This window comes from Setaria viridis, chromosome 9, assembly GCF_005286985.2.
Source record: "Setaria viridis chromosome 9, Setaria_viridis_v4.0, whole genome shotgun sequence".
NCBI lineage: Eukaryota > Viridiplantae > Streptophyta > Magnoliopsida > Poales > Poaceae > Setaria > Setaria viridis.
Window position 1 is genome coordinate 22712407 of NC_048271.2, and position 71516 is coordinate 22783922.

A 71516-nucleotide genomic window follows, 5' to 3' on the forward strand; every position below is an offset into this window, starting at 1 on the left:
ACTCTCCCCCGCGTGCCAGACCCGTCCACGCTCAACCCCGCCGCCCCCAACCCCGCCTCCCCGATCCCCGCCGCCGCTAGATTTGCCAACCTCACCGGCGTCCGAGGCCAAGAAACGTCGTCCGCGCCCTCCTCCTCCGGTCCGCCGCCCCTAGTGCAACCTCCCTGAAGCGTCCCCACATCAGCGGAGACTAAATGTGATGCAAATATCAGTCCCAGGAGGCTGATAACACATTTATTCAACAGATAGTTCAGTTACTGTACAACTCCCGAGGGAGTGTGTGTGAAAGCCACGCCGCGATACGAAACAAATAAATAATAGCGGCTAGCCAAGCGACTGCCAAAAGACAGCACTCGGGATTACACGGCAGCAGAAGCATCTTGCGAAGGCCAACACCACAGGCAGCGTTGGGTGCGGACACAACCTCCTACTCAAAGTCCTCGACGACGAAGTCCGGGTCTTCCTCTGTAGCAACGAAGCAAGGGTGAGTACAAAAGTACTCAACAAGTCCAACCACATCCACGGAGGGGGATACAGTCAAGAAGATGCACAGGATATAACAAGGATAAGGCTAAGGTTCATTTTGCAATAAAGCTAGATTTTCAACACATGCACGGGTTCATTTTCAAAAGAGTTTTCGCAAAGCTTTTCCTTTAGTAACTGAGACATTAAGTGGGGTTGATCCTACACAAAGGATCCAATTTTTATTGCTATCGGACTTCCCGTCCGCCATAGCTCATGGCACAACTGCCGGACACTTCCAAAATCCAACACACGCCATAAAAACCATCCATCCCCATGTGCTAGTTATGTGACCACACCGTAACTCGTCCAATACCATGGACATGGCTACCCGGATAGGTTTTACTCTGCAGAGGTTGTACACTTTTCCCACAAGTAGGGTACCGCATCACGATCACTTTAATGCCGGTGCGGATCCTAACAAAGCCAGTACCCACCTTAGCTGAGACTGACTAGTCCTCACGGAAGCACCCAAGGGGTTAACGACCAATCCACGAGGCCGTAATCAGGACCTAAGTCATAAAGATCTTACTCCTTTTCCATGGGTTCCCGTTGCTCACCAGCTCACCCGAAGACTAACAGTTTAGCTAGTGGGATTTATGCTAAGCCGTTGCCCATACAACGGTCGAGTGGTTGCACGATGGTTGAATTAGGCAAGATGACAGATCAACTCGGTCCTTAACCACGACAAGATGGATATCTCCCAACTTGCTCAACCACAAAGGTACGAGCCCACAATCTGGCATTTCACACAAGAAACACCCATCCATCTCATCTGAACATTTCTTGCCTTTACACCTGAAAACCTATTTTCTCATTTGAAAACACTCACACATTTATTCTCTAAATAAACTATTGTAGTCGTGATTGAGTTTGAGTAACAAGGTCCTAAGCATTCTAGCAGTAATTATCATCCAAGCAGAGCAAATCATATTTAGAGATAATCATAGGGTAACAAGGAATATTTATAACAATCAAGGGGTGGCTATCCAACCATGTCTTGCAATAAAACAATATGCATTTTTATAAAACAGGCCAATAGGTTGTGTTTGAAAAACTAGGAATAAATATGCATCAAAGGGTGAGATTGGACTTGCCATCCTCAAAGCCTTCCGGGAGTTCCGGCTCGCGCTGCTAGTCCTCGGGCTCAGGCTCGTGATCAAACTCCTCCTCGTGCTCCTCCTCGGGTACTCCGTGATCTACGACACACACAAACGGGCACACAATAAATAAAATAAAATAAGATTTTACCCGTTAAGCTCCGAACAGAGAATGCGAACGAAAAATAGGTGGGATAAGTATTTTCAGAAATTTTGGATATGCCTCGGTGGAAGTATACTGTAGGATGACATGGTCGAATTTGGTATTAATTGGAGGAAGTTTGGTGCATGAAATGACGAGTTAAACATGTATTAGGGGCTTAAAAGGAGGTTTAGGACTGATTTGCGAGGAACCAGGGACCTATCCGTAAATATTTTTGGGAGTGGAAGGGTTTATCTGTGAAACAACCTTTGAGAGAGGTAGAAGGGTTATTTCGTGAAATAGAGAAAAGTGGGGGTTAGATCGGAATTTGGGGGGCTTCTTCTTCCTCTGTTCCTCAAAGTATACAAAGAGAGGGGGGACGGCTGGCCTAGGGGCGACGGCATAGGCTCGCCTGCGGCGAGGGGAGGCAGCGAGAGAGGGTAGAGGAGGTTGTGGGGGCTCTGTTTTGCCCCTTACCTTGGGGATCCGGGGATGGGAAAGGGCGGCCGGTGGTGGGTCTTTGGGCGGCAGCGCACGGTGGCGGCGGCGGTTGGCGCAGGGAGGCGAGAAGGGGAGGGGCAGTGGCACTGGTGGCTGGGAGATGGAGTGAGGTGGGGCGTCGGCTCTTCCTTTTATAGGCCAGCGACGACGCGCGAGGGGGGGGGTCAGGGCCGGCGGGCAGCACGGCGGGGGCGGTGGGGGCTCGAGCGGGCGCGGTCGCTGGCGCCACGGTAGGGGACGCCAGCGGCAGAGCGGGTCGGAGGCGGGGCTAGAGGCAGGGCTCGGCGGCGGTAGGTGCAGGGGCCCAGCACGGTGCCGGCCACTGGGGGGGCGCGGCCCGAGGGATGCCGGCGCAGCCGGCGGTCCCGCGGGGCCGGGCCGGGCGGCATGGGCCCCGGGGCGCGCGGGGCCAGAGCGGCAGAGCGCCAGAGAGGAGCCGGGCGCCGGGGTGGGGGCGGCCAGGAGTTATGGCGCTAGGTGCCAGGAAGAAAGGAGGAGGAGGAAGGAGAAGGAAGAAGGAAGAAGAAGGAAGAAGAAGGAAGAAAAAGAGAGAGAGAGAGATAAAGAAAGAGAAAAAGGGGAAAAAATAAATAGGAGGAAAAAGAGAAAAAGAAAAGGAGGAGCCGGCGGTGATTGCGGCACACGGTCGTAGCACGTGCGGCGGTCTGTCGACCGGGACGCGGCGAAAATTATGGGAGAGGATAAAATGATGGCTGTCGGCTTTGGGTGCCGGGACGGCGAAATCGCCGGAAAGAGTTTGGATTTTTGAGAGCTCAACGGTGAAAAGATCTTGAAAGTGATTTTTAACGAGTGATTTAAGGTGGTGATTTTTGTGGATGTTACACTCCCCCGGCTGCAGACCCCGCATTCTTCCTCGCCATTCCCTGCGCTCCGCAACCCGACCGCCGCTAGATCCACCATCGACGCCGGCTTACGCGGCCAAGAACCGCTGGCTGTGTGCTCCCCCGCCGGATCCCCGCCGCCGCCACCCGCCGGGACCTCCTCGTCCTCGTCCTCCTAGTCACGGCGTCCATCATTGTCCAGTCCGCGACGAACTCCCAAGCTTGCGGGGTGAGTTTCTTCCCTCTCCTATTCTCGATCTAGTGTTCTTCCTTCCTCTTGCTGATCTAGTTTTGTGCGCAGGTGGATTGTTCGCAGTATCTTCTTGTCGCGGGTCATCTCCCACCACCGGCCGTCCCCTCCCTCAACCCGGCCACGCCTCCTTCGCTCCTGCGCGCACAAGAACATCACCTCGCCCATGGGCAAGTACAATTACAGGGACTTCCTATCTCAAGGATCTTCCTCTGGTGCATGTAGCTTCCGCAGATCCTCGGAAGATGTGGACGAAGACAACTTCGGCTCGTTCGTTTCGTCGGCGGCCCCCTCCCTATCCGCTCCCCACCAGCACATGGAGCATTTGGATCTCAACTCACAGGCAGACTTCTTCCCCAATATTGAGTCCTACTAAGAGTTTCTACAAGGTGCTGACGCCGGTTTGGAGCAGCCACTCCCTTCTTGGGCCCCTGGAGTCAGGGTGCGAGCAGCCGCCGGCGGAGGACGTGGTCGAGGCAAAGGTTTGCTTGGAGGTAAAGTTGGTTTTGGACAAGGACAAGGCAAATGTTTGCTTGGAGGGAGAGGTAACAGCCGTGGTGGCCAAAATTTGGGAGGAGGACGTAGTGAAACTTTCTGTGCAGGCCACGGCTATCACAATCTAGTGGATGTTGATGCCGGTGACGAAGAACACGACATGCCCTCTAAAACATTCTCTTAGGTAATTGCCTACACTCCCTATGAAACACTCCCTCTGATATGTTGTCTCTGATATGGTAGTGAAATGTATGGTTGCTATTTTTCATGTACGAAATGTTGTCTCTGATATGGTAGTGAAATGTGTTGTTGCCATTTATTTTTCAATTATGTGACATTGCATTACTTAGTGTGATAATTTCTTTTCTGCTATAGAATCTTCATGACAGGGTTGATTGGTCTGAGGAAAACACACATTCTTACTGTGAACTTACTGTTGAGGAAATTCGGGCAGGGAATTGTTTTAAAGGGTCAATGACACGTAGAGGTTATAATAACATGAAAAAAGGATTTCTATTAAATACTGGACTCAATCTTTCTATCAAGCAACTCAAGAACAGATGGCCACAGTGCAGGACTTTGTACACGTTTTGGAACAAGTTGCAAACTAATACAGGTCTAGGGAGAAGACCTGATGGCACTGTGATAGCATCAGCTGCATGGTGGGAAAAGGAGTTAAAGGTAACTTGTTTGTAATGTTGTCAAATATGTAATGTCTATATTCATAAGTACAGGGAAAATTTATTGGTCCTGATAATTTCTTTGTTGTTATACAGGGAAAAACTAAATGTAGGAAGTTCATGTTTGGTGTGCCTACATATGTTGGATATCTTGAAGAGATGTTTAAAGGAACTTTAGTGGACGGTCAAGCTTCTATTTTACCAGGTTCATCAACTCAAGACAAGAGAGATGAGAAGGGAGACTTGGGTGATGAGGAAGGTGAAGAACAAGAGGAAGAGGAGTTCCTAGCAAGTCCTTTGAGCAGTAGCAGTCGCAAGGGAACAAATAGCACTGCAAGCACAGCCACAAGCCCAAACAAGAAGAGTAAGAGCTCAATGTTCAAGATGTTCCAGGAGCTTCTTGTTGAGTTGCAAGTTTCTAGGAGTAAGGAAGAAGCAGCACAGTAAAGCAGAGGCAAGATGAGTTGGAAAAGAGGCACCAATTTAGGTAGTTGGAGTTGGAAAAGAGGCATCATTTGAGAGAGATGGAGAAACAAAAGGAGTTGGAAAAGAAGCAGAAGGAAAAGGATGACATAAAGAGGTGTCTGTTATTAGTAAAGCAGGCTGGAGCTGGACCCACTTCATTTGAATTTGGCATAGCAACTAGATTATTTTAGCATGAGTACTATGGAGATGTGTTTGACATGATCGACAATGATGAGAAATTGATTTGGTTGAGGAAGACATGGAATGACTACCATATCTATCCACATAATCTTATTTCAAGATCTTTTATTATGTTAAGAACTTTAGTTGTCTTCTTATGTCAAAACCTTTTATTATGTCTGAATTGCATTATTTCATCTGAAATGGACATGTATTGAGGTGTTTCATGAATGTGTGGATTTGCTACTATGTGTAATTGATGCTGTCTGGATTTGATGCTATGTATATTATTGCTGGTTGGATATCTCATTTAGTTCATGCTTTATGATTTACTGATTCCCATAATTTTTGTACTGATTTGTTTGTTTTTCTGGTTGCAGGAAGAAGAGGAGCAATGGGATGAAGAGGACGATGATAGGGATGACTTTGATCAAAGACTACAATCCTATATATTGCATTGTAGGAAGAAGAGAAGAAAAATCTATTGCTGCTGCCATGTTGGGTATGTATTACTTTGACACTTATTTGAATAAAGCAGAGCACAGAACAGCAACAGAAAGTGGATTTGAATGGGTCATGAAGACACTAGGAAATAGCACATCTTGTTACAATATGTTTAGAATGAGTCAAGATTTATTTATGAGGCTGCATAGTTTGCTAGTTGAATCATATGGATTGAAATCAACTAAGAGGATGTCATCTATGGAGGCTTTAGGGCTGTTTCTATGGATATGTGGTGCACCTCAATCTCTTAGACAAGTTGAAGACCGTTTCACAAGGTCACTAGAAACAATATGTAGAAAGTTTGATAAAGTTCTAGAGAGTATGAACAAGGTAGCAGTTGACATCATTAAGCCAAGGACCCTAAGTTTAATTTTATGCATCCTAGGTTGCAAAGCCCTCAGTTCACACCCTTCTTTGACAATTGCATTGGAGCAATAGACGGTACTCATATGTCTGTAATAGTGCCAAGTACCTAGGTAGTACAACATATGAGAAGATATGGATATACGAGTCAGAATGTCATGGCCATATGTGATTTCGATGAGGTTTACTTTTGTGGTGGCTGGTTGGCCTGGGTCAGTTCATGATATGAGAGTGTTCAAAGATGCAATTGATAAGTTTGGAGACAAGTTTCCGCATCCACCTGAAGGTAATGACAACTGATTGTATGCATTTTATGATTATTACAACACTTGATCTGTGACTTACATAATTCATGTATTATGAATGTGCAGGCAAGTTCTACCTTATTAACTCGGGTTATCCAAACCGACCGGGATATCTTATACCGTACAAAGGAACCAAGTACCATTTGCCGGAGTTTAGACAAGGGCCAATGCCAAGAGGTAAAAAAGAACTGTTTAATTACTCACATTCTTCACTTCGTAATATCATTAAACGGTCATTTGAAGTTCTAAAGATGAAGTGGAGGATATTGCTTGACTGTCCTAGCTATCCAATGCAAAAGCAAAGCTGTATAATTATTGCGTGCATGTCACTACACAATTTTATTAGGGAGAGTTTTTTGAGAGATGTGGACTTTGATTTGGTTGACCATGATGAGAACTATGTTCCATTCGCCGAAGGATCCTCTTCTAACGGTAATGTGTCAAATGTACGTCATGGAGACGAAGATCAAAACATGAACGAATTCTGTGATTGGATAGTCGATGGTTTGTTTAGTAGATCATAGATGTCAACTTGTAATGATGATTTTATTGATGTGTTGAATTGTTGTATGGATGAGTGTATGTACATTTGTGTGGATTTTTTTTTACAGAATGGAATAAACATGTGGTAAAAAAAAAATTGCCGCCTGGAGCTACCCAGTGTGTTGGCGATAGCAACAAAAGAATTTTGACCCCTGGATGGTAGCTTTGGCGTAGGGTATGGCGCCAGCAGACTAGCAGCAAAATGGCGCCAGCAGTCCAGGAGAATTTTGGCGCCAAACTTGGGCAGGGGCATGGGGGAGGGCAGTATGGTCATTTTGCCATAACATTTATTGCTTTTAGTCAGTTTTAGGATGTGGAACCAAACATACTTTAGACCATGGACTAAAAACTGACTAAAACTTTTTAGGAGCTACTCCCTCCATCCCAAATTATAAAGTCATTTCAAGAATCTTGGAGAGTCAAAGTATCTCAAGTTTGACCAAATTTATATGATAATATAATAACATTTATGATATCAACTAAGTATCATTAGATTCTTCAACAATTATATTTTCACAGTATACCTATTTGATGTCATAAATCTTTATAATTTTCTCTATAATTTTGGTCAAACTTGAGATGCTTTGACTCTCCAAGATTCTTGGAATGACTTATAATTTGAAATGGAGGGAGTAAAATTTTAGGAGGTGGGAAATAAACAGGGCCTATGTTTGGTTGTCCGCATCAGGCCCTTTTCAGTCTTACCCAAAGCATAACCATAGTTCCTACATCAGCAACATTTTTCATATGGTGGGAATTCAGCAGTAAGATTTTTCTTAATCCAATTACACTTAATTAGACTTTTAAATACAGAGCCTGTTCAATGCCTTTAAACTTTTTTTTGTTCTGGATAAAACCTTTTTTCCTTCAGTTTTGGTGTTTCAACTTTAGAGCATCTGCCCAATGACAGGCACGTGCCGTAGACATTTACTGCAATCTCCAAAAATAAAATGACACATCTCGTTTATGTTAATACATGTGCGTATCTGGACGAGAAACGGAGATCATGTTCAATAATGTGAGAAAACGCAAAGATAGGCTTTTAATTTCATCAGAGAAGCAGATTCATAGCGAGTGATGGGGTTTTCCACCCGCATGCGGCCGATGCTCGAGTGTCGTATCGTCAACTTGCGGTGTGGTTGCGGCTGCACGATTCGATCATACTCCAGATAAGCTCGCTCTCCCGCTCGCTTTCTGAAACAGCGACGCCCCCGGCAGCGAGAAAAAGACAGCAGCAGCCAGCAAGTGCCTGTACCTATCGGACGCAGGCATCCAGAACAGAACGAAGACGCATCAAAAAGCCCCGCGCGCGTGCTCGTGTGAAAGACCGAGCTGTCACTTGGGAGTGACGATTTGGTCAAGCAGCGTGCATGCTTTGCCCGTACCGTAGGGAATGGGCAAGAGGAAAAGCCAGGGGATTTGGTTGGTCTTTTGGGCTTTACAGCCGCACTTGCACGTGTTGGCTACTCTACCTGCCAGACTGCCATAGCCTTTTATACGGCTGCTAGTTGAATTTGGAACGGAAGGAGTAACATTTTTTTTTCGAAAATGAATTCTGCCATCCTTCCTATTAACATTTTTTTTAGCTTTGACACACGATCTTCTTTCAAAACACTTATAATTAGATAGGCTCGGACATCAAACGGTAACTAAGTTTATAGCTTATGAATGGAGAGAACAATAGTTTATGGGCCCATACCATCTCGCCACGTCAGTAGAGTGAGAAATGCCAGTGCTCGGCCCAGTGCAGCGCACGACGCGACAATCGGATTGCTCGCGTGGGCCAAAGCATCCGGGCTATTCCACGACGGGCCATTTCAGCCCACGACCCCTGATCAGGCTGACGAGGACGTATTTTCACTCCGTCGGCAACCGTTGGGAACTCGGAACCACATCGCCGCACCCTCGTCCACTCCGGGGAGGAGTGGAGGACCTCCATGGCTCCGTGCGCGCGCGGTGGAGACGACGATGGCCTGGCCTCGTGGGCACGCGTGGCACGTGTGTAGCCTCGACCCGGCGCAGCCGTCCTCAGTTTCATCGGCCCTTCTGGCGGCTGCCTCCAGCCCAGTACCAGTAGTGCCCACCACATGTTTGTTAGAATGCCTTCAGCAGGTACACATTCTTTCCCCTCCTTGATTTTGCACCTCCTGGCATGACTATTTGTGGAGATGTTAATATGTGATAGCAATGAGGAGCCTGATTCTCTGTTTGTGCATGATTTACGTGGTTTCAAAATTACTTCCCTTGTTGTTGCCAAGGTTTACTCAATCTTTTCCAAACCAAAACATGCAAGTACCGAGTGCCTGTTTCAAACTCCCATGAAGTCAAGTATGTCAAATAAAGGGTGTCGTTTGAGATGTTCAGAAATTATGCAGTCAGGCCCTCTCAAGAAAATATATGCAGTGGCCAGTGAGGAGGATTATGTCCGCATCTTGTCTTGCATCCATATGCTACATGGATTCTTAGTAAAGTTTCAAATCTAGAGCATTGCGTGATAACTTAGGTGATCAGATTTGACCATATTCATTGACCTTGTTTTCGGAGGTAGCAGTAAAATGAGAACCAGTAAGACTGGAATGGATTAAGCAAAGTGAGAACCTGGAAGGCTGGAATGGATTAACACAAGGCTTTGGCTCAGGGGAGAGCAAGAGAGAAAAAACCTTACCTCTATTCACACTTTACATTCTGACATGTTTCTGCAACTACAAAAATCTGTACTATCGAATAATGTTGTTTCTAGGAAACTGTTTGGGAAGTAGGGACTGAACTTCTGTTTTGTTTATTAGACCAAGGATAAAATGCACAGAAAAAGACGTGAACTCCTTGTCGGGACAAAATCATGGTACTAAACCTAAACTAACATTGTAATATGCTGATAAAAAGCCTTCATAATTGTTGTATGCATATTGTCAATGTAGGATTTGGGTGGAAATGTTGCAATAATTGCAGCCGGATAAGAAAAAAACATGACAGACACTCAATTTGTAAGTGGGGTACTACCATACTCTCTGACATGATGATCCCTTTAACTGCATTTTTTCTTGCATATTTCATGCGTTGTTTTCCTTCCTCAATGCCATTCACTGATTTACCTATGTTTGCAGTTATCTTTTTGTGAAGCTGAATTTCAAGTGCAGGGCACTCATGCATAACTCAGGAACTACTTTGCCTTGTTTCATTCTGCTGCATGATAGTCTTTATTGTCTGAATCTCATCTACGACATCTCTCATGCACAACCTCTCAGTTGGTCTGTTCTTGCTGCATGATAGTGCAAGCTTTATGACAGGGTCCATGACAACATTGATTTGCCCTAGTTCAGACTCAACGGATAGCAGAAGGGGGTCGACGATCTCCATCAGTCGTGCTGGATAAGCCATCTTTGCATACTTCAGCAGGGTCAGTCCATCAGTAAACATGTCATGGGTAGGTGTCTTCCCTGTAAACAACTCAAGGAGTACAATACTAAAGCTATAGACATCCCCATATGGAGAAATTTGACCAACTTCACCATATTCTGCAAGGAATAAACGACATTAAAAGGCACCAACTGAACTAACAGCTGCAGGAGCAACAGCATATGGAGTTTTCAATTACCTGGAGCAACATATCCAATTGTTCCTAGTATCCCCACAGAACTCTTTGAATTGATTGATTGCTCACCTAGTGGATCTGTGAGAATCTTTGTGAGGCCAAAATCTCCGACACGAGCAACCAAGTCCTCCCCTAGAAGAATCTTTCTGGGTTTGATATCACAGTGAACTATTGAAGGCTGGCAGTTATTGTGCAAATAGTCCGGTGCAGCGGCAATGTCATCAGCAATGTTCAATCTCTGCAGTAATGTTAGTATATTGACATGATACAATGAATGTAGCTCCCGATGTAACCACTTGTTAAGGCTCCCATAAAACATGAACTCCAAGACTAGAGCTTTGAAGTCATTTTGGTTCAAGTCAGAACAAGAGCAGCAAGTTATGACACGGATCAAGTTCCGGTGGCAAATTTTGCTAAGCACCTTACACTCGGTCAAAAAACTTTTTGAAGAGCCAGGTTGTTCAAGATCAGAAACCTTCACAGCTACAGTAGTTACTGAGTCCTTCAGCATAATTTCCCCCTTATAAACCGATCCATACTGTCCCGTACCAATCAAATTGTTGGCACTGAAGCCATTTGTTGCTCGAAACAAGTCAGAATATGAAAGTCGAGGATACATGTCATCCATCAATGGAGGATCCACGATCATTATTTTTGCAGATGGAGATCTCAATGCCTTCTTTGAAAATAAGAAAAGAAGTGCCAAGATGAAGCAGGCCAAGATGGTAACAGAAGTTACTGTCATTGCATTTCGAATGACTCTTAGTATCCTTTGATCATGCTCCATCGGTTTGGTAGGGCAGTGAGGCAAATGCAACTCTTCAATACCACCGCATAGTTTAGCATTCCCATTAAAAGAGAACCCTGTCAAATTGGTAAACACGCCATTCTCTGGAACTTGGCCGTCAAGATGGTTGCAAGATATGTCTAGCCTGTACAGTGATGCCATGCTTTCCATGGTCTCAGGGATCCGTCCAGTTAAGTAACTTTGTGCAAGGTACAGCTCTGTGATGCCATTCATGAATCCTAGTTCTTGAGGTATCATGCCAGTGAGGCTGTTTTTTGTCAAATTTAAAAGTACCAGACCATGCATTTTACTTATGGACGTAGGAATGCTACCATTGAAAGAGTTATCATCCAAACGGAGCTCCATTAAGTTCTACAATTGCTGAGAGAGTCTGGCAGCACTCCAGATAAGTTGTTCCCGTGTATGTACAAGTATGTGAGTGTCGTGAGACTACCAACTTCTGATGGAAGATAATTACTGAAACGATTCCCAGATAAATCCAGAATGTATGACAAGGATGATAGGCTAAATATCTCTCCTGGTAATGGACCTGAAAGTACATTATTTGAAAAGGTGGCTCTAATAAGCTGTTGTAAGTTCCCAAGGTTCACGGGAAGAAGTCCCTCCAAGCTGTTGTTATCTAATGAAAGCTGCTGCAACTGCTTTAAGTTCCCAAGCGAGGATGGCCATGCCCCAGACAATTGGTTCTCTAATGTCAAGAATTGGAGCATTTTTAGCCTTCCTATGCTGTCAGGTATGTGACCAGTAAATTGGTTGCCAGAGAGCCCCAACTTAAATAGTTTGGGAAGGTTACCGATTCCATCTGGTATCCTACCAGATATTTCATTGAATCTGATATCTAGGATTCCAAGCTGTGCTGATAGGTTGGATATAGAGCTTGGAAACACACCACTGAATCTGTTGTTTTGCAGTGTGAACACCACGGAGGACTGTACAATTTGCCAAGAGTGTGATGAACTCCCAATCTTGGACACTGCTTGCCTTTATCTGGTTTTTATGGTGCAACAGGTAGTCCAGGCAGAGAGTCCCAATCTCTGGAGGCACAATTCCAGTGAAGTTGTTACCAGACAAGTCTACGGATTGCATCGTGGTTGCATTTGCAATTGAAGCTGGAATGCTTCCCTTGAAAATGGTTATCAGCAAGAATAAGGTACTGGATTTTCAGTAGGCTATTGCCCAAATCAGAGGGTAGTGTGCCCTCAAGTTCATTCTGTAGGCCAATGTCGACCATTGTGGAGTTGCAGACTGTTTGTGGGACAGTGCCTGAGAGGTGGTTTACTTGAAGGCCTAGTGCCTTAAGGCTACCAAGTGTGCCAAAGCCTTCAGGGATTGGTCCACATAGGTGGTTGCCATTGAGGTAAACTTTCCGCAGTGATGAGAGGTTGCCAAGTGATGGCGGGATGACCCCAGTGAAGTTGTTCTTCCCTAACGACATGGTCTTGAGCATCGGCAGACCCCCAAGCCAATCGGGGATTCCTCCACTGAAGTTGTTCACATCAAGTTTGATGCTCACAAGCTGACTGCAGTTCTTTAGGCCAAATGTGACTGCACCTTGCAGTGAATTGTTTGATAGATCAAGATATGATAACCACGGTAGCTGGCCAATTGTCAGAGGGATTTCACCTTGGAGTGTATTGTTTGACAAGTCAAGGTACGACACATGTGCGGGCCAATCTCCTGAGGTATTTCACCATGCAGTTTATTGTAGCTAAGGTCTAGACTTCTTAGGTGCGTGAGATTTCCGATGGAAGGGCTATGCTTCCCACAAGTCCTGTGGAGGACAGATTCAGGGCCGATACCCTGTGCTTATGCCTGTGACTGCAAATGATGCCGATCCACTGGCAGAAATCAGTGCTTATTTCCCATGAGGCTAGTGAATCTGACTGCAGGCTTAGACCTGCCTTCAGTGCTAGCAACGCATCCTGGTCAGTCTCATTTCTGCTCAGCAATGCTTGAGTGCATGAAGTTGGTGCCAACAGGAGCAGATGGGGCAAGATAAGCAATTTTAGAACTGGAAACATTTTGCCCTCTGGCACTGAAGAACATTGAACAAAACTAAATTTAGTGACTGGGTATGTTCCACTCGAAATAATAAGAATGCTAGTAAAAATATATCATTGACATTTAATCATCAATACAAAGTTTTAATATCAGAAATAATAGTTTGTGTATGTTATGAAGAAGGATATGTTTTTCAGTAATACTAATTAGTTAGAAACAATTTCACTGTTTCCTGCAGTTCTCATAATTTCTATCAATGCTTCCGATCCTTTTTGGATTAACCATTGTAGGGTGTACAAGTAGATAGTACTTGTTCATATCCATGGGCTATGATTTTCAGAGTGGCTAGACCAGCAAGAAGTATTCTCATTGTGTACACATGCATCATGCGGCGTAAAGTTGATCGAAGATGGAAGAGCACATCCCAAATAATAGCAATATTGCTCCAGCGTACTCGTAGAATACTAAATTTCATCTATTATCAATAGAGCTTGTACTTAAGACAAGTACGTTGGCTGAAAGTGTTTGGGGCATATGAACAAAGATTCTTTTTGTTGATAATTAAACAAAGATTATTCAAGCCAGAAGCATAGCCAACTGTACACAACATGATCATTATGCATGCATGCCTATTTGTCTTCCATTTACAGATTTTCACAAATTGGAGCACACAGAGACATAGCCCAATGTCTGCAAAGTGTGCAAAGATGAATGCAGAACCACTGAACCAGCAAAAGGATGTGCAGCGCGTACCTGACAGTTCTCTGGCCCAACACAAACAACGCTCCAGGCCACTGGGCAAGGTACTAAATAGCGTTTAGCGGTATGGTAGCGGATTAGTGCTGGTGTAGCAGATCGCGGATAGCGAGTGCTATAGCAGACGCTAAGTCCAAATAGCGGAATTTAGAAAATAGTCACAATTTTAGAGGATATATGAATATTAACATCAAGCTCACTTAAAAAAAGTTAAAGTTTCAAGTTAGCAATTGCATCTCATGGTACGAATCATAAATAAATAGTATAATTAAGATGTATGGATGTATATTAATATTAAATCCTCGTATCAATGAATAAAAAAATTCACTTGTCATCCCATAATTTTTCGTCATTACCTGAATAATCATTTTAAATATTATTATTACTATTTGATTCATATTCCTATGTCACTTTAACCATAAATGTAGCGAATAGCTGTCTAACATAAGCAATAGCGACCATGATACCGGACACTAGTGGACATTAACGGCTTCGAAGTCCAAATAGACTATCTTGGGTCCACTACGCTATAGCGGGCGCTCCAAATACTGTTTAGAGTGGATGGAATAGAATTCAACAAGCCTCTGTCCACACTACCTATCGCTTCCATGGAAATCCACATGGATCGCTTGTTTTCCTCTATCTCGCGATCTCGAGGACCACGACCATCCAAACAAGTCGCCGTATGTTCAGCAGTTTCTGCGCCATGTCTCCGGGTCTGAATCGGAATTCGAACTTGGTAGTATAGCTTTTTTTTTCCATTAAGAGGAGCACATAATTCAAACCCAACCTAAGAAAACAGGAAATCCCAACGGTGATGTGATACAAAGCTAAGCTAGGCCTTGGTTCCAACTTCAAACTAGCACTCACTGCTGGTAACTCCCCAAGTTCAACATGCACACGGCACTTGAAGCTCTGAACAGCAACACTGTCAGTATCAGAGATCACAAGGAACATTTCGCAGTATTTATGCATTTCTACAGCTGCAATGGATCTTCACAAAACACAGAATTATGCACTATTCACAGTAAGTGCTCAGAATTTCACAAGTCTTCTGGTCAGCCCTTCCATTCCCTTCGCTTCATGAGTCTTATATTTGAACTGTGATGTAAAAGAGACTGTAATTTCGTTACTAAGAGGTATTGAAATTCGGCCATAGCCCTTAGTGGAAGAAAGTGCTCAGAACTTCAGACACTGCAGGCAGAGGAGCACACCTGAACTTACAGTTTATGCAGAGAAATACATGCCAAGAATTAATTCAGAGATAAAACCATCTTATGGCACATAAGAGATAAAAATGTCACTCATGGCATAATGATTCCGGCTTGTAGCACGCAGAAATGCACTTAGTAAATTATGCTAGTTTTAGCTCCTATCACCAGTTCCTTAGCAGGAACAGAGGTAAATTTTGTGCATCCCTGATTTCCTTACAATCCTGCTCACAATCTACTATGGAGCAGCTCATAGTTATCTCACAAGGTGTAATCTATTCCACCGCATTTCATGGCAGAGGCAGCAACTGCAATCAAAACTCTGTCCTCTGCAGACACGACGAACAATTGAGCTGGGGCAGTACTCTTGAATAACCAATACACATCTTAGAAGGCACAATCACATCCGTTCCAGCTGCATCAGTTCAGAAAACCGGAGAACGATGCCCAAGAGTGAGATTTGTCAAATCCCAATATCTACTGGTTTCATTTGTCAAGGAGCTCTGCAATCAGAACTCTGCTGTCTAGGCACAAACAATTTGAACAGGAACATATATTTAATGAAAAGCCAACCGCACACAAATCCAATTATCCAAACCACCAAACATGATCTGGTACAGACACACGCTGAATCTCAGAGCAATCCGAAAAAATGGCCGAAGAGAAAGCCAAGCAACTATACTGCATTTCACATCGCTGATTCTACCAGTATATCCTGACCACCAATCAGTTTCATGTGCCAGTGTTACAACCAAAGCAACTCTGCTGATACTAATTTATCTACACGCGACTGACAACGAGTCCACAAAACTGTGTTTGATCGAACGCACAAACTGAACTCCGAAATCGGTATACATGTACAGAATCCGAAGCAAAATCAAGCCCATCGTGAAAAATGCTCAGCCGAACACCATCAGCAGCACAACATCAGAAGGCACTCACGGAGCACGGAGAGGAGAGGAGACTCTAGACATCTTCGGACTCGGTCGACGTCGGCACGCGGATCCCGCCACGGCGGCCTAGAGAAGCCCGAGGAGGAGCAGCAGCAGCAGAACGGCGGGCGCCACGGCGAGGACAAGGAGCAGCTCGGACCCGGCGATCCGCGCGTGCCCGGCGGCCTCGCGCCGCGCCGCCGCGACCTCACCGCGGTGGAGGAGCCCCTCGGGCCGGAGTGCGCACCCCTGCAATTGACACGAGAGGGAGCACACGCGCGCGCGTCATGAGAAGCGATCGAAGCGGAAGGTCGAACGAGCAGGCACAACACCAGCTAGTTACGCTAGAGCAGGGGAGGACGAGGAGTCGGGGGGCGAGGGGGTTACCGCTGCGTCAGCCGACGAAAAGGAGGAGGAGGAGGAGGAGCACCGGAGATCCTGCGTCGGCGGCGGCGCGCGGGGCCAGCGGAGGGAGGCGAGGAGGAGCGACGCCCTGGCGCAGCGGAGCGCCGCGAGGTGGGCCGCGGCGTCGGGCGCCGGCTTTGTCTGCTTCTCCATGGCCAACGTGCGTGGGGGTGGGGCGGGCGGCCTCTCGAAGGTTCCGGAAGGTTTCTCGGCTGATTTGGGGAGAGGAAGGAGGCGTGCGCTGGTTTCTACGGGTGGCGTGTTTATATGGTCGGTGGCGGTGCGGTCGTCACTAGTAGGATTTGAAATTTGAAGGGAAACGGCTGGGCAAACGGAACATGACCACGCGGAGTGGATAACCCACACCGCATCCTCGCCTCGCCTCTCTTCCACTTGAGGATGCGAGGGAGCCGTGCGCCAGGCCGCCAGCCCACAACCGATGTAGTGTCACGGTTCACCGCAGAAGGCGGCGTGGCTCACTGACGAGGGCCGCGCTATGCTACGGCGGCTCCAACCGCCGGCGTGTAGCATGCGGTAAGGCCAACAGCTGCATCCGCTGCTGCCCACCCACAAGCGCCTCGTCCTTGGAGGATGCACACATCATGTGTTTGATGGTTTGCCTGTGTGACGCTAACCTGTGGTGACTTCGTCCATAGAGGATGCGCGCCATGTGTTTGATGGTTTGCCTCTGCAACACTGAACAAATAGCCATGCCCATAGTTCTGCACAAATAAGAGTGAAAGTGACTACATATGCATGCATGCAGCTGACAAGGGGGTGTTTGGTATGCCGCACGGGTCTTTAGCCAGGCCCACAAGGTGCAACAGGCCTTGTTTGGTAGGTTGGAGGGGGTCACGAGCCAGGCCTGCCGGTTAAAAAACGGCCTGTCAGGCTGCACCGCGTGGAACGCCAATTTCGGCCGTTTCACACGGTGCAGGCTTGCGCGGGCACCTTTTCGCGTACACGGAGGGAAGGCGGGAGACCGAGCGGGCCTTCGCGCTAGTTTTTGGGCCGGCTAGGTTTACCTCCCAGCGGTATAATAGCGGGGGTTCCTGACCGCCTCACCTCTCCTCCCCCAGAGGTGCCGCCTCCACTCACGACTCCTCCACTCTCCTCTCTCTCTCTCTCTCATTCCCACTCGACTCCTCCTCTCCTCTCCTCTCCACCCAGCGAGTTAGGGTGAAGGCGACGGCGCGGTAGGTGGCGGGGCACCTGATTCGAAGGCGTCCGTGGTCGCCGTCACCGACGGGTGCGGGGTCCTCATCCTTGGCGAGCGCGGGTACATCTTCACTGGTGAGCGCCGAGTCTCCGTTAGTAGCAAACACTGGATCCGTCCTTCATCTTCGTCACCAGGCAGATATGCTATCTCTCCGTCCCTAGCCACCTGAGCAACCTCTTTGTCCCCGACGTGACCTGCTTCTTCCTCTCCACCGAGCAGATCTACCTCGTGTTCTCACTGTTCGAGTCCTCCCTCGGGTCCTCCACCGGCACGCGCTACTTCCTCCTCTTCCCCACGACGGCCATCTTCGTCTTCGCGCAGGTATGTCCCGGACCTCCTCCCCTCATGTCCTTAGGTTGTCGTTTCCTCTTTTATGCGATGAGATGTGGTCTCCTATGACGGATCTTTGGTACTTTGCTTCAATCCATTGAGTTTTATTTCATGGAAATGCAATAGATCTGCCGCGGGTAGGGTTCCAGGGAAGCTGTACTTTATCCTAGGGTTTTCTTGCGTAATTAGTAGGGTATCCTCGTCGAATATGCATGCCTTCGTGTACAACTGTCATGCTTTGTTGTATTTTCACTTCTTTACGATCTGTTGGTAATATTATTCGATTTGTTCTGGTTAATTTGTGTGAAATCCACATGCTTCTTGCCTTGGATTGTTGGGGTAACCTGATGTTGGGGTTTCCTTTCGCGCTTAGTTGGGTATCCGCGCCAGATAAGCATGTGTACTCATAGATCTGTCAGTTTCTTGATATTTGCAGTGGCTACATTAACTTATTCATGATCTGTTGCACCTGTTGTTCAACCCATCGAAGTTTAATTCATCTGTTAACATGTCCTGTGTAGACAATGCGTGGATGTGGAGTTGTTGGCATGGATTTGTGCATATTGCTAGTTATGTTTATGTGCAGTGAGCCTCTGGGAGGCTACCTTTCAGTAGCAGTTGTGGCGATGATTATTTTTTTGCCTAAGTTTAATTTGAACTATTCGATGTTGTTCAGGATGAGCCTCTGGAAGGCTACATGGAGTAGCAGCTGAGGCTATGATCCCTGATTGATCTGTTGAATTGGATTTGGAGTTTGTGTGCATGGCGCTGATGGTGTGGAGGAGCTTCTGGATGGCTCTAGTTTCACTAGCCATCCTAGCTGTAATCCCTATGCTGTCTGTTCAATTGGATGAAGGATTTCTTTTTTGGTCGATGATGTTGAGGAGCCACTGGGAGGCTAATTTTGTAGCAGCCGTGGCTATGATCCTAATACTGTGCATCCTGTTGTAAGCTGCCACACCGTAGGAAGTCTTAAGTTCCATTATTGTCCTGTTAGTTCTAAAATTTGTTCCTTTTAAGGCAACATTGTAGATGGACTTGCATGAGTACCATGCCAGGATGGCTTCTCAAGCTGATGCTCTTGTTGTTGTCTGCATTACATTTCTGTACTCTAGGTTTAGGAGGGGCACGTGTGATTCAGATGAGGAAGAGTGCTCGGTTTGGATCCCTAGGGCAGTGGTGGATGCTAAGAGGCAGGCAAACCTAGATAAAATTTATAACTGCACAATGGTTGAGTCTATAAGCATGGTAAGGATGCATAAAGCTCCTTTCTTTCAGTTGGTAAACCTGTTTATGGAGAGGCACCTTCTAGAGGACAGCATACACACTAGCCATGTTTCTTCATATTGTGGGACACAACCAAAGGTTTTGGGTGGTTCATCACACATTTAGGAGGTCCATAGAGATTGTGAGTTGATACTTCGCGCAAGTTCTTTATGCTATTGGGGAGCTAAGGGGTGAGATGATCAGGACCCCGGAAGGTGGGATACACCCTAAAATTCTTAGGAGCCAGAGATGGAACCCATACTTCAAGGTACTTAGGTTAGTTTGTAGTGTCCTTTAATTTTGGTTGTTCACTACCATCATGGTACACTAATGCATACATGTTAACTATCCTAGGATTGCATTGGAGATATTGATGGAACCCACATTTTGGCTAGGGTTCCATTTAAGATTCCATTTAAGATGCAGGCTGCATTTAGAGGCCGTAAGCAAGCCCAACACAGAATGTGCTAGCTACTGTTGATTTCGACATGCGGTTCACCTATGTCCTTGCTGGGTAGGAAGGGTCAGCTCATGATGCGCTGATCCTAGCTGATGCGTTAGAGGGGGATGATGGGTTGAGGGTGTCACAAGGTACACTGCAAGCACACCTTTTTTATTTTATCTTCTGCACTGCGGTTGCTGATCAATCCTAATTGCATTCATGTGTAGGAAAATTTTACCTCGCTAATGCTAGATACGCACTGCTGCCTGGCTTCCTACCACCATATAAAGCTGTTAGGTACTGCATGTCTGAATTTGAGGGTAGGAGAAGTCCAAGCAATGCTAAGTAATTGTTTAACCTTAGGCACTCATCCCTCCGCATCACAGTTGAGAGGGTTTTTGGAGCACCTAAGGGAAGGTCTCGCATGCTAAATAATAAGCCTTACCATCTGTATCCCTCCCAAGTTAAAGTTGTAATTGCTTGTTGCATTCTGCATAACTGGATTTTGGGTTTTACGGTAGATGAAGTTGTTCCAGGGGAGGATTTCTCACCACCTCCTCATGTTTCACAGCCTACACCCACACATGCTGCAATGTCACAAGAAGCTCGTGCCTGGGGTGTTCAGAGGGATGACTGGGCTTTGGCTATGTGGCAGAACAAGGGGTCCTCTAGGGTTTAGTATGGTGTGTGCTGTAGTGGAACTGTAAGGAAACATAGTGTGGCAGTGATGTGATTAATGCGGCATCTAGCTGAGATCAGTAATGTACTCAATAATATTTGCTTTTTTCCCTACTTTTGTTGTTTCTTATATCCTTGTTTTTCCTGAAATTTGCTTTCACTATTGTTTGACTCAACAACTTGTGTTGCTTTCCTGCTTTCTTATATCCTTATTTGTTGTTTCTTTGGGAACTCAAAGGGCTGCAATGACCTAACCTAACATGTGTCATGTAATTAATGGTTGCAAATGCTATCTGTGCTATTGGATACCTAGGCCAATGGCTAAGGAGGACGTGTTCTTTGGTTCTGCTGCTGCTGGGTTTGCTAGTGCTGGTCAACTACTTGCTGGTCAGGGTGCTGCTGCTGCTACCTCTAGACTAGGTTAAGGTGATGGTCTTGCTGGTGTGGGTGTGGTTCTGCTGGTGTAGATGTTGTTGCTGCTCTTGGTGCTATTGCTCATGCCCTGGGGGTGCTATTGGTGGTGGTACTGGTGGTGTTGTTGGACAGGGGGGTGGTGCTACTGGTAGTGCTGGTCTTGGACAGGGAGGGAGTGCTGGTGGTGGTCCTCCTCGTCCGCCTATGAGGTGGACTACTGCCACCTCTGGGTTTGTGCGTCGCATGTGTGAGCTGATCGGCACTAGTGTGAGGCCTGAGAAGAGCTTCAAGGAGGTGCATGTGAACAAGGTGGCCAAGACTCTGCGGGAGTGGACCGGGGAGCATGTCACTACCACTCAGGTGTACAACCACCTGTGTAAGTGGTGGTAGAGGTGGGGTAGGGTATGTAAGCTCAGGGACCTTAGTGGCGCTCTCTGAGATGCTAACACCTGTAGCATCACTCTTGAGCAGGAGCACTACCTGGGCCATTGCAAGGTGAGTTAATTTGATCATGTTGTATGTTTTCTTCAATAATTGTCAATTTCTTCATGTTGCTTAGTACTGACATTGGTTGTTTTTGCCTTTTGTTTTGCAGGATCATCCTAAGGACGTTGAGCTGCTAAACAAGCCCATTGAGCACTATGCGTAGATGGAGGTCACCTTTGGAGGGGGCATGGCAATAGGCCGCTGGGCCATGAGTTCTGGAGAGCCACTAGGGGTGTTCTCTGGGTTTAGGGAGATAGCATAGAAGAAGGTAGACAAGTAGCAGCTGGTGGACCTCACTTCGACTGAGCATCAGGTGGACCATAAGACGGTCATCAAGCTTGGTGCCTTTGGGGAGGGTTCTAAGGCCCCTGCATGCTGCGTTGGGAGCAAGAGTAAGAGGGTTGCCATGTCCGAGGAGGAGGTACTTGTCCTTACCAACATGACCGATGCTGTCAACAATGCTATCAACAATGTGGCTGCTGCACTTAGGGAGACTGGGCCTGAGCAGGTGCACCTTGACCTCTAAAATGCTATGATGTTGACCCCTGGCTTTTTTGAGGAGGTCCTCATCGTTGCTTTTAGCCACCTTCTAGGCAACAAGTCCCAGAGCAATGCGTTTGTCAAGATGGGGGACAACCACCGTGTTTGAGCACTCAAATCACCACTAAACCTCAATTTGCCACTTGTAAATTTCAAATTCAAGTAAACTTTGAAAAGCACCATAAAAGGGAAAATTGAAGTCAAATGGGGCCAAACAAGAAACCAATGTGAAAACAAGCAAATTTAGGTTGGAAAGGTAGAGAAACACCCCAAAGTTCAAATTCCAACCTTTGAAAGCTTTTCAAATTCGCCTAAAAAAGCACTAAAAAGGGGTAGAAGTGGAAAATCAGATTTTACATAACAACTTAACTTTTGGCCAATATAAAAGATGTAGAACACTTAAAAACAAACAACTTTTGTTATTTGCACATCTTCTGACTTTGAGAGGAAGGCCTTCAAATTTCAAATCAAAATTCAGCAAATTTGGGGAAAAGTTCAACTAAACCATATCCGACGTTCTACCAAAGTTTGCTCAGGTTTATCTCAAAATCTAGCCAGTGTTTGCACCATCAACCTTTGTAGAAATTGTAGAGGGTAGTATGGACAAAAACTTTTATATTTAAAAAATTTCAAGTTTAGTTCAAGATTTTTGAGAGTTTTCAGCTCAACTTGCCACCACGCACGCACCCCCGTGACACGCTCATACCCGATGCATGGTCACCACGCGCTCGCGCGCGACGTCACCATGTCGCACCACGGCGTTCGTGCAACGCCGCTGGCTTATCGCCGCTAGCGACGGGACAGGACACTCCCCAGCGCTGCCCAACCCACGCCCGCACGATCTTATCCTCCCCACGCCACATCTTCACCTGCCCAGTACCGTGCGCGCACCCACGCGCCCCAGCAGGCTTTTTTGTTATGTCTGCTTATTTGGGGATGATGAGCCTAAATTTTATGTGCTCTGACCCACCTAGATGTGGATCTGACCTTGTCACTTTTTCTAATCGAACTGCAGTTGTTTGAATGCAAGTGTTTGAGGCAGGATATTAGATTGGTGAAGCAAATGCTTTCATTATGGTGAGGCTTCTATTTTTTATTTGCTCTTAAGATTTTATGCGGATGATGACAGGCTTGCTAGTGCATTTGGTAGGTTGTATTCCCCAAGCTTGATGTGGACCTTGGTCAAGTTGCCTTATGGTGACTCGACCAACATCCACTTGAGCTTGGCGAGTAGGACCTCTCAATATAGCTTAAGCAACCCTTTCTGACGTCTCTATGTTCCTATTGACAATGATGTAAAGGTGGTAGCATGCATGCTGCAAGATGCTGCCTACATACTCAGGCAAACAAGGTATCCCTTGCCTTAATTGCCTCACTATTAGGCAGCTCCTTAGCGCATGCATCTGCACCTGAGCTGAGCCTAAATAAGAACCCACTTGTTTCTTATGCTGTTGCCTTGATGATTTCCTTTATAGTAGTGTTGTTTTTGTAGATGGCAATGATGATGATGATGACGATACTCACACCGGCTACCAACGCACCCCTTAATACCCTAGCAGGTGTTAGCTCCTAGTGATGCGGTCAGGGGTTCCTCTGACTGCCTCACTAGGAGGCAACTCTTGCATCGGTCCTATTTGTTAGGCAGTACTACACTTGATCCGAGCCATGCATCATTTTTGAGCCAATGATGACTAACCAAATGGGTTATGTCTGAGGCTTTTCTTTAGTTTTACCTGATTTTCCTAACTTGAGTTTGTTTCTGTTGCCGATGTTGATGCTTTTACTTGATGGCAAGGAGGCTTGGAGATGTTGCCTGCTGCTAAGGCACATGGGAACCTTCTCTGGTCTTGTGCTTATTCGTAGGTGGAGCCATTTTGAGGTGATAATGACTTGATTTTCATGCACTTATGAGAACTTGATTGCTATTTTTTTCTAAATCCTGACCCATTACTTGTTAACATTGTATATTAATGGCTTGGTGGAGATTCTTTGATCTCAAATTTGCTGTCATTGTGGTTCTGGTTGCTCTGTTCATCAATGTCGGCATTTGCAAGTGATTATTGCCCTCTATGCCATGTTCCTGCTTGGTTTTACTTCAACTCTCATGCAAGGAAGCCCCTAATTATGTTAATTAGGTTGGTAATTACCTTGTCAACTCGATGTAATTTTGTTCCTCTGTAAATTTTGCTTAGTGTACTGTTGACCTTCCTAATTGCTTGTTTATTATGTTAGTTTAATTCAAAATCCTTTAATCTATGCATTTCTAGGCGCCTGGGCAGGGGGTAACCTTCACCAGCGGCTGCACGTGGTGAGGGCAACTCTCTCCTGCTACTAAACGCCATCTTTTGATGGTAGTTTGGGTTAGTTAAGGGAGCCCACTGCCAGCCCACCCTACCAAACACCCTCCCAACCTAACTAGCACCATGGGGTGTAGATTTGCCAATCAATATCTGTGCACCTATGGACCCGGCCCATCTGGTTGGAGCCTGGCTCATGGGCCCGGCTGAGGCAGCCTAGGCTACCAAACACGACAAGGAGTTCTACTCGATGAAACGAAGACACATTCAGACTACTTGCCCTACCAAAGGTAATGGTGCTAGCTCGTATATGGATTCTATTCTTAAGAAATAACACTAGCAATACCCATTATTTGTGCTAATCCATAGTATTCAAAGGTATAATCAACTAGACATGTTAAAAAATAAGGCTCAAATAGTTTTATTTTTTTTTACATTTTGTACTTTTGAATACACAATCCTAAACTCCTGGGCCCGCACCTGATTGAAAGTACCATCGATATGATGCTCCTATGTATCTCAGCCGAAAAAGGTTCAGAGCAATTCACATATTTGCAATTATAAAAGGGCAATGATTCTTTACCCTTTGCGATTAAGCTCACTATATGTCTGTGAATTGTGACATGGTATAACCTGATGTGACCATACTTCTCACCATATAAATATAAATCTCCTAGCCAAGATAAATACCACCAGTTGTAGCTAGGAAGGTTTGCCACATCCCTGCAAGTGAAATCAGCAAGACCGTCATTGTGCTTCTTGCTCCAATGCTCCCTCAGTTCAGAATACTCGATCGCTTGACAATTTCCCTTCGGTATAGCAAGAAAACTTACATAATTGCAGAAAAATTATATTAAAAATAATATTCCTGTTGGCATATTTGATCTGTTGATTTAACATGGACATCATTGATTTACTCCTCAATTGATTACAGGGTGCTTTGAGATAGAGCTCTGCACCTCTCCCAGTGATTGTAAGTCCCGCGAGGCGCCTCTGCCTCTGGTATGCTGTATGCCTATCAATGTCCTATGACTCTCTGAGTCTCATTTCCACCGCAAAATCTGTACAGTCATATGCCTCTGTTACGCCACTGGTATTTCATTTGTAAAAATGTACAGCCATTTGCATGATATTCGGTATAATTAATATACACTGCTGTTGTCATTTATATCTCCTTAAATTAACCCATATACATTATTTGCTCTCATTTTATACCATACACTTTTCATATCCATTTCTAATACAAATAGAATCATAAAAAATTTCTACGCACTCGCGAAGACGCGAACAAGTTACTGGTGTTAAGCTAGCTGAGGATACGCGCTGAACCATGCCCGTTCTGGCCAGCTGCTAGGGATAGCAGGAGAAGTGATCACTTATATAACCATATAAAAAAAATAAATCGCCGTTGCCGGGGATCGAACCCGGGTCACCCGCGTGACAGGCGGGAATACTCACCACTATACTACAACGACCTGATGTCTTGTGATAACGGATGAATATTAAAACCAAGAGAACCTACTCAACCTCGAACCATGAGGAAGATAGATGCATATAAAAAACGTAGGGAGTAAGCATGAATGGAGTCTAGAAGTTCAAGTGCTACAATCATTGACGACGCTCTGTGGTCTTTGTCAACATAGGTCCTCCATTGCCGGCCTCATTAGTGTTGGTGTTTGCAGCAGCTGAAGATTCATTGTGCGCTTGCTGTTAATTTGTGCTTGATCACTGTGAAAAGGGCCGTATCATGGTGAGCTCATCATGAATTGCAAATTGATAAGCCACTGCGAAATGCAGCCGCCAAAGTACTTTTATTCTTGTAGAAACAACTCAACTCGGTAGGTTTTTTTAAGAAAAAGGTTCATTTTACTCTCCTCACCTATTTACTTTGTACGTCCACCCCTCACCTAAATAATAGCTTAATTTACTCCCTCCACCTGTTGAACCGGATCAATTTAGCTCTAAGAATCTCCACCTGATTTTGCCTATGTGAACACAGTTTTGACCAAATCAGAGCGGTTTGGAGGCCACTAAATTGCTAACGTGGAAATTTGTGTACTGTTCTAGAGAGAGCCGAGCCGAAGACCCGCGTGAGTGATACGGGCCGCGCATCCATCCTGCACCCACCCGCCGAGCTGAGACATCGGTATCACGTCCCACGCGCGCGACATTTACGGCTACGTCGTGCAAGTCTTTCCTGGAGCTACCGAGGCTACCATTTGGAGGCCCAATTAAATGAGCTGTGGAGACTGAAATTGCTTGGAGGCCCGCCGAGAACTAATTTGGTCTGCGGTAATCAATAACCCAGTGCGGTAATCAACAACAAAACATTGGCATTCAGTAACAGTATCAGTGGAGAGTGACATTCAGTAACACAAGCATTCAACTATATCCCATCGTGGGAATAAGCTACAACCGAATTAATTAAAAAAAGCATTCAGTAACCATATCTCAGAAAAGGTCGTGCATCTTGGACTGAACTGACTCGTGATTAATTCATTGGACCATGCAACAAATGGGAAACCAACAGACTAATGAAGATCCAAGTATCCAGAAAAGGTCGTGCATTGAATCTGCGATTACCCAACAGAAGTTCCAAATATCACAGAAAGGTTGCATCTAACAATCCAGAGTTATCGACAACAACTAAATCGAATTCCCAACTAAATTGTGTAGACGGTCACATGCCACAACTATTTGGAGTAACACAAGAACTAACTCTGTAACGATGTGGAAAAAGACAAAAAAAAAAAAGATTGCAGCTTTCGGTTGACTCCCAAAATGCTACCACTTTCAGTTGAGGCTTTCAGCTGAGACGCCTTCTTGAGATTGTGCTCCAGTCTAAAGAAATACAGACAAGAAGGAGCAAGTTTCAGTAATTTGGGCACTTTAAGAAATTTGCAATGCCTCTAAAGAAAGTAATTCATAATGATAACCTTGCATGCCACATACCAGTAGTATCGTACCTACTCTCAAATGCTTTTCACTTGCAGCCACCCATTTACTAGTTGCACTCTTTTTTCTCTTAGTTACTCGGTGCACAAAGTAGCTCACCGTTGCAAAGCACCTTTAAAGAAGCATCCATCAAGTCCTAGAATTTGTCTGCATAACCTCTTTTTGCATGCATCAAAACAGACATATATCCTCTGGAATACATGCTTCATGGTGATGTCAGGGTCTAAGAAAATAGCCACAATGCTACCTGGATTACTTCTAAGGATCTCCAATTAGTAATAAAATAGCTTGGGGTACTCTTCTTTAACAGCATCATAAATTCTCTTCCTGACAATATACTTGGCTCTTTTGATCTTCGATAATGTAACATCTACTCCCATGTCAAGTAATATTGTTTCCTTCAGGTCCAGTAGCTTCCAAGAAGGGTTAGCCTTTATTAGTGATTTGTACTTGTTAGCAATTCTCCTAGCAATTACATGTTTGTTATCTCTTCTTTAAGGATATCTATATTGAGGAGTATATGTCTGGACCTGGAACTAGTCACACTTTGAGCCATATGAACCATAATCATCCAAGTGCAACCAGCCCAGGAACACTTGGCTCTGATCCTTCTCGTCTCATCTTTAGGAAAGGCAATATGTGTCTTCCCCTGAAAGTCATGCCAACTAAAAAAATAGGTAATGGAGCAGTGCCATCAAACCTAAGAAACTTGCTCTTCTTTCTGCTTCCACTGATCTCAAGCCCCTCATCATCATCATAAGAGGCTTCTTCACTTGAATCAAAATAAGGTGTATCATTGCCTGCATCTAATTCTTCATCAATGTACAGCTGTGGTACTTGATGTCTAACTTGCACTAAAGCTTCACATACATCCTCCCTACCTTTGACCCCTTTCTTCACCATCTTCGCATGTCTTCTGTATTGCTTGGCCTCCTCATCTTCTTTTGAATTTTCATGCTCCCAATCACTGCCACCACTATACCTCTCCAAATCTTCAGTGGGATTGGCAATAGCTATTGGAACAGAAATGACATGACCATCTCCTTCAGAACCACACTCTTCCTCCTCCGCCGCCTGATAATCTGAATCACTCTCATCCTCCTCTTCCGAGTTTTCATGAACAACCTCTGCATACACATCTGCAATAGCATCATCTCTTATGCACTGTAACATGTAAGAGCACTCTTTGTCATCGTTGAGCTAATGCAAAAAAAAATATTAAATCTTTGTCGGTGATAATCATGTGTGTTTTTAAGTTGCCGATAAGCTTACACACTGAAACCTTCTCCCTCTCAACAAAGTCAATGGTCTGTCCATGATGCACAAACTCTCCCCCCAAATGAAACCTCACTGGCTGCAAACCAACAGTACAAAGCATGAACCAGAGCCACAAATCATGCACAAAAATACTCACACATACATGCAACTAATTTTTGTTTCATATATTTGGATGCAAGGAGCTCACATCAAGGCACCAGGTCATAATGTATTGGTTTATTTGAAAAGGGGTGGCTAGATATAGATATTTGTTAAGAGACATTCTTGCTGTCTCTTGCAGTATAATAATATGATCAATGAAAAAAACCTTGAACAAGTTGCTAATTGGACAAATAATCGCTTCCTGACTATATGGTCTAGTTCAATTCCAACGATAAAAAGGTGTGTAATTAGGCCTTTAGTTAGTAGGTGCTTCCTGTCTTCTAATAATTAAATCTAAATCTAAAAGCAGACTGTGCAGCTGAGTCAATATTATCTTCAGTAATTGCATCCTGGAATGCTCTTGGTAATTGAAAAATCACGCACAAGATCTATTTTTAGGAAAAATTCACGTAGGAATGCAATCTCAATGTAATTTTACCATCCCGTCACCATTGACTGGAACCTATCCCATCTAGGTTTAAATCGCAATGTAGTCTGGCCGATAGATTGGTACTCTTGGGTTGGGATAACTGACCTCAATCCGTTTGCGCTCTCCGATCCTTCGGCACCGTTCGGATCTTCAAGCTATCCTGGCGGCAACGAATGGAACAAGGAAGGCGAACCACCTGAGGAAGACGATGAGAGATAAGAGTTGGGGGTGATGCGGTGCGGGACATGGATTTCTAGCCTCTGCTCGGCTCGGATAGCGGGGGATGAGAAACTACGCGAGCCAATTCTAGCCATGCGGCGCTACAAACTCGGCTTGGCTCCAGGTGCCCCTTTAGCGATTATATAGCCTCCAAACCGCTTTGAATTGGTCAAAATTGTGTCCACGTAGACAAAACCGGGTGAAGATCCTTATTAGGGGCTAAATTGATCCGGTTTCAATAGATGGAGGGAGTAAATTCAGCTATTATTTAGGTGAGGGTGGGATGGACAAAGTAAATAAGTGAGGGGAGTAAAATGGACTTTTTCTTTAATTAACCTGATGTGTAAACCAAATCGGATAATGTTAAACGGACACGGGACCATATAAGTTAGGCAATTCTCAATGCGAAATTTCATATTTATATTTCCAAGAGTACCACATAAGCAAGAATGTATTTAGCAATGCATAGTTTTATCTTTTGGTGTTGCTAAAGCTACATGCAAGACACAAAGATCTTGAAAACAGTTCACTGCCTGCATCTATTGCACCATACTTTGTAACCAAAGCATCCCACAACTCCTTCGCATTTGTCGAGTCCACATAGACATCGACCAGATGGTCAGAGAGCACGCTGATGATACATCCCACGAATATTATTGCCATCCGTGAGCTTCTGCTGCTGCTTAGCAGTCAGTTCGCCTTCTGGTTTGACTTTTCTCGTATCCCAGATGTGTATCGCATTAAGCCACAGATGGACCTTTGATTGCCATCTCTTAAAGTTCACACCAAAAAACTTTTCTGGCCTCAATGACTCAGCAAAACCAGCCATGGTAAAATCAACAGATTGCCTATCATAAGGTTTTTTAATTGTTGGATAATTAGGCAATTGCTATATTAATTTTTGAAATAAATAAATCATGATAATATACAATCCTAGCATGCAAAACTTTAACATACTAGGCAACAAGAACGGCATAATCATGATCTAAGAAAACTTGATTAAATACTAGATCAAATTATGACGCACATATCGAGAAGCCGTGATGACGAGCGGTGTTGATGGGACGATGACAGTGTTGCGGACGGATCATAGCAGTTGGTACTGAAGACGACGGTACGCTGCAGTGCCTGATTTGGACGGAGGACGAGCCGTGATGACGAACTTGAGCCGTCGCGCGGAGCGCTTCCCAAAAATCTTTTTCGTCCTCTCCCGGTGCAGGATCATGGTTTCGGAGACCTGCTCTCCCGCTCGCCAGTGCACACCGACACAACGGAATGGAGAAGACTACAGTGGCTGCGCAGCAGTGTAGAAGAGGTAGAACCTAACTCGTATAAACCATCTTAGGGATACCCGAACCTAGGAGCTTTCTCGTATAGTAGTCTATAGTGCGTCTTTTTCATGAGGGCGATGGTCCGTATTTATAGGAAAGAAAATCCCTAACACCCTCGTCTATTAGTAATACCGAACTAGTGTACCCCTTTACGCTAATGAGCCTTTGAGATTTATTCAGAATCATTTATATGGGCCAAAGCCCATATATCTAACTGCTTGTATCTCGTGTTGAAAATAACGAGCTAAGAGTAAATGATAAATTTAATAGCTTGAAAATTTAAGTTAAAGCCCTCTTCGAAACCCATGGTTCTCGGAATACAAGAATATGAAAAGCATTGGAATTGAATGTCATTGCACCTTCAATCCTATGAACACACATGAAACTGCAGGAAGAAACATGCATGAACGGAGAGAATGATACAAACTAAACTTTCCCAAGGATCAAACTCTTGGTAAAATTCCTCCAAAATTACTATGAAACAAGCTATTCCATAAAAATTTCAAAGGATTGGTAGGAATTCGATCCTTTGTTCCAAAAGAGCTTCATAGGAAAAAAAGAGAATTCCCTATAAGACCCAAATTCTCTAAAATTGCTCCACTTTTCTTTTGTTCCAAAGGGACCTAAATTTTAGTCGAAAATTACAAGAATTAGTAAGAAAATTCTTAATTTCGATGGAAATGTTCCTTTTTAAAGAGTATTTTGCCATTTTTTTGGGGTTAAATGCTGACATTCGTTCTGGCCATCAGCCCATCACCATCAGACTCGCGCACGGATGCGCCGCCGGCCGTGACAGAATACGGCGCTAGTATAAAGCAAATCAAAGCAACGACGAAACAGAACGACACGAACAAACCGCCTCCCTCTCCACCCCCGAGCGGCCCCCGGCGATCACCCCCAAGAATCCCAAGAACCCTCTGCGCCATGGCCATGGCGCTGGAGCCCTTCTTCTTCACCCCGCCGCCCGCGCCGCGGCACCTCGCCGAGCTCCGCATCGAGCCCGCGCACTCCGCGGTCGCCTTCTCCGCGCCCTGCGCCGCCGACGCGGGGCGCAAGCGCCGCTGCCTCCTCCCGGCCTCCTCCGTGCGCAAGAGGATGCTGCTCGAGCTGGCCCCCTTCGACCCCGCGCCGGGCACTCCGCCGCCTCCGCCTTCGCGGACGCCGACGCCCTCGCCGACGCCGCCTCCCTCGCCGATGGCGTCGCGCGCGGGGTCCTCAGCCGCGGCTGAGTTCTCGTTCGCGCCGGGGCTCCGGTCGATCCAGCCGACGACCGCCGCGGGGAACATGTTCGCGTTCCCCGAGAACGCGCCGACGACTCCTGGGGGATCCGAGGCCAACAGCGCGGGGAACATGTTCGCGTTCTTGGCTGCGCCGGAGCGGCCCAACACTCCCACGGGCCCCACCCCAAGGGGCGGCTTCGTGTTTGCGGCCTCGCCTGAGGGGCCGCTGACGCCGACGTCCAGGGGCTCCAGCACTAGCGGCCTCACCTTCTTGGCTTCGCCGAAGCAGCCGTTGACGCCCACGGGCCCCATCGCCGGCGGCCGCGAGCCGTCCTTGATGGCCACCGGGAGCGGCGCTGCCGCGCCCCTGCTCTCCCCGAAGCCGGCGCGCACGGGCGCCACCGACAGCGGCGGGTTCCGTTCCACGGGGCCGGCCAAGGAGACGACGCTCGGCCCCGTGGGCCTCGCCACGACGTCGTTCGTCTTCTCGGCCTCGCGGTCGCCGACTCCGCCTAGCGGCGGGAGCAAGAAGCGGCGGCGGCCCAACCTCCGCATCAAGACGACCACGCGCCGCATGAGCCCGCGGCTGTGGGCAGAAGATTCGCCGTCGCCGCAGCTGCAGCAGCTCACCCCGCCGCCACAGAAGCTCGCCAAGATGAACTCGTCGGACAACGGCGAGGCCTCCCGCTCGTCCATCATGTCCGGGCCGTGCTGTTTGTTCGTCACTTCGCCGGCTAAGGCGGCCAAGCAGGTACGGCCGGGAATCTTGCACTTCTTGATTTCTCTGCTCGCCGCCGTTTCTTTGCTTCCGTGCGCCTCTGATTCGCCAGTTTGACCACCGCAGGAAGCCAAGAAGGCCTTCAGCGAGGCATCCCGCTCGCCGGCTGGGTCACGCTGCACGTCGCCGGCGAGGCCTTCCTCACCGGAGAAGCCGAGCAAGCCGGTAAAGCCTTTCTTACTGTTTAGTCATCGTTTTGGTTGGTTGCATTCTTTGACTTAAGCGATAAGAACCGAATTCACATGACTTAACTGCACAATTATGTCAGTACTCAGTAGACTTAAACATGATAACGTACTCTAGCTGTTCAGTACTTGCTTATCGATGATTGAGTGGATGGATGCATTTACAGCCAACCATACTATTCTGTGTTTTCTGGTCTTCACAAGCTTGTTTTCCTGTGCCAAATTTTATGAAGCTTATGATCTCTGTGTGAATTGAGTGCTATCACGTGCCCAATTTCTTTGTTGAAATTTTAACTGCAATTCAGAGTTGTGTACACAAAGAACATTGCTTGGATTAACCCGATTAATTGTTACTGCTGTTCTCTCATTTCTTTAGCTTCTTTGGGTTGCATTTTGGTAACCTGTCTGTACTGTCTTGATGAAACCTGAACATGTTCAGGAGCGAGAGGTGGAAGTATCCAGCGCGGCCTGCTCCGGCGCCGAGGTGGTGGTGCGCGTGACCTGCAAGTGCGGCGTCCACAAGGAGTTCAGCTTCGACCATCACCTCTGATCGGCCAGCTCTCCTATCCACCCTCACCGTCAGTTTCGCCTTGTTGTCAGATCGGATCGCCCCATTTCTTTCTGCAGTGTGTTTTTTCCGGCAATTTACAGGAGCCTGTACTGAATATAGGACAAGGTTAACAGCACTGGGTTCAGAACCGTATGAGCCTCAACGAGTTGTAGAATGTTGGATGATTTGTTTTCGTCTAGTCTTCTGCTTTCTTTTTTCATGAACTGCAAGTCTGCAGCAACGGATTGCACTTGTCCTTCGCCTGAACTCTGAATGTTTGATGTTTCTAAGCTTTGGTATAATGTTACTTGGTTGCTTTGGTTTGTGAGATGTCACTATTAGTTTGCTAATGCTGAATCATCATCATCTACATGTTCATTCAGATGATTGTCTGTATATTGCTATTATCTAGCTGTTCAGTTGTGTGAACGGCAGACTTGATCGGTTGATCGGTCTGATGTCTGAGCTGTACAGCTGATTTGAAGATCCGCCAGCCCTGCTTCCAGTTCCAGTGCATACCGCCCATGCTTTTTTGTTAATGTGATCTCGTTCAGATGCAAGCATTAATACATTTCGTCTTTGAGAAGAAAGAGGGAGGTCTGGTTGTAATATATGCGAGGAGGAGGGAGGTCTGGTTGTAATATTATGCGAGAAGAAGGAATTGACAGTACATTGTTGGGTATGCTCTCCAGATTGCATTACATACAGATGAAAGCTGTATTTGCTTACTGACGGTAGTAATCACACGAATGTCGAGATAACTGTGAGATGGATTTCTATACTGTGCCACGGCATTTGGCAGCAGCTGATACCTGTGTTACAATGTCATCAGATGCTTTACGGTGGTGAAAAATAATCCTGGGATTGGAAAATTAGTGTTAAAACTCTTTTAAAGCAAAAATTCAACATCAGGATTCCATGGCCCAATGGATAAGGCGCTGGTCTACGGAACCAGAGATTCTGGGTTCGATCCCCAGTGGAATCGATGTTCCCATCCATGTAATTGGAGGGTTGTATAATATATTAACTATTTATTTTTTGCCACGCTGACTAACCAGGGTAGAATGTGAAAACTCTATGCACTTGTTTCCTCCTCCCCACCATAGACGGTGGAATTAGTACATAAGCGGGATTGTTTGCTACAATAGTTTGCACCTTTACACTGTATAAGTGGTTTGTACTGGAAAATTTTCCAAGATATATGTACATTATCCATCGGCAGAGAGTTTGGGAATGTGATGTGCAGTGTTTTTGCTATGTTTATGGGGCAAGGAGCCACAAATTGACCCTAATCAACTATAAACAGAAATCAGTCCACGAACGAAACCTAATCTGTTCACCCAGTTTCGAGTCTTGAACTGACGAGTGCCTATATTTTTCTTGATTCAGTGTGCACCTGTGCGATTTCATCAATCTCCAGATTTACCGTTTCATGGTGTGTACTTTATTTCGGAAAAAGAAATCAGTCAGCACCGACCCCTTGAAAAAGCATTGCAGTGAGCTCCCGCAATCACCTCAACTCCACTATGCAGTGGTATTGCACTCCGAACTATATATTGTGCTAGTGTCAGTGCAGCAATATATCGTACTAGTGCAGACTTACAGGTGCCAATGTCTCTTGAGTAGAAGTGCCAGTGTCGCTATATCGTACTAACCTTATTTTACAGAAAGAATATGTGCCAGGTGTCTTTATATGCAAGCCGTAGGATAAGCAGTGAAAAAATTCCCACAAACTTTGGATATGAACACCAACCAGCATTCTACAGTATATTTATTCGAAATGTTACATTTTGCCGTTGGGCTCGGCCCTGTTGGCTTGGGCTACGACGTTATGTACCATGTATGATTTTGGTATTTAACGTCAGCCTTTTAAATAGGGCCTTCATAAAGCGTGGGCCTAAACTAGCAACTAACTAATTGAGGAAGAGTGATTGCAGTTTTTTTTATAAGTTCTTATTGCAGTTGATGGGGCATAGACATAGGATATTAATAGTATATCCACGAACGGAAATCCTATCCATCTTTCGAAACATCTTTAACCCAGCAGTAGCTCAATAAGTAGTCCACAACGATCCAACAAACTATCTCAACATCAACATTTTTTATGTAAGTTGGTGAATGTAAAAAACTATTGGTGAGTACAAAATATACGTTGGTAAGTGCAAAAAATAGTTGGTGAATGTAAGAAAATGTTGAGCAATAATGTTGGTGAATGTAAAAAAGTTAGAGAAAAATGTTGGTATATATTAAAAAATGTTGATCAACGTCAAGAAATGTTGATAACAATTAAGTCAGAACTTTTTTAAAAAAATATTGATAAATGCCAACAAATGTTGATAGCTGTTAAAAAAATGTTGTACATGGGCTATATGGGCTTCAAAGATAAGTTGCTTATCTACCTTCTAGATCCACAAATGACCATTAATGCAAACCAAAGGAACAACTTGAAAACTGTCTAGGTCCATAGAAAAAGCTATGAATCTAGAGTTAAAACGATTTATAACTTGGGATGCTTCCAGATCCACAAATGACCATTAATGCAAACCAAAGGAACAACTTGAAAACTGTCTAGGTCCATAGCAAAAAGCTATGGATCTAGAGTTAAAACGATTTATAACTTAGGGTGGATCTTAGGATGGAGGGAGTAGATTCTAGCATCCGACCTTGGGAGGAATTTCTCTTTACAATAAGATGCTTATGCTTTAATAGGCGAGGAAAAATACATCGATAAATAGAGGATGGTTTCCTTGACCTTCGATCAATAGAGGGAAATACTCTTTCCATCAACGGAAGAGAATAGCTTCCCGCTTCAAACAATCTATATCATGGTTAGCTAATTAATTTGCAACGTTACATATGTGACTTTTAGCTATATATAACATTTTTCTCACTTACAACTTCTTGTAAATGAAATATGATTATTTTAAAAAATGTAGTACTTGTGTCACAAAGATTAATAAAACATTTGTCTTTTGGCACTCAAATACAATCAACTCACCTTCCATGCGCCCCATTTTGTCTCGGTTTAAAGTTGGCCCGGGACAAAAGGTTCACCAACTGGGACTAAAGCTCGGTCACTGGTGGGGAGCTCACCAACCGGGACCTTTTATCCCGGTTGCAAAGGCTAGTGGAAAAAAAGATCCTGAGAGGCCTTTTATCCCGGTTTGTAATACCAACCGGGATAAAAAATTATCCCGGTTGGTGTTTCAAACCGGGTTTATCTCGGATGGTGTTTGAAACTGGGATAAAAGGGTCCCCAACGGGGTGGCTGAAAGAGGACTAAATCCCTCGAACCCTTTTATCCCGGTTTGTAATACCAACCGGGATAAAAGGGTCCCCCACGAGTTAATACAAAAGGATTGCATCCCCTAAATAGTCAGATGTGCTGTGTAGGTGGGATGGCAAGGAAGCTACGCGTGAGGCTGGAGGTTGTGGGTTCGAATCCCACGCAGCGCGCACGCGCATATTTCGCGTGAAGAATCGCGTGACTGAATGCAAGACCTTCATATTATTAATTTCTCATATACTAGTAATATTCTTAAATATTCTAGGTTACTCAGCTTTTAGAAAAATTCTCATAGATGACGGAGTCCATAACCCGCTTATTAACGGACTAACAGGCTTCTATCTAGGACTGGATGGAGTACGAAAACTTTTAATGCCATTGTTGCAGAGGTGACGTCATTGGATATATTAACACTTTTCTTTGTTTCAGTCTTTCAGACCATATATCCTAGATTATCCGGTTAGAAAATATAGTGATCTTCGTTACACGGGTTGTTCAGTTATTAGGACGTGCCCAGGACTCGGAGGAGTAGTTGGTATTGGTAGCCAACTTCCTAATCGGTGATAGACATCATGCCTCGATCAAAACCTTTTCGATCTTGATCCTGTTTTGCAATAGCATTAATAACATGTAAGAATGTACTCTGCCGTCCTATTCAATTGGTGGAGGAGCACAATGCCGCCCATGGCTGTGGGTCTGAACAACAGATGGCTTGGATGAATCATGTTTCCTTACTTGGTTTGAGCTCAAGAAAATGATCCTTATCATGTGTGCAACACAACCCAAGGCCAATGGTCCCTGAACTTGTGGTGTCATCCGGGTCACTAAACTCTCAAATGCATTTTCAGATCCCAAAATTTGTCTCAAGGTGTGATCCGGATCCGTAAACTCTCAAAGTGCATATTTAGGCTCCCAAACTTGTTCTCGGGTTTCATCCGGGTTTCTAAACTCTCAAAATACATTTTCAAATCTTAAAACTTGTCACATGTCGGTTCGCTCGTTACCTTCACAACCCCCTTATGCTAGTGATCATGCATGTGCTGCTTGGCACTTGATTAGGGGATCTTAAATGCACTTTGAAAGATTAAGGACTCGGATGACACTCTGAGATAAATTGGTGGACCTGAAAATATGTTTTGAGAGTTTAGGGATGTTGATGGCATCTTGAGATAACTTCATTCACCTGAAAATGCATTTTGAGAGTTTTGGGATCTAGATGACACCCCATGATAAATTCAGAAACTACCCGTGTATTTTAATCTAGAAGAAATTTCATATTATATTTACAGTCCATTTACGGAGCAAAGCATGGAACTGTTTCTCTTCTAAATTCGATTACTGACACAACTTCTTATTTTTACGTATATGCCGCCTCACGCCTAAAATCTTACCCATCAATCAAATCGAATTCAACTGCAACAACAGTAAGAGAAACTCCAATAAATTGTGAAAATACATCCTCTTTCCCAATAATATGACATAAAGGATTGAGGAACAAAAAAACTCTCCAACAGATTGAGAACTCAATCCTCTTTTCCTATTATTTTTCCTCAATTGAGAATAAACATCCTCCTCACCCTTTTGGAAAGGGGATCCAATCTCTCTCCCATTTCTCCCCTCCCCCCTTTCCCTTCCCCTCATGCTTTCTTCTCCCAGACTATCCCTGCTCTGGTGAGCCGCTCGGAACACCGTTCTTGCTTTGGCGTGCTTGCTCGAGCCCCGCCCAGCTCCAAGACGGTCGGAGCAAGCTGCACTACCCCACTATGCCGACCTGCTGCGCACGATCAGAGTAGGCAGCAGCGCCGCCGCCCCACTATGACGACCTGCTGCGCTGCCCACCCCGCCAGCCTACCGCGCCGCCACCTCACCACACCAGCCTATCGTCCTGTTGCAATACACGTCGTGCCACCCTACTGCGCCACCCTATAGATTTCCAGATGGGCCAGGCCCATTGGGTGGCCTAAGGCCCGGCACTAAAAAGCACGGCCCGAGCATGAGCTCGGCACGAGGTGAATAGTGTCGGACCGGCCCAGGCACGATTATAGTGCTGGGCCGGCCCAAGCACGATTATAGTCAAAAGGCCTGGGCCACATCCCAGGCACGTTGGATCAGCACGGGCCCGACACGATTAATGGGCCAGCCCGGTGCTGGCTCGACACCCCCGCATCTCTTGCCTCCCGACCGTTGATCATCGGCGTCCCCTTGCCTCCCAACCGTTGGATCAAGCTATTGGGGAGGGGCGTATATAACCCCCTGCCCCTCCCCCCCGCGGTCGCAAACCCTAGCGACATTTCCCTCCCCTAGCCGCCGCTCTCACCTCTCTCATGTGCCTTTGGCTCTTCGTTCTTTCACGCGCCTCGCTGCCTCTGGCTCTCCGCCTTCGCTCTCTCGCCTCTGCCCCTCTCATCTCCTCCCTCTCCAGCGACCGGAGGCCACCGTCGGCCACATCCCGACGCCGCTGGCCCCCCCCCCCATCTCCTGACCATTGTCTGTTGGTGTTCTTCTACTGATTCGTTGGTGTGTCATCTTCTTCCCCCAACCCCTGCCACCTCTCGCTCCTCCTTGGCTCTGGTGTTCGGATCCATTGTTAGTTCACCTTGCCATGCGCTCCGGTGCTCTAGATTCGTTGGTAAGCTGTTGTGTTGTTGTCTTCTTCCCCCACCCCTCGCCCACTCCTCTGTCCTGTTGCCTCCTCTCGCTCTTCCCTGGCTCTAGTGCTCTGGATCCGTTGTTCGTTGACCTTGTCGTGCGCACTGGTGCTCCGGATTCATTGGTAAGTTGTTGCATTGTTGTCTGGTGGTGTTCTTCTACTGATTCGTTCTTGTTTTGTGTTCGTAGGTTGATCCGTTAAGGGACCAGAGCGTCGGCGATGGACGGCAGCGATGATTTCCAGGAGCACACCATCAACGATGAGCTTCGGATGATGGACCAGTGAGGTGATGACGAGAGTGATATGAAGGCAGAGCGGGACGAGCTCTTCAGTGGTAGCACTATCGATCCAACCGACATAGCTGATGCTGAAGCACCACCTGCTGGTCAAGAAGCACCTGATGCTCCTGATCTAGACATGGTGAGTAGCGGCACCAAGATGACCCATTCCACCACCTATGAGTGCTTGAAGGACTTTGAAAAGATCTTCAACGACATCAATGGGAAGAAGGTAAGGATCTCTGCCAAGTGTAATCATTGTGGCATTATATATGCTGCTAGATCTTCCATTGGTACTAACCATCTCAACAGGCATGTTGAGAAATGCCCAAACAAGAGGGCTAAGGTTTGTAGTTCCTAGTCTTTAATCCAATTCAACCCTGACGGTTCTGTCCGTCAATGGGATTACTTTACTGAGCTAGCTTGTACTCAACTATGTCGTTTAATTGCTAGACTAGATCTTCCTCTATGTTTTGGTGCATCTGCTGCTTTTGAAGAGTATATTAAACTTGCTCATAATCCTAGATTTTCTGCTGTCTCTACGCAATCAACTACTAGAGATATGTGCAAGTACTTTACCGATTGCCGTGCTAAGCTTATTGAATCATTTGTTACTGTTTCATCTGTGTCTATCACTTCTGATATCTGGTCTGGTAATACTAAGGAAGATTACCTTAGTGTGGTTGCTCATTATGTTAATGCTGATTGATAATTAGAGAAGAACTTAATTGGTTTAAGACTCATTGATGAATTTCACTCTGCCCAGAACATTTCTGACCACGTGACTAATGTGCTAGAGGAATATGGTTTGATTTCAAAGGTATTTTCTCTTACTTTGGATAATGCGTCTGCTAATTCTACTGCTATGGAGAAACTTAGTCCTAAATTAGCTACTTATGTTGGATCATTGTTCTTACATCAGCATTGTGCTTGTCATATCATCAATCTCATGGTTAAATCTACCTTGAATCTCATTGAGTCATATCTAGATGCATTTAGATTTGCATTATCTTTCATCAATGCTTCTAACCAACGCATTGCTTCATTTAAGAGATTTTGACTTGCTGTGAATGTTTGTCCTAGAAAGTTTGGTTTGGACATGGATGTCAGGTGGAACTCTACTTACCTCATGCTCAAGCATTTGCTCCCTTACAGGCAGATATTTAATATTTTCAAAGAAACTAACTATCCCAGCGGTGAAAAGATCATTTACTGTTGACAGAAGAACACTGGACTGTTGCACAGAGTATGCTATCCTTCTTTGAACTCTTTTATAATTGTATTGTTGCACTATCTGATGTTTATTATCCTACCTCTCCACTTATGTTGCATCAGCTTATTTTGATTGCTAAGCATTTTAAATATTATGAAAATGATAAATTGCTTAGGCATGTGGTCCTTCCTATGAAAGATTACTATCTTAAGTACTGGAAAGATATTCCTATGCTTTATTCTGTTGCATTCATATTGGACCCTAGAGCTAAATTGAAAGGTTTTCAAAATGTGCTCAGGTTGTTATCTAATCGTACTGGTACTGATTATTCTGCTTACTTCACTAATGTTAGAGCTGAACTATCTACTGCATTTAAACTGTATGATGACAACTTTGGTGCAGTAAAATTGCAAAGGCATCCACCTCCATCCACTTCTGGTAAGAAAAGTAGTGCTTGGGATGATATTTTTTCTACAGGTTCAGATTCTGGTGCATCTGCTTTTGGAATTCATGATGTCCCTGGTACTTCTTTCTCCACCCCTCCTCCCTCTTTGCCTCTTGCTTTGTCTAGAAGATCATCTGCAAGTGCTTTGCTGCTGCAAGCAGCAAGCACTAGTGCAACTAGTATGGGTATTGGCAATGAACTCTATCTACTTGGACAGTGACACTGTCACCCATTTTGATGATAAGTTCAACATCTTATCTTGGTGGCACGAGCATAGAAGAACTTATCCAGTTCTGTCCATCTTAGCTAGAGATGTTCTTTCTGTTCCTGTCTCCACAGTATTATCAGAATCTGTTTCAGCACTACTGACAGGATCATCGAGGAGAGGCGGCGCCGATTGAAACTGGAGACAGTCGAGATGCTCTCTTGCGTCAAGGATTGGGAGGCTGCAGAAGCAAGACTTCAGAACTAGTAGAGGATGAAGAACTTGAGGAAAGTTTTGCTAATTTGTACCTAGATGTCCTGATGATTCAGAAGTGTAACATTGGACTGTAATAACTTGAACTACTACAATTTGATTGGGCTGGGCTGTACTCTTTTTTTCCTATCTAGGGTATTTTCTCACGAGATGTGAGTTTTACCTAGATAGGTTTTTAACGAGGCAGCCATTGCACCAGCTCAAACTTATAAGTTATAATCTCATGTCTCTCTTTGTGATGTTGATCTGTGATATTGATATTGTTTATCTCTTGTATGTGTTGTGAAGTTCAAGTTTAAGATGATTTTAATCTGTTGAAGTTCAAATCTGTTGTTCTTTTGAAGATGAATGAATTATGTTGTTCAATTTGAGTGGTCATTGGCCTTTAGTGCCTGGCCCGCACACGCTAGTGCCTGCCGTGCCACCGTGCTGGCTCGGCACGAAAAAAGGGTCATCGTGCCGGGCCTGGGCCGACTGTTCGGCACGATGACACAGCACGGAACAGGCGTTGTGCCAGATAGGGCTGGGTCATTTCATGCTAGGGCCGGGTGGCCCATTTGGAAATCTATAGCCACTGCTGCATCGTCTTGCTACGCCATCCGACCTGCCGGCCTGCGACGCCACCACCGCGGCAGCCTCCCTGCCCTACCAGACTCCCATCCTACCATGCCACCACCCCACTGCGATGGCCTACCGCCCCGCCAGTCTGCCAGCGGAAAAGAAGAGAGGAAATGAAGAGAGATAACAGTAGGCCCACCTACTAGTTTAAAGGGAAAGGGGAACATACGAAAGGTGATCTGCTGCAGCAATGATCTCCTTTTATGTTGAAAACATGTTTTCTCAATGCCCTTTAGCTAGTTTAGCAATTTGTTGGAGTTGCTCTGAGGTCCCTTGGCATGTTTAGCAATTTGTTGGAGTTGCTCTGAGGTCCCTTGGCATATTGAAGAGGTGGAGGTTTGTGAACCTATGCTATAGTTTCGATGAAAGAATGTCCTTTTGTTGAAAGAGGCCTATCTAAATACAGCACTCTCTAGAACTGTATCCATGTATGATAAAGGAGCATCCATACATTGGAAACAACTTCCACTGGTGCTTTGCAAAAATGAATATTATTTCCGAGAAAAAACATATGCATCTCCCATAAAGATACTCAAACCAGTAACTGAACACAAACAAACAGCCATTACATGTCTAGCCAATGTCATTCATGGGCGTTCATATTAACAAGTATATTTCTGTGGTTACAGCAGCAGCGCATAGCATTTTTCTTTGTGATGACAACGACGCTAACAAACTAGCGCAGGGCATTGCGCGCGACAGCAACTGCAGCGCACTCCAACTCAATTCCTTCCTGCTCGACGCCGCGAACAAAAACCAAGCAGAGGCCTTGACAGGTGGCACACTGATCGTGCAAGGGAATCTAAGCTCCACCGCGAACGCAGCCATGGCATCATCTCGAAGCCAGTCAGCCATTGTTGCGCTCTTGTTTATGGTTCATGTACTTCGCCTTAATTAGGACTTAGGAGAGGATGGCGTCCCAGTCGATCTCCAACGACGGGTACTTGCGGAGTGCGACGCCGTCGGCCTCGTCCCAAGGCGCCTCTGAGAAGTCCAGCTGCTGCATCTCCGGCAGAGGCGCCGCCGCCTTTGCCAGTGGCGACGACCCGGTGGACGATGGCGAGAGGTCCGCGCCGTCGGCGGCTGTCGTCGTCGTCGAGGCCTCCGAGCCAGAGCAGCAGCCTGGCTCGTTCTTGACGTCCGCGCTCTCGTGTCGCGGCGACGCGGGCGCCGGCGCCAGCGCGGACGACGTCACGGCCTGGAGCTTGGCGTCGACGGACGGGTGGAGCGGCGGCGCGAGGTGCCGGCCGCCGCGCCGCAGCTCAGGGAAGTTGAGGCGCGCCGCATCGCCGCGCAGCCGGAACGCGGCGCCGTCGTAGGCCAGCGCGGCCTCCTCGGCGGTGTCGTACGTGCCGAGCCACAGCCGAGTTCGGTTCCGCGGCAGCCGGATCTCCGCCACCCACTTGCCCCAGTGCCGCTGCCGCACGCCGCGGTAAAGCTTCGCCGCCATCGCTGCTGCCGGCGCCGCCAGGCCGTAGTAGCGCTTCATCACGCAAGGCGCCGGTCCCATGCGCCCACCGACACGGTAGTAGAAGGCCGCCTGCGCCGGCGTGATGAGGTTGTAGCAGCTGGCGCCGACGGCAGCCATGGCCGGGCTCTCCTCGACGGTGTCCACCATGAATGGCGGCACGGCCGGAGCAGCTTTCGCTGGTGTGACTAGCGCCTGGATTAGCTCTCTGTACTCCATGGCACCTAGCGGCGGCGGCGGAGCAAGAAGCTTATTGCTGGTCCTAGCAGTAGCGTGAAGGCGGCGCCATTGGCGATCCATGGCTGTCTATAGTTTATAGTGTTGCCTTTCTTTGGATGTTTAAGAAGTGGAATGAATATTGCTTGCAATGGTTCGGGAAGTTTTTATAGGCAGGGAGTCAGTAGCGGCTGCGGCTAATGCGCAAGTGCCAAGTGTTCAGCTGTGCTACGTGTCAAAAGGTCCAAAGCCTGAATGCCACTTGGCAACTGATGATTGGCTCCAAGGTGCAATGGGAGCATTGACCGTGGAGGTCTTTAGACGTGGTTGTCCAACTGCTAAGTGCTAACCATGTTCAATGACTCAATGAAGTTTTATATGTAGTTGCAGGCTTGCAGGCTCCATACATGTGATGCAATTTTAACAAAATCTGTGTAGTTTTGCCGAATAATTTCTAACGGCATCGGTTTCTCTGTGTAGACGAATATTTGTAAGGAATTTTTGCGATTTACACTCCAATGGTTTTTCGGCTCTAAGATAACTATCTGGAATGTCTTGCTTACAAGCTACTGCTACGCATCCGTACCAAATACGTTGTTGAATAATGCCGCCTGATCCATGGAAGTACCCTTTAGGCTACTGTAGTATGATGTTGACATAACGCCGCCAATTCATTTCGATTTGATGCACACAAGGCCGTTCTTTACTGGACATGGCATGCGTGATCCATTGTGTCAGCACAAGGAATGTAGGCCATCAGTTCATTGTTTAACCTCAGCCATGCGATCAAAAAGTGAGCTTTTTTCCCTTTTCTTTTCACTTACTCTACTACATATGAGGTCTGCCATTTCTTCATCACTTATTTTTCTTGTTTAGCAAATAGAAATGTGAAAAAAAATATTACATTGCCACATACGGAGTATATACACAAGTAATAGAGCCAAGTCGTGTACTAGTTAATAAGATTGCTGTTTGGAAAAAAAAACACAGCTTGAAGCTGCTAAACAAGAGACAATGTATAAATCTATATTAGAATAGATCATTTGCTTAAGAAGACATGGTAAGATAGTTGCGGAGGCCGTGACGGGTATCAAGATCAGGGATACCCTTTAATGCGAGTAAAGATAAAATCACGGATCGCGGCCCACCAATTCAAGTGGAGGTCTGCTGCTATTCCCGCCTGGCTGATCGGCGAGGCTTAGGATTGGAGCCCGGGCATCAAGGGAAACATGCCGCTAAGCTGGCTCAAGACGCCACGCTGGGGCTGAGGCGAAATTATGGGCTAAGCCTATCGCAGTCCTGAGGGATAGCTAGGCCTGCCCGATGAGATGGCCGCAGCCGCACCCACGTGGGCCTAGGTAGGAAAGCGCGGGCGGACCAGTCGCGCGCAACATTTTCCGTCCTAGGGAGAGCGGGACAAACGCACTAGGACAAAAAGCTCCCAGTCGGGAATGGCACTGTAGCGCTGACCGGACGGTACCGGTCAGGCACAACCGTTCCCGTTCGTTATCATGATGACATCAGATGATATGATCGGGGCAGGCGCCGCCCTCAGATATGCGTGAGGGCTGGATTCAATAACTGAAGTGGTCGGGGTGTGGCCCCCGGCGGGAGGATTCGGCGAAGATGAAGCAACGGGGCACCTCGACTGAAGGATGGGACCCACCGCAACCAGTCGGGAAGGGGGCACTCGACTAGATGGAAGCCCTACTACGTTCAACGGTGTAACTTCCTTATTGGCCATACATATAAGGGCATGGGGAGGGACGAGATGGGGTTTGACCCAGAAACCTGAAACACCTACAGTTTGTAATCCGCTACTGTGATTACACCACGAACTTCATGTAGGGTGAGTTGCTCGAACCAACCTCGTGTGTCTCGTAAGCTAGGCCATCCAGGAACTCACGCGACAAATCTTCACTAGTTGACGCTACGAAACATGGACAGACCCAACTTCCAATTAAGCTGGCAACACCTATCTTGTGTATATCCTGTTGTAGAAAATACTTGTAGATAAGCAGAGAGAAATTAGAAGAATCTTTGTAATGCGTTAGAGAACAAATGAAAAAAAATCCAGTGGTGGAGTATAGACGTTTCAGTTTTATGTGGGGAAGGGAAAAGGGATGGCACGGACCTTTTCACAAAATAGAAAGGGACCCTTAAAATTTCACCAATTAGAAAAACTTGAGTGACTTGTCCATCGCACCTTCTCCAAGTAACAATTTTATAAAATGTTCTGCAAAAGAATGTGAAATCGAGCCAAAACGTAAGTTGGCCCGAATGCTGTCCACAAGCACCATCAATTTCAGTTGAATCACTGGAACTAACCCGAGAAATAAACCGAAGAAAAATAATTTACAACTAGCTATCTGTCAAGATCTGTCCCTTTAAAAACCGTTGGTCCATATCCACAACCTGTCATACGCCCGAGCACATCAAAAACATTATAGGAGTGGTGATAACCTTCTTAATCTCTGGGTCAAAAAAAAAAGGGAGGGGAGGAAGCCAAAGAAGATGATAACTTTATAAACCAAGCTTGTGGCCTGCGTTCATCAGGCCGGGCGTTAACAAATGCATGATAAACTAGTGGTGGCCAAGTAGCCCCGGATGCCCAAAAACACAAATATACTACCGCCTAATCGCGGGTTAGCGACGAGCTAATCCAATCATGCAGGCTATGAAGTGGTTCGTTTTTTGGCGTGGCATCAGCGTTCAGCAGCCGCAGCCTGGTGACAGGTCTGGTGATGCCATGGACGCAGCGCTTTTTCAGCGCTCTGGTTAATAAAGGGCAAAAGGGTGATTAAAGAAACAAGAGGATAAGGGTTAAGAAATGATGGAAGGGGACAGGAGAGAGTAACAATACGGCGTCAGACAATCTAGGGGTTACGACATGCAGAGGTAATAAGATTTGGCGAGGTACCTTGCTTGTAATTGCAGGTGTGCAATAATGTTCACAATTTTCCTTAAAGAATGAGGTTCACATCTCATGGAGTGGTATCAAAGACCTAATTTATCGATGGAGCACTTCCTTAAAAAAAAATAACGTTCACATCCTGAACCCGTGGCTCACCTCTCCCCCGGAACGCATGACATTTTCAAAATTAAAAAAGAAATGAAAAGAAACCAAGATACTCTGTTAGACTGTTACTGATCAAGCGTTTTGTGGTATGCACCTGGATCCAGCAATGTCACCAAGCCAGGTCCAGCTTCTCGATGTATCCAATACCATGAAGCAAGTGAATGTCCTCAAAGCCATCATATACTCTGTGTTTGTTTGTTGCCGAGGTATCAATTCCTCCTAGGCAAAAGACTCCGTAGGACGTCCTCAGCAACAAAGCCCAAGTAAACCATTTCATTGGCAAATGGATGAGCCGAAAGTTTGGACACATTGGCTCTCCAGATAAACCCAGTACGAAAGGAAGATAAATGCAATCAGAGGTAGGGCAGATTTGGCCCAGAGAAGAAAATTCGTTGTTGCAGAGCTCTGAAGCTTGGCTTCCGGTAGTCTCAAACAAAACAATGTTTGTTCTTGCCAAAAAAAAAAAAATCCCAGTACCTCAGCCATATCAGACAACCGCATTTTATTAGCCACGTAGATTCTGTAGCTGATAACATTCGCAGTTCAACTGCAGATAAACATACATACTCAAAGCGCTAAACTAAGTGACAACAACAATGTTGGTCTTAGTGCTAGATATAGAGGTTCCATAACAGTTCAGACACTAGGTAAATATATAGCTCGCCGAGCAGTGTCAAACTCTTCACAATTACAGGTGGTCGTCCTCATCCTCGTACATCTTGAGGACCTGCGCGCATCTGGGCAGAGCAACGTCCTTCTGGAATCCCAGAGCATTCGCCATACGAACATTAGAGGCCACACCATTGTTGCTGGTGAGGAAGACAGGGGCCCTCTCCCGACCAGGCACAGTTGTGGCGCACCTCATGTCTGGGCTGCTGATGAGGACGGACTCACAGAGCTCATCCTCGTGCTCATCAGTGACGAGGATGTTGTAAGTGCCAGTGCGGTCAGTGTGCCCCTCGTAGGTGCATGACTTCAATCCAGTGGTTTTCGATCTGCACTCAACTCTTACCTTTGCTCCTGTAGTAACAAAAAATGCCATATTAACAGCAGTTGACAAAGAAAGAAATGCATGACTGAAAAATGGATGCTATCATTTTGTTCATTCAGCTCTAATTTTCTACCTTTTTCAGTTGGTTCCTCCCAACCAATTAGAGTAGAAGATAATAGTTTTGAGCACCAGGCAGTATAATTGTAAGCCATAAAACCTTTTCTGTTTTCACATCAAAAGTGTATAAAAGTAGTGCTGCTTCTTTTTTCAGTATTCAATATATGCCAGATAGCCAGGTTAAATTTAAACAGTTTTTACAGTATTCCACACCAAGTAGCAGGGAGTAAACAAAACCTGACCATTAATTATAATGGGTATTATAGACCTTTGTATTATCCCAAACAACAAAATTTGTTGACTAACTGATCATGCCTCAAATCTCGCTCGTGCCACATACAGACAACAAACGCATGCCTAATTCAGGGAACCTCACGGCTACCCATGGAGGAAAGTTAGATACATTCCTAATGTGGAGAAGAATACATGGCATGCTTGCTAAAATGTTGAGAACATGATAGCTCCAAATCATCAGCCTTTCAAGCTTCACATAATGATAGATCTCGATTGAGTGTGCTGTCACGCTGCCCAAATCAATCCTTCCATTAGAGAAATTCTCAGACCTAACATTGAGCTTTCATGGATCTATCATTAATTTTGAGCTTTACTGATCAGTCGATGCAAGGATAAAAAGAAAATACAATTGTTTGATTGCATGATCCATCCCGCTTCATATGAGGAAACAAACAAAATTAATTTCACAGCAAGGGGGATGCACAGATTCTGGATGTGCGGTGGCTGGGAGAGAAGGCAAAAACCTGGTTGTCGATACGAGGGAGATTAATTGACTTGAAATAAGAGGTTTGTACGGAGTATGTTACAGTTTTGCCCTTCAAACAGTTGTACTCGCTCCAACGTGTCGAGAGAGTATAATAGATCTCATCCATCTGATTGAGGAGATTGGATGGTTCAGAATGATTTGTGGGCATCCTAAAAGAGCTCTAAATTTTTAGTACCACATTCTAGATGCAACAGGCACACAATTCAAGGTATTGCTCTTTTCCTAAGCAATATTCCAAAAATCACTATGCCTAGCCAGGCCCAACTTTATAAAAGCGAAAATATTTGGGTATCCAATTAATAATATTGCCATACTTAGGGACTGCCATTTTCAGTAAGCAATATTCTGAGAATCTCCAGGCCTGGCCTGGCCCAGCTTTCTAAAAGAGAAAAGATTCCAGGACCCAACAACCACTTTCTTCCTGAATTGTCCGATGATAGAATAAGCTAAAAAATTGTTCTAGCCACATAACAGTATAAATTTATCTAACTAATAATTTGTTAATATTCCAATGTTACTGGAGAACAAAATTTGCAGTGCCCCTAGTGTTCACTCAAGCCCTCCTGGAAATCTGTATCATTGTTCCGTCAAGTAATCTATTGGCACTGACATATATAGTTCTCATAAACAATTCATATTTCGTGCAAAATAGGAAAAGGACAAGTTGTTTCTCTTGTCCTAAATGTCATCTTTAATTGACTGGAGGTAGCACTATCTCGCTACTGAAGGAATACAACTTTGTACACTTTAAAAATAAAAACATGGACAGCTGTAGAAAAACAATGACATTCAACTAATCTACAAAAGGATAGCAATTATCTCCTGCCAGAAGCCCAGAACTGCAGTCAGTTAGAGCAACTCCAAGAGGCCGCTAATCTTACCCCCAATACTTTTTTTAGGGAAAAAAGGAGAAAAAACGAACTCCAACAGTCCACCCAAACCTTCCCCAATTTTTTAGCAACGCTAAAAAACAGCCTACCACCGCGTATATTTTAGCGTTGGCATTCCTCCCCCAATCCTGATTCCCGCACGCTCGCGCGTCCCTTCCGATGGGCCCAATACGATGACGTAGCCTGTTTTAAAATATTGGGGGCTATTTATTAGCGATCTGCTGTGGATTGATATGTTTTTGGGGGAATTTTTTTTTGAAAGAACCCCCAATACATAGTTTTGGGGAAGAATTTTTTGGAGTACTCTTGGAGTTGCTCTTATACAGGTTAAGATACATAGCCTACCACTACCTATGGCAAACTAACATATTCACTCAAATTCACCAATTTTGTCCAGCAGGATAGATCTAGTCTTTGTTTGGATGTAAGTCTTGGATACTCAACATCTCTGCTCTCTTGCAAATTTGTCATCAACACCAATTTTACAGCCAATGTATTTTTATTAATGAAGATTGAGTGTTTCTATTTGTGTCCAGTATTTGAACTATTGATTGATGAGGCAAACAGCCGAATCATTTCTATACAGCTCAGCATGCATGTTTGATTATCCTGTATATGGTGAAGACTACTAGTTTCAAAGTTCATGTCTTATTCTGAAGATAGACTACATTCAGGTATTTGGATCAACTACCACTGTTCTGATACACTAACTGGTAGCATCATGGAATATGAGCAAAATGGCTCAAGCCAGGCCCAGTGTCCAACCATGTCTACCAATTACGCCATCCCAAATTCCAACCATGCAATCCAGACCAAAATCACAGCTCCTATTGATCTATCCTGCTTGCCTATTCACCACCGAAAATATATCAAGTTTAGAGTTTACAGACCTATATTTTGCACATTCATACTCATTACCATGTAGTAGAAATGCACGTCTGGTAGATCCACTAGAAGAACTAGAAATTTCACCATCACAAACTGGGTGTTCGCTTAGATAAGAAAACGAACCACAAGTGGATCTAAGAAAACAAATCTACGGCAGCAGCAGCAACAACATGTGAGAGCATCGTGCAGACGACATGGTGCAGACTGGCAGAGCGCTAACTTCAGCACTAAGCAATCCCAGAGATGCAACCGGCTTTCCACTTTTAGGAGGCACAAGGTCTAACGCCATTCACTTGCCCAGAACGCTTGAGCGCATCCAAACACCATTTCCCTGAACCAATCCACTCGTAGAGGCATCACACATCTAGATCGAGTATCAGATCACGGGAAATATAAAGAACAGAAACAACTTTTTTTTCTCTCAGTTCTCTACGTTCAGAGACCAGATCAGTAACAAGGGAGGGCGAGCGGGAGGGAAGGAAGCGTCGCACCGGCAATGTAGGTGGAGACGGGGGTCTCGAAGCCGGCGCGGCAGGTGTCGCACCAGACGCGGCCGCGCACGACAAAGCTGGCGGACCGGAGCGGGCGGAGGTCGCGGGACGCGGCGGCTCCCGAAGCCGCAAGCACGCACAGCGCCGCGGCGAGGAGGAGGGACGCGCGGAGGGAGGCCATCGCGCTCGCCGCCAGCACGAGACGGGCAGTGGAGGGGAGGGAGGAGAGCAGATGGCGATGGGTGGCGGAGTGGGAGTGTGGAGGGGTGGAGTGAGGAGGGGGGAGTCGAGGACGAGGGGAATAATGGTCGCGTCTCGTCGTCGTCGGAGGTCGCGTGGTGGGGCGGCGTGGAATTATGTCGGCATGTGGGGGTTGGATTGGGCGCACCGGACGGTGAGGGACACCGCAGCGAATATAGGCACGGGAGCCCCGATGCTTTTGCACCCTTTTCTTTCGGCGGCCGTGGCTAACTACTTTGCTACTAGCAGGACTGTTTATAGATTTTTACTGTTTATTAGTTCATTCAACTTCTAAAAATTTCGATTTTAAAAACTAAACTAAATGCCTTAGAAAAAGATAGAACTTTAGAACTAAATAACTGAAATATTTCGATTGTTTTTTTTGTTTTAAACGATGTTTTGAACACCTTATTAATCTCAGCCTTATCCAAGAAAGATTAATGATATATAAAGAATTTGATACAAAGATGCTACCACTACTTGTTCAATGACTATGATAGTAATAATTAAATCGATAAAAACCCTAGCCAAATCATAATATAAACTCATTACATTAATCTAGATCATTAGTTGTTACCCAATAGTAAGACAATTAGAGCGGACACCTTACACCTCATTATGAAAAGTAATGAAACTTAAGAGCATGGTTTGAGTTGATTAAGTAAAAGGCCACCAGGGGTGATTTCGTCAATTTCGAGGATTTGCCGGCTTAATCTTTCGGAGATGCTCATATAAGTAGAGTTGCATGCGTGTGTTCGTATGGACGAGTGTGCGTGCGTGTACGTGAGTGTTTGTCCCGTGTGCTTAGCAAAAAAAGAGTAAAACAAAATATTTTGAGGATTTGAGTTGGGCTAGGCTAATGGGATATAAAGAGTCGGTTAGCATGGTGTTTGAATGTTGGAAACCCAAATAAAATCGGTTAACCTAATAGATAGATTTGAAATAAATAATATAATAGTTGTTAATTGTACTGCTATAAACTTAGTTTAAATTAACAATTTAAGTTTTGGTGTTCCATTTTTGATTTTTCTTCACACCATCTCTACTTTCTAGTACTTGAGGACTCTTTAAATCAGGATGATTACACAAGAAATATTAATATTAATAATAATTTTGCATGAAGGAATATGACTTAGGTCTCAGTAAAAATTAGATTTAGGGCTATTTTGGATTTAATGGCTGAATAGAAATTTTAGAGAATTTTTATCAATATATTTTAATTATGAAGGGTTTGTGTTGACCGAAAAAAGCTGGGGAGGCCCTACTGACTTTTTATATTAATGGAAAAATAGAAATATGTACAAATTTACAAGGCCACAGGCCCAAAAAGAGAGATCCTAACTAAGGGATACAAAATTATCAAAACGTATTACAAAACCAAGTTTCTAGCTCCTGCTTTAAGGATGGTTTTGCTCTATGAAGAATAAGGGCAAATTCATCCTTAAAGGATTGCCTTCATCTAACAAAAGATAAAGAACCATCATAAAAAATAATCGAATTCCTATGAGTTCAGATGCACCAGCACGCAAGAATGGAGATTTCTCTGAAAATTGTAGACCCAAACATCTGCCTTGCTCGAATAATCATTCCAGAGGTGTTCAAAGAGAAGTCCCATGCTATACCAAGAAGTTGCCAACACTGTAGGCTGAAAGGGCAAGAGAAGAAGAGACGAGGCAATGTTTCCTCCAGACCAGTTTGACAGAGCACACATGAATAATCATCTAGGTTTTAGCGCTTCCTCCGAAGAAAATTTCTGGTGTTAAGGCGATCCCTTAAGAGTAACAAAAAAAGAACTTGTGTTTGCCACTTGCACGAGATTTCCATATACATTTGAAAATGGGAGAGACCGGGAAGGTTCCTTTAAGAGCCATATATGCTTGCTTAGAAGTAAAGATCGGTGAGTTCCAAATGTATGACCAGGAATCAGGACTGCCTGTTTGAAAGGATCTTGATGTCGCCTAGAGGGGGGTGAATAGGCGAATTGACAAACTTTAATCCAAATTCAAACACCTTGAGCCTTGCTGCCTAGACAGACCGGTCAGACCGGTCTGAGGCAGTGAGGCACACCAAATTGATGCTTGATCCCCTATTTGACTTTAGCACCAACAATCTTGAAGAGTGTCACTTGTAGATGATATTTGGCAGAATAAACTTGTCCCTGTACATAGTAATGACACACCCAAGTAGATTGGAGTGGAAGCACAAGTAAATGCTAGGATACAACAAGTAATGCAAACTGTAAAGAGGACACGAGGATTTGTTTATCCGAAGTTCAGATTCAACCAATGAATCCTACGTCTCCGTTGAGTAGCCTATTAAGATACGAGTCTTTTTCAACTCCCTCCCAACAAGCCGGGTCTCTTTCAACCGCTTTCCTCGTCTCCACTAGTTGATCTTTTCCCTTGCGGAGGCAAGATCGCAGCCCTCACAAACTTGCCGCTGCTCACCACATGTTGGGAGCCAGCCGGCGACACCTAGCCATCTAGGAGGCAAACCTCCAAGAATAACAAATGCTTCAAGGCTTTCTCAACACGAACCACAAGTGCTCAATCTATGGATGGCTCTTCTCAGCTCACAATTGCTCTCAATTCACTTCTCTCTTCCTCCCAACTCACAAGATTTCACTTAATTCACACAACCTCACAAAGAGGGGTTGGGGAGAGCTTTTCTTGACTTTTGCCTGGCTTAGAATGGTCTAGGATCACTGTTTTTTCCTTAGGAGCAGCAACCTCCAAGAGTGGAGGTCGTGGGGTATAAATACCCCAAAAAGCAAAAACTAGCCGTTTGGAACACTGGGCAGACCAATCTAACTCGAAAACTAGCTGTTGGTCTACTAGACCGGTCTAGAGTGGCCTGACTGAGCCAGCCACAATGCTCCTAACACTCACTCTTGTTGACCTAAAGGTTAAGCCAACCCTTGTTATGTGTTTTGTAATCTTTTAAATCACTCAAGGGTATCTCTCAGGGTGAAACTCACATGGGTCAACTAAGAGCACTTTTGGTGTTGTCAATAAGCTAATGTTGCATCCCTCTTGATAGTACGGTATACCTATACTCAAGATGAAATATAAAAACCATATCATTCTCTCGAGTTTGTAAGTCTTCATTCTTGCCATACTTTGACTTTTGGATACTTGAGGGCTTCCAACATAGTCTTCAACTTGAGCTAGTGACTTAAGGCTTCCTTTATAAAAACCATATCATTCTCTCGAGTTTGTAAGTCTTCATTCTTGCCATACTTTGACTTTTGGATACTTGAGGGCTTCCAACATAATCTTCAACTTGAGCACATCCAACTTGAGCTAGTGACTTAAGGCTTCCTTTCGTCCATAATAAAGTATACTTGAAGTCTTTAGTCACTCCATTTTACCAACTATGATAGACTAGATGCATTGCATTGCTTCCCTTGGTAAGGTCTAGAAATGATACCTCGAAACCCCCCGGATACTAGCTACTTCACCCTAGCAATATTCCCATGGCACAAGCCGTCGCTTATCCAAAGCTTTCTTAGTCCCTTGTCTCTAGTATCTCGTTTGATTTCTTCACCCATTCTTGCCACATTGAGTTTAGCTTTGCTTTGACACCAATAGTTAAATCCCATTTGAAGTCTTCTTCAAATGCTTGATCTAGGTTGATAAAGAAACTTCCATGAATTGCAATCTTCCACTTAATAAGACCAATACGTAGATCATAAGCTCGTGTCTTTTAGCATGTCCTTATGAAGTCTTGAAATTTCCTTTTATGAATATTTCGAACTTTTCTTGATGATCCCTTTTTTTTGGTAACACAAGCTAACAATTTGCTTGGTAAGTTATAGATTAAACTATAAAAACTCATCCACAAGCATTATTCAACTCTTTCTTGTTGTCGTTCTTTAATTTGTCTTTAAGGGATCACATAGTTTCTTGCTACCTTCATTATGTGCCATATGATACTCATTCACTTGATAAGTCAATATTGCAATATGAGTATAAGAATAAACTCCTACTCACAAACTTAGACAAACAAGTTAGTCCTTTAATCGTTTTGTCATCCAATTCACCAAAACCCACTTAGGGGTCTAGATGTTCTTTCACTGTTGAAAATCAAGGACATTAACAAGTGTACCCAAAGTTTGAAGTTGTTCAGATGCTATAACAGACAGAGGCGTCTGAAAATTCTGGTGAGCACTTTGGTTGAGAAACTTTGCCACCGAGATGTTTCTATTCCTAACATAGGGGTAGAGTTGAGGGAAATCTTGCTATAGTACTCCCAAATCCCACAAATCATTCCAAAACATCATCGTATCTCCAACATTAACTTTATAAGAAGCCAGTAATCTGAAATAGTCCGAGAGTGACATGACATCACTCCACCAAAAGGAACCAACTCGTATTCTGACATGTTGGACTATCGATCTACTGTAAAGGCACTTCCAAGTGAACTCAACCCAGGGCAGGTGAACCTTATTATGAAACTTGTGCAGGAATTTCAGAAACAGGGCCTAGTTCTGTGTTCTTAAGTCAATAATACCAAGTCCACCCTAAGCTTTGGATAGGCAAGCTTTTTTCCATGCAACCAAATATCCCCCTTTTCTGTTAACATCCCCTCTGTCCTAGAGAAAGTGCTTCCTATATTTGTCAATTTCCTCAATGATTGATACTAGGAGCTTAAAGGTGCAGAGATAGAAAGTTGGCAGGGCACTGAGGACTGAGTTTACCATGATCAGCCTGCCAGCATAAGTGAGAAGAGAATTAAGTCCTATAAGGCGCCTTTTAGTTCCATTAAGCAAAGGCATGTACTCTTGCACTGATAGTCTAGTAGTTCCCACTAGAAGACCCAAATAATTGAAAGGCATTGCACCTACTTGGCAACCGACAGTGTCATCTAGTAATTTAGCTTTAGCATCATCAACATTGATTGGAATTAGAGATGACTTGCTGAAATTAACTTTGAGCCTAGTGGAGGAGGCAAAGGTCACTAAGAGGTTTTGCAAGCTCACTAGCTGATCAGGCTTAGCTGGCACAACAATAAGAGTGTCATCAGCATACTGAACAATAGGATAATCTCCTCCAAAATCTTGGCCCAGAGGATGTTGTAGTTGACCTGAAGTACTGGCATTGTTGATCATTGATTGTAGAAGGTCAGCTATTAGGACAAGCAGAATAGGAGATATGGGATCTCCTTGCATAACTCCTCTTTTGCACCTGAAAGGCTTTCCTCACATTCTCTCTGTTGCAAATTGCATCAGCCGCGCGTTCGCCTACCCCGGTCTATGGACCTCGAGGATAGATCCCGTGGGACGCCCGTTGTCCGCTGGCCTCCACGACTCCACGCCTCCACCCAGGCCTCTCTTCGCCTACCGTTCCCACCCTCTGTCCTCCTTCACACATGCGCATAGGCTAGCTTGTCGTGCCTTGCTACCGGCCCAACTTCGACTCGCTCCCCATCCGCGATAGCACCACATGGCTATGGTTTGTGTGCGGCGAGAGAGTGGCGCGCATGGGTGGGGACCCCACACCGCCACGCAGCTGGTGGCGCTTGCGTCCCATGGTCAGCGAGCAGCAACGGGGTTGAGCGCGCGGCTGTGGCCAGGCACCCGCGTCAGCGCTGACCTACCTCGCAGACTCACTCGCCATCCGCCGGCTCTCAGCCGGTGCCCCACGGTGGCGCACCAACCTGGAGGGGCATGATGGAGGTGGAGGCAAGGAGCGTTGGTGAGCAGGAGACGAGAACGACAACCGAAGCAGCAGCCACACCGCGCAGAGTTTGCACGAGCCGGGAGGTGTTGGAGGTATGTTCTAGAGGTAATCATAGAGATGATGATATTCCTTTGTATCCATATTTTATATTGTGTTCCTTGAATATCCGTTAAAGGCTACTTGAATTGATTTGCAATTATGTGAATTGTGTGTGAAACTCTTTACTTGTATGGTTATTCTAAAAATTGTCCCTAGTCGGAGTTCATGTGAGGACACACATGAATATTAGACTAGCACATGTATTAGTCGATGACTATGTTTCACAAGTCACGGGCATGGAGATGTCAAATTAATAATGTGGGCACGTGTAGAGACATGTGCTAGGGCTGACCCAACACGAGTTACGTAGTTCTCTCTTTACACAACGTGTACGCTTTGTCCTTAGACCTAAGACTGTCGCATGTACTCAAGATGTGGATCGACTTACTTAGGGGCTATCAAACACTACACCGTAACTGGGTAGTCATAAAGGTAGCTTTCAGGTTTGTCAAGAAGCATGCTGTGAGGTATGGACAGTCAAGATGGAATTTGCTCCTCTATATTCGAGAGATATCTCTGGGCCAAGAAGCTTAATATGTGAAACAAATGCAACACTGGGCCAAGCCCATGTAACTGAACTTAAGTACCTGTGAGGAAGAGGGGGACAAGCAGACCTAATGTAATACGCTAAAACCTGAACCTCCTATCTGAAAACCCTCGAGCTCGAGTCCTTCCCTGGGATTCAGCCGAGTTCTATCTCGATCCCCTTTTCCAATCTCTATTTCTCAGTTCATCTGGATCAATATCGTGACACAGGCCGCGACGTGCCGTGCCTCCATCGCTCCATTGTGAAACAAGGTAGAACAACAAACGAAATAGAAATGGAAACGGAAGGCCTCATCTCAAAGAAGACGAGCAGGTAAGCATAGTCCATTCACGAGGTGGATGCTGGATGCCTCCTCGCCGGAACCAGTCAAAATGCTTTGAGCAGAACATAAAATCAATGGCCCGCTGGGCTTAGCCGCGCACAGGTTTCTAGTTTGGGAGTAATTCATAACACTGAAGAATGAGGTTAGGCGCGACCTGGCTTTCGGTACCGTTTGGCGACAAGTGCTGCTGGTGCCTGCTGCGACCGCATTCACGGGTCCGGCACTGCCGCAATCCGTGTGCGTCCGTCGTAGCTGGCGTCGGTGCCGCACGGTGCAGGCCGACCGACGGTAGGATTACCGTGATCCAATCCAACAACCCGTGCCCGACGCGGAGTTTATGGTTCTGCACCTGTCGCTGGCAGTAGTAGTAGACACTGGCCGTCAGATCGTTGATCCACGTACAGCGTAGGTGCGACAACCGACAAGGATGCCATGGGAGGGGCGCTGGGCAGGTCGGTAGTTTACCAAGCGAGTTCGTGGGAATGCTAGAATGTACGTTGCAGCTCATTCGTGGGACTGCATGCTCTCGAATAATCCTTATAAATCTTCCATACGATAATAATTGATGCTTACAAGAGACTTTGTTTCAACCGTAACAACACACGATTATAGATCTAATTTAGTGTTAATTTTGTGGTTCAAACTCGGAAGTAAATGAAACCCCGTAGGCAACACGTGACTTTATTCCGCGGGGGCAGGTCTGAAAAATTCGCAGCATTTTAAACGACAAGGGACGCTGGACATAGAAGAATCTCCGCAGACTTCTGGTTGGGCCTGGACTAGGGAATTGGGCCAGGACGAATTGGCCCAACGCGAATAGGCGATGCCAGAATCAGCAGTGTGGCGCAACGTTCCTCCGTTTCGTTGGAAAGCTACGGGTGAACAAACCAAACCAAAATTTCTCAGACTAGTATGCTGACGCTGTGTCCCAGCATGGATGTCTGACACTGTTCGTCGAAGGGGGTCCAGAATCATGAAGGGGCTCGTCGAAGTCAGAAGCTACCTGTATACGAATACCAAAACGGCAATAGCTCACTTGCTCAGAGGTTTTCAGTACCCGGCACGTTTGTTTGCTTTTTTTCTTCTCCCGTGCACACTAAAAGCAATTGACTTTAATAATCATACAAACCTTTGCAGCACAACACGATTCAAATTTCAACAAGAGTGTAAGCAGTGTGTGCTCAGTTTGATAGAAACCATGGCTGCAGAACATGGTTTTGCTAGAAATGAAACATTTCGTCGAACGGCTCATAGATCCCAAGGACTCACGCGCTGCTCCGTGCTAGAGCCTTGCTTTGCATAACTTCTTTTTTTCTTCACATGTGAGCAGGGTGTGCACACGCAACTGCTATTGGGTTGATGCCCTCGTTGAAATAACCTAGATTCCTTTTAGGCTTCTAATCTGTTGATGCTTAGCTCAATAGGAAATATCTGTTGATGCTTAGCTCAATAGGAAATATTTGTAGGGTTATCATGAGTGGTGGTGGACTGGTGAGTCACCTAATATATGCATAGTATACAATGCCAGTATGCCACCTTAGTTAGCCCCCTAACCTTGCACCGTTTGCCACGGCCAAAAATCAACAAACAGTGAGACCAATCAGCAAGCGGTGGAGGCGGACAAACAGCTTCGACGCATGTTGTCGACGTTACTCTCGCTACTAAAAAATTTTGTAGGTGCCCATACTTTTTTTATAGCTCTCTTTGATAGGGGGCTTCCCAACCGGCCTCACCATTAATTTTTGGAAAACCCTACCAAAGGGGTACGGGCAAAACTGCTCCGCGACGGAAGCCCCACGATTCCCGCTCTCTAGAGCAATTTGATGGAGCCGGAGCAAAAAAAAAAAAAAATTAGCTCCACGGCTCCATCTCACCCGCAGGACCATATTCCCCGGTTTGCCTCCTCCGTGGTAGGGTCAGAGGGTGCCGGTGGCGTGGAGGAGCAGGCGCGGCTGGACGGCACCAGCGGCGTGGGGGAGAAGACAGGCTCGGAGGGCGGCGCTGCATGGGGGAGGAGGTGAGGTCGGAGGACGGCGTGGCGCAGGCGCGGCTTGGCCAATGAGGCGGGGGAGCAAGCGGAGGAAGAAGGTGAGCGTAGGCAGAGGGCGAGCGGATAAGAAAAGGGAGAGAAGGGGAAATGAAGAGGGAAAAATAGAGAGAAAGGAGAAAATGAAAAAGGAAAAAGGAAGAAAAGATAAGGGCGTTATAGACATTTCATCTTATTTACCCATATTACACAGCCATGAGAAGTCATTTTACTAAACATTTTTCTAATAGGACAAGCCGGAGAAAAAAAGGCTGCTCCATCGAAGAAGCTATAGCCACAGCCATTTTGGACACAGTCAGAGCCCTGCCAAACGAGCCCTTAGTTGGAGTATTATATAATTCCTGTGCCCTAAAAAACGTTACTACTATAGTAATTCACCTGTATCTAGAAATCCATTTCTAGGAGCGTATCATCCTGGGACGAGCCACCCTAACAGCAGACGTCATTTCTACGAGCGGACGGTGAGACGACTCGCTCCTAAAGATTTCACCAACACCACCCTTAAAAAATTTCTACGAGCAGATTTTTAGGAACCGGCCACCAACACCAAAAATATTTCACCACCGCACGAGTGCCTTTCAAATTGAAATTGAAAAGTATGCATTTGTGGTGACCCCGCATCTCCCTTTTCTCCCCTTCTCTCTCATTTATCTCTTCTCCTCTCCATGGCGCACATGAGGCAGGTGTCACAATGGCACGGCAGGGCTGATCCCTGGCTTGGAGGTGGCGCAGCCGGCCAACCTAGGCCATGGTTCAGGCGGTGCGGCAAGCCCCGGCTTGAAACAAGGCTTGAAGAGGAGCAGCAAGCCCTGCCAGAGAGGCGGGGCGGGGTGCCACGGCTATCACCGTCTCGGAGCAGTGGCCTAGCATGGGGCGCGGCTGGCAAGCGTCGGGAGCCTGCATCGGTGAGTAGCGGCAGGGCGAGTCCTGTTAGCGACGCGTCTAGCAATAGTAAATATTCCATAATAGCCTCACATACACGCATGCAAACTTGTCCATACAAACACACGCAACCCTATGAGTATCTTCGAAAGATTGAGATAGCAAATCCTCGAATAAATCTAAGAAAGTATGAGCACCCGCACTAAGTCGAGGACTTGAATTTGGATGGACAGGTTCCACCATAATAAGAAACTTTAACAACTGAGCTACGCTCGCCTATAGTAGCCTCGTTAGACTGCATATCTCTTTTATATGACCATAATAGGTAGTAATATAAACTGAAACATTCTAGAACTCTAAAGATAGTTATTAAATCGCACATAAAAATTTCCTCAAAGTCTCTCTTAATACAAATAACACAAACTCTATTATAGTCAGAAATTTTGTCATTCGTATTAGTTAAAAGGAGTTAAAATGTATCTCAATTCTTAAATGATGCAACGTACATGAGTCAAGAATGGAGTTCTACCAACCGGAGGCCGCTGCATTCACTATAAAAAATGGTTTCTAGGGGGGTTGAAACGGCATTTGTAGGGGTAGGCGCGGTACCCGTTCCTTATTTTCGCAGTTACAAACAGCTGTTTGTAGGATCGGGTAACAGGCCCGCCCCTGTAAAGCCATTTCCAGGAGCTGGAAGTGTATTTCCAGGGGCGGGTGACGCCATCATCCACCCGTAGAAATGGTATCTTCACGGGCGGGTGATGCCATGACCCACCCCTGCAAATTGTTTTCTAGGTGTCACCTGCCCCTGGAAATGTCGTTCCTACCAAAAGTTTGTACCATTTTCGCGCCAAATTTTTAAAATGTGGTTGTCTCATGTATCAACCCATTCAGATCCAACACTCAAAGAACATTATATATGCAATAAATATATATAACCAGTCTCACAATCCAAGTTCGTACATCAATACTTAAGGTCTTAGAGATAGCAATTTCAAATCCATAAGAAGAGGGTAGGAGTACATTCATGCATGTTACATATTTCATATTCCGCTTCGCTTCATAAGATATGCAACATAGTTTAAGTCTCCAATCGTAAAGCCTAAAACTTCATCAATATAAGCTAGAGCATGAATTAGTGCACTCTCTATCGCTTCAAATGGATGGTACACTACCATAAATCTCGAACAGTGGAGAGGTAAACTGATATGGCCTATGGAAAGTGAGATGAGCCTGCAGCTTGAAATTTCTGGTACGTATCGGGTTTCCATCTTTATAAAAAACTATAATTCAACACATCCAAGACTTGAGCCAGAATTGTATGAAAGTTCATTGATGCAATGGTATTACCAAAGAGATCCTAAAAGATGGAAACAACATGATGAAAGTCAAAAGATGTAACATAACTAATGATAAAAGAATGATTAGAATGATAAAATAATGTTCCATACCATGTCATGTTGATTCATCCGACAAAGCCTCTCAGTAGTCATAATCACATTGCTTTTTCCCTCCTCGAGCGCCTTTATTCGAAAATATGAGAAATTTGGCATAAAGTACCCATGACCCTTAAGTTGTTGCAGGCCATGCCTCCACGACGGTCCTTCAAAAGTTACCCTATTGGGTGCTACTTGACCCCATGCGGCAATTGAAACCACCAGGATGGCTTGTCCTGGTGCCATCTTGTTGAATTGTGTTTCTCGAACAGGTACTTGAAAAGAGATATTTACTCTTTTAAAATTCCGTTCACCAATAGCCTTGGGTTGCACTAAAGGAGAAGTACCACCTATAGCTTCGACAACATCTTTGAGCCATCTAATAGGGTCGATAAGCTACATTGTATGTAAGTAAATTTAGGAATTATTCATGTGTAGTAAAAAAACTAATTACAAGAAGGAAATAATATTACTATGTTGGGAATTGCTTCTTTGCTTTGATCGCTGGTAGGCAAGTCAATGACGCAATTAGGGAATTGAATTACTGGAGGACGAGCCAACAGTGGCTCCTCGAAAATGTAGTGTCCTATACCACCTCCATGGCTGCCACCACCACGGCGGCCTCTTCCACGGCCGCCACCACCACGGCGAAAAGAACTTCTACTTGCCATAATTAGCCTAAACTGTTCAAATAAAATTGTAATAAGATAGATTATTCCACAAACATCAGGTTCAATAAAATTACGCCATAAAACATCATAATTCACGAAATGCTTAGAATAAAAGATTGTCCAAAATAATGGAAGAAATTTAAAATTGTTAGTTTAGATCTCATGTACATTGTTATAACTAATCATATCACTAGAACATTTTTCATTCCAATCAAATTACAGCCCAAACTATCTAATCAAATTTGCTAATACTATCCAAAATTCATATTTCAAAATTTAAAATTGGATTCACGTTCACAATTTCACAATTCACATTCACAATTTCAATAAGTACTACTATTCATAGTTAAATAAAATAAAAATGAAAAAAATGAAAGGAAAAGAATCTGACGCTCGGTGGGGAGGCGGCACGCAGAGGAGGGGCCCAACCGATGATGGAGGCGCTACGGGGAGGGAAGCCCGACGGGGAGGGGAGGCACCTTGGCGGTGGCCCACAAAAGGGGAGGCACGGTCGCTGGTGACAACGGGAGGGGTCTAGCCCCGGCGGTGGAGATGGTGCGGGGAGGCGCCATGACAGGAGTCGTGGTAGAAGGGGAGGAGGCGCGGCGATGCGGCCTAGCGGTGGAGAGATGACGTGGGGAGGTGCTGCAACAGGAGCCATGGGAGAAGGGGGTAGGAGGTGTGGACGGGACGATGCGCCCCGATAGTGGAGAGACAACGCGAGGAGGCTCCGCGATGGGAAGGTGCCGTGGGGGAGGGGAGAAGGCATGGCGTGGCGGGCCGGTGGGGAAAGGGAGGTGCTGCGGCGGTGGAGCCCGCAGGATAGGGGAGCGGCACCAGAGCAAGGGAGGGAGGCGAAAAATTTGGCAGCCTGATGGAATCCCGCGTGCTTCTGCGAATTTTTGGCTAAGTCCCGGCATGGACTAGTCTAATATATGGGGGCATTAGCAAGAGCATGTAACATCATGCTTTTTAGAGCATTTAAAAATATAGACCTTTTTAAATTTTTCTTTAATTATAACATAATCTCTTCTCCCAAATATTCAGAAGTCATTTTACAAATTAAATTATGCATTTAACCTACATGTGTGATGCATTTGATTGTATTAGAAAATCTATTCTAAATCCTTCTCTTATAACTCTAGAGACATTCTTTAATCCCTCCAAAACTCTAGGAACAATATTTGAACTTGAATCAAATATTATTTAAAGAACCCTATGTCAATTTCCCTTTTAAATATTACTCAAATCCAATCCTTGGCTCTACATCAAAACCTTTCCCGAAAAAATCCTAATTCTATGGCCAACTCTAGTCCATATATTCAATCCCTTTGAATTTGAAATCCAAATTAAAACTAAAATCCTTTCAAATAAATGCCAAACCTTTAAAACCATTCATGGGCTGCCAACCCTAAAAACCCAGCTTGGCTCTCTTCCTGGCCTGGTCCTAGCCCAACCTGCCTCCTCTCTGTCGGCCCAACCTTCCTCCGTGGCCCAGCTCGCCCCTTCGCGTGGTGTTGACGGTCCTTATGTCAAAAATCCGAGTGTGCATCTTTATGTTGGGTGTTCTTTTGTCGTGCGACACGATGACTTATGTGCGACGTGTGGCCCACAATAAACCCTGATTAGGAATATGCCTCGCTACCGTCACACTACTCAAAGAATAATGGAAAACTAACATATCTTACTAACATATTTGTTATCAATAACCAAGTTCCACATGTATTGGCAAATAAGTGATTTCAGGAATACAAGTCTGTACAAGAGAGGAAACGTGCGCAAATACAGATGAAACACACAGAAGAACACTTGATGCATACACGATGGATAAGAGGGCCCACATGCCACAGCAAATCAGCCCAATCCAGCATGGGTCCACAAGGATCAGCACCAAGGACCAAAGGACGGCCCACTAGGAAAAGGCGGTGGAGAACCGGCCCAGCCCAGGGTGGGCCAAACTTGGATAGGCGGTTCCCACCCTTATCTTCCATGTGGCAGTCGCTTGTTGACTCTGGATAGCGGTGGGAGAAGATTCCCTAGAGATACCTCCTGGGAACCGCCCTCAACCACCTATAAAAGGAGGAAGAGACCCCCCCTACATGCACCACACTTGAAGCCTCTCCCTCCCTCTCTCTCTCTTGTCACTCTTGTAATCCGAGCTAGGCTAGAGCTGAAACTCTTGTAGTGCTAAGCTAGACTTCGGGTCGGTTGGTGACGTAACCTCCGGCTCTCAGTATGGTTTTGTACTCGACTTGTCAGTATCCTATCTATAAAGAGTATGATTGTTATGCTATTTTGGTAGTATGCTATGCCATGTCTTGTGCCTTAGTTGTACTCATATGTTTAGGCTGAATCTATGTTACCGCATCAGTTCGTTATGCCTTCGGGCTTGCTCTAGTTCTATGCATGTCGATCATCATGGTTGGGGTTCTGGAGGGGCTAGAGTAGTGATCATGTATACGAGCGTGGTGCTTGGATGTGTTGGGATCCATTGAATATGACTGTGCCCCACGGTCTGAGGGGCAGCGCAAGCCAATGACGTCGACATGAATGATGGCCACATTGCATAGAATGTCGGATTTGAAAATGTATTTGGTGCGGCACTTATTCAACATAACCCAATCGAAAGTGACATGTCTTCTGGTATATCCCATGACCATTGTTTGTTGACAGGTCCAAAACATTAGACCATGCATCTGACAAATTATGCCATCCCTTATTTCTTCCTTGTGTTTCAGGTGGCACAAAACAGGACCTTAACCAGGGCGTTCCCGATGGGTTGCAACAGAATAGGACAGAAGAACAAGATTTACCACCATTCGAAGCACTACACGATAGTATTGCTTATCAGAATGTAATTCACTACTCCTGGCAACATGTTCACTTCTGGTTCTCAAAAAAAAATCACTCATTTAGTGTCCCAACTGTTGTCTACCTTCCTCACCCCCTCCCTTCAGGACAATGTTTACCTTGACAATATAATGGAAGGCGACCTTTTACCCGTTTGTACTCAGGTTTCTAATGCATTGTTCAGTAACAATACTACTATTTTAGCATCAACGGTGCCATCTTCTAAACACATATTTGATTCTTCATATCCAGGTTCACACAGATGTGATTATTGATCACATCGTGGCTCATGTTCTAGCTAAAGGAGACCCTGTCGCACCTTCGCCAAATGGCAGTATGGATTATTCTCAAATATTTTCATCATCTTTTTCTCCTGCTACTTATTTTAGATCAGTTGTACACACTCACAATATTGTTGCCCAAGCACCCCCACACCTGGATTCTCTAGTACATGCAGCCCACCCCTGTATTTTTGATGCATCAACCTTACAGTAAATTATTTGTTCTTGTAGTCAATTACAGGCCTCCCACTTAGTAGGCAACCACACTTCTTCAAAAGAATATTTAACATATTATATATTCTGCTTGCGGGCAGTAACAGGATTAAAATTACTGTCTTCTGCTGAATATAACATTGCCCTAGTGACATCATAACAGTACAAAAGCAGGCTTAGTCCTTGTACTTGCAGATAATAAAAAACTTGGCTTGCCTCATCTGTTCAAGATGACTAAATCTACCCTTCTACTGATTGCCTTAGATTACAAGAGCAAGTTGCCCATGATCAGCAGCTCCCTGCTGCGTTTAGTAATAGTTGACTAAAATATCACAAAGTTCTGAGTCTTAATTAAGCTTTTGGAAAAAAAATCCGTTATGGCATATTCATTATGCTCATATGTTGATCCAGAACTGGTTGATGTGTCTCAAAAGCACGATAACAAGTCCGATAATTCTCAGCTCGTTCGGCTGGCTGCTTTGCAGCTGGCTTCTGCTGCTCGGCTCTCTGCCGCAGCAGCTGCAGCACGCAACAGCTATCTGCCGCAGCAGCCAGCCAGCCGAACGCAACAGCCAGCCGAACGAGGCATCTCTCTTAATAACCAAAAGAAAAGGAGACAGAAATAAAGGGTTTTTTTCAGTAGCGTTGCAGACTGAACACCCCCAAGTCTGAATTTGCTCATGTTGTACCATAATAAGCACATATAGATTAACCAGTACTGGAAACAATCTAGTGGTCCGTATGACTAGATAATTTGCTGAGTTTAGTAACAGTTGCCAAATATCCATACAATTTATTAGATGACAATATCGTCACTATTTTAATACAACTGCCTCAATCATACAGTAAAGTTTCTGTAACTTTTTACTACTCCTAGAATCTCAATTATACAATACATAGTTACTGCTCCATTTTATTAGGCAAAGTCACTTCTCAATCACATGGTAAAGTTACTTCAAGATTTAACTACTCCTAGTATGGAATTATTGACATAGCCTCTTAGATAGTCTGGTAGTCATCCTCAATTATACAGTAAATATTCCGGAACATTTTACTATACCTTCGATGGCTTACACTTATTCACCAGGACATGGTCTGGAATTTTGACAGATAAATTATGTTACGTGCTGACAGATTTATTATGTTGTGCAAATATACATGTTACGATGTTTCCTGCAATCATAATGGTGTCCACAATATAAATTATAAGTCTCCTTTTTCTAAAAAAAATAGAAGATGAGAAAAATATACAAGCTGCAACCAACACAGATGATGCACTTGGCCCTATTCTTTTACAGCCTTGCACACAAGATGAGTTAATCCATCGTCCAGCCATTGCTCCAAGGCCACAGCGGCTTACAAAACGACCAGCCAGGTATGTGTCCCCTTTCAGAGGCGATCCACAAAGAGCTAAAGCTCCACAGTTAACAGCACATGCTGTTAGGAAAAAGTTCCGAACTGACATGAAGTGCAAAAGGTATTATTTACAACCTACTCTTGAAGATCCAATGCTGCATGCACACACTTATGAGTCATTTCTTTGCATACCAGTGATATTTTTATCCACACCAGCTTGAGAGAATTCAGTGGATCAGATATATTGGAGTCTTTCCTTGATGGCGAGATGCTTTCCACCCAGTTCATGTCATACTTCGTTGCTTGCATGAGCTATGATGAATGCCACATGGCTTATGGTGGTGGGTACAGGGTCTTCCTATCTCAACAGCTTGGGGTAACCGCGTACCTAATCCATTCACTACACAATTCAACAAAAAATTTTACACCCTCTAATGCCATTATATTACACATCCAGGAATATGTCAATATTGAGAAAGATGAAGATTTCTCTCAGTGGGAATCACGTCAGGCACTAGCTGTCTTACAGTGAGATATTGGAGATCTTGACGCAACCAAAGTGAAACTAGCAAGTACTATCTACTCCCGACAACCACATCAATGTACTAAAAAAAGGGCTACCAACTGATTTTGAACTCACAGTTTCCGCACTTCATTTTACTTCTTTCATGTCTAGTTCCTTTTGCCGGTTATGGAGGAGGAGCACTATAGCATCTATTGCATCAACTTCATACACGACCGCACTGATGTACTTGATTCTAGTCTAGATGACCACACAGATTACCACCAAGTCCTGGGTGACCGAATTATTCGACGCCTTAATCTCCTGTTCCAGTTGGCAACAGATTTTGAAATGAAGCAATTTACTAGATTCAAACATCCTATCATTGATGTATGTATGCATACAGACGACAATGATTGTGGATTCTATGCCATCAAATCCATGGAGCTATGGAATGGTGACTCTTTCCATGTTCCAATCCTCACAGGACGACTAACCACTTTTACCAAAACTCGATGTTTCTAATTAGTAATCCATCTACAATAGTCCTGATTGCTATTTACCTATGCATTGCAGGAAAACATTCGGCAATATAGATCCCAGCTCCTATTCTACGGCCTCTACCACGAAATCAATGAGATCAAGAAGCTCCCTGGTGGTCTAGAAGCACACAGGCGTCGCATGTATGCGATCTTGGTGGTCTAGAAACATGTTTACTTTCCCTTCATTTTCGACAACATCCACACAGAATTTTTCGACAACATCCAGACATTCTGTGTGGTCGCTTGAATGTCATGGATCCCAAATAATTTTAATTATGTTCTTCACAAATTTGAGTTGTTACTATAAATAGAATACAAGTTTTGTACTTCACATGCCCACTTAATGGAATTCCAGAAATTCTTATGTTTTCAGCATGATGGAGACATTTCACATAAAGGTTCTTCTTTTGTACTTCACATGATTCTGTATAACCCATGCAACATCACCAAAAGCATCCTCCAATTGTTGTTTTTTGGGTCGGTTCTATTGTTTTAGCAGCAAAAGCTTAGTCGCAGAGCAAGTACCATACATGTTCACATTGTACTTGCTAAAACACAAGCATATGTCCAGAATTAACTACATTTGTCAGACAACGATTATCCAGTTTGCACGATGCAAGATAGATGCAGTACGAACTTGAGCAACATTGGCAGCAAAAAAAAATTAGCAGATGCAAAAACAGGCTGCGCTCACTCGCAGCTGGGCGCCCACAACATCTATAGACACGGAAAATCCAACAATCGTTGATATCAAAACTGCTGTATTCATAGGGTAGGATGATAATCATAACATTGCCACAGTTTAGTCACCACTGATAGCAAGTGGGTTCACAATACTCAAAACACAAAGGAATCAGAAAGGATAACTTATTCATGATGCACAAAAAGTCTCCTACAGCCAAGCCACTCCTAGACTACTACCCGAAACAGTTAAATCATCCTCCTGACCACGGAGATGGGCAAGCTTGCACGCTGACGACAATGTCAAGTTGAGCTAGCAAACACAACCATTCATCTTCGACGGAATAACACGGTGCAGTAAGAGCCATTCAGTAATTATCCATTCAGTAAACAATACATGCTATTATTAATCTGTTCCAAACACAACCAATCAGTAAACACAACTTATGCAGCATCATTAAACTCATCCTCCAGTTGCCTTTTAGTGGGTGGTCTCCCCCTCTTCCATCCCATCTTGCCCCGCAAACTCCCACTTGCACCTCGTTTCTTATTGATGTTATCCGGGTTCAAATCACACCCCGTACTATAATGACCTAAAGATCCGCAATATCCACATGCTGCTGCCCCTGTGCCTTATTGGAACTTGCATGTTCATTAACAACCTGTTTCCCTCCACGCTTCCTCCCCTTTGTTCTTACCTCCCTTGGTGCACACTCTGAAATTTGGACTGCACTTTCAACTGCTGCATCTTGTTCAGCCCAACTAGCTATAGGTTCACCTATAATATGTGGGATCACATCACTTTGTTCTTCTGTATGATCCCCCACATGTAATGCTCCTGTATTCACCCCACTCAACCAATGCAGACAACCTTTCTCGAACCAATGCTCACAGCCTTTCTTGAACCCAAGACTTGTTTTGCGGCATGCCCTCACAGCAGCCATCGTGATTTCTACTAGCTTCTTTGTTTTGTATTGATCGCTCTCATAGCCTGGTATCGAAGTCACAATGTTGTGCCTGTCCCACGTTACCATCGTTCTTGCACCCCTTGTGTATCTCTTTATTATGTAATCTGCAGGTATATTGTCAATCTGAATGTACGTGAAGGCTTTAATAAGATGAGCGCAGAACAAGCCTGTAACAATCAAATTAACCATAATTAGTGCTACTTTTTCACCAGACCACAATACACATTGAAATGCTGAAATGATTTTTTTTTTCAAATTGCAACATCTTACCTGTATGCTCCCATGTCTTGCACTCGCATGTATACCTACCGGATCGTACATCAGCCTCCACTCTAAATGAATGTTGAAACCAAGCATATTGCCATGACTGATTCGTGTGCGTCACCAGGTAAACACCAACCTCATTAGGATGAGGATCAATACGGAAAGCAGTACTATAAATATAAGTTTTCCTATATTTTGTTATAAGGCTCGTGTGTACACTCTGCTAAGATGGCCATCAAAGGGCTGCAACGTCAACTCAAGTTACCAGCCTGTTTCATGGACAACCACATAAAACATTAATCCCCAGTAAACAATATCTTAAAACTTCTTCAGCAACAACAATACACTGTCATTATTACCTGAGACCAATTGGTTTCCCCACCCGCTGTGTGATTTGTGTGTTGAATGAAGTCTAGCATCTTGCGTGCAAATTTACTCATGCATGTCATATGTCCTATGAAGCTACTCCCCTTGATCATCTTATTTACGCTTTCACTTCTCTGTGTAGAGGTCATCCTGCCATAGTACAAGAGCTCTTTGTAGAGATCATCCTGCCACAGTACAAGGGCTTCAAATAAGCAGCAACCCACAATTTCCTCCTCTCCCAAAGTCCCTGAATAGTATCATCCTCCCATATTCCATACTCATCCACCAACTTATTCCATGCAGGCTCAAACTCTGTAGGCGTA

The 71516-nt window shown here is 45.0% G+C and overlaps 4 protein-coding genes, 2 non-coding genes and 2 pseudogenes across 6 annotated transcripts; 2 read left to right on the plus strand and 6 right to left on the minus strand.

Moving 5' to 3' along the window:
* Window positions 1–10045: 10045 nt before the first annotated feature.
* LOC140221142 (uncharacterized) lies at window positions 10046–13313 on the minus strand (annotated as a pseudogene).
* A 2485-nt stretch (window positions 13314–15798) lies between these two features.
* Window positions 15799–17283, minus strand: LOC117841104 (uncharacterized). The gene is made up of 2 exons (XM_034721678.2): window positions 16580–17283; window positions 15799–16441 (listed from the first exon to the last, which is right to left on the minus strand). Exons 1-2 carry the CDS (start codon window positions 16748–16750, stop codon window positions 16280–16282), a joined length of 333 nt encoding a protein of 110 aa, XP_034577569.1. The 5' UTR covers window positions 16751–17283; the 3' UTR covers window positions 15799–16279.
* Window positions 17284–25672: 8389 nt separating this feature from the next.
* TRNAD-GUC (transfer RNA aspartic acid (anticodon GUC)) lies at window positions 25673–25744 on the minus strand. Its single transcript has one exon. It is a non-coding gene; the product is annotated as a tRNA-Asp (tRNA).
* Window positions 25745–31477: 5733 nt separating this feature from the next.
* On the plus strand, window positions 31478–33686 carry LOC117837012 (uncharacterized). The gene is made up of 3 exons (XM_034716548.2): window positions 31478–32594; window positions 32688–32786; window positions 33246–33686. The coding sequence occupies exons 1-3, from the start codon at window positions 31548–31550 to the stop codon at window positions 33354–33356; spliced, it is 1257 nt and encodes a 418-aa protein (XP_034572439.1). The 5' UTR covers window positions 31478–31547; the 3' UTR covers window positions 33357–33686.
* A 582-nt stretch (window positions 33687–34268) lies between these two features.
* On the plus strand, window positions 34269–34341 carry TRNAR-ACG (transfer RNA arginine (anticodon ACG)). Its single transcript has one exon. It is a non-coding gene; the product is annotated as a tRNA-Arg (tRNA).
* Window positions 34342–42889: 8548 nt separating this feature from the next.
* On the minus strand, window positions 42890–44130 carry LOC117840073 (ethylene-responsive transcription factor RAP2-13). Its single transcript, XM_034720524.2, has one exon. It carries the CDS (start codon window positions 44090–44092, stop codon window positions 43226–43228), a length of 867 nt encoding a protein of 288 aa, XP_034576415.1. The 5' UTR covers window positions 44093–44130; the 3' UTR covers window positions 42890–43225.
* Window positions 44131–47574: 3444 nt separating this feature from the next.
* LOC117839660 (pollen-specific protein C13) lies at window positions 47575–51587 on the minus strand. Its single transcript, XM_034720053.2, has 2 exons — window positions 51246–51587; window positions 47575–48107 (listed from the first exon to the last, which is right to left on the minus strand). The coding sequence occupies exons 1-2, from the start codon at window positions 51424–51426 to the stop codon at window positions 47776–47778; spliced, it is 513 nt and encodes a 170-aa protein (XP_034575944.1). The 5' UTR covers window positions 51427–51587; the 3' UTR covers window positions 47575–47775.
* A 19099-nt stretch (window positions 51588–70686) lies between these two features.
* Window positions 70687–71516, minus strand: part of LOC140221143 (protein FAR1-RELATED SEQUENCE 5-like) — a 3366-nt pseudogene continuing 2536 nt past the window's right edge.

Bases quoted from the DNA above. Each gene is read 5' to 3' on its own strand.
- LOC117841104 (XM_034721678.2), bottom strand. From the start codon at position 16,750: ATGGAGAAGCAGACAAAGCCGGCGCCCGACGCCGCGGCCCACCTCGCG. The intron at 16,442-16,579 runs GTAACCCCCTCG...TGTCAATTGCAG, and splicing joins TTTCGTCGGCTGACGCAGCG to GGGTGCGCACTCCGGCCCGA.
- LOC117837012 (XM_034716548.2), top strand. From the start codon at position 31,548: ATGGCCATGGCGCTGGAGCCCTTCTTCTTCACCCCGCCGCCCGCGCCG. The intron at 32,595-32,687 runs GTACGGCCGGGA...TGACCACCGCAG, and splicing joins CGGCTAAGGCGGCCAAGCAG to GAAGCCAAGAAGGCCTTCAG. The intron at 32,787-33,245 runs GTAAAGCCTTTC...GAACATGTTCAG, and splicing joins CGGAGAAGCCGAGCAAGCCG to GAGCGAGAGGTGGAAGTATC.
- LOC117840073 (XM_034720524.2), bottom strand. From the start codon at position 44,092: ATGGATCGCCAATGGCGCCGCCTTCACGCTACTGCTAGGACCAGCAAT.
- LOC117839660 (XM_034720053.2), bottom strand. From the start codon at position 51,426: ATGGCCTCCCTCCGCGCGTCCCTCCTCCTCGCCGCGGCGCTGTGCGTG. The intron at 48,108-51,245 runs GTGCGACGCTTC...TTGTTACTACAG, and splicing joins CGTCTCCACCTACATTGCCG to GAGCAAAGGTAAGAGTTGAG.